Genomic DNA, 72,089 nt, shown 5'->3' on the forward strand with positions numbered 1-72,089 from the left:
AAGACTGTGAGTGAGCCGATTCCCTTGGCTGAGAAGCAACCCCACACATGAATGGTTTCAGGATGCTTTACAGTTGGCATGAGACAAGACTTGTGGTAGCGCTCACCTCTTCTTCTCCGAATAAGCTGTTTTCCAGATGTCCCAAACAATCGAAAAGGGGATTCATCAGAGAAAATGACGTTGCCCCAGTCCTCAGCAGTCCACACCCTGTACCTTTTGCAGAATATCAGTCGGTCCCTGATGTTTTTTTCTGGAGAGAAGTGGCTTCTTTGCTGCCCTCCTTGAAACCAGCCCTTGCTCAAAGAGTCTCTGCCTCACAGTGCGTGCAGAAGCACTCACACCAGCCTGCTGCCATTCCTGAGCTAGCTCGGCACTGCTGGTAGTCCGATCCCGCAGCTGAAACAGTTTTAAGATACGTCCTGGCGCTTGCTGGTCTTTCTTGGGCGCCCTGGAGCCTTTTTGACTACAATGGAAGCTCTCTCCTTGAAGTTCTTGATGATGCGATAGATTGTTGACTGAGGTGCAATCTTTGTAGCTGCGATACTCTTCCCTGTTAGGCCATTTTTGTGCAGTGCAATGATGGCTGCACGTGTTTCTTTAGAGATAACCATGGTTAACTGAAGAGAAACAATGATACCAAGAACCAGCCTCCTTTTAAAGTGTCCAGTGATGTCATTCTTACTTAATCATGACTGATTGATCGCCAGCCCTGTCCTCATCAACACCCACACCTGTGTTAATGGATCAATCACTAAAACGATGTTAGCTGCTCCTTTTAAGGCAGGACTGCAATGATGTTGAAATGTGTCTTGGGGGTTAAAGTTCATTTTCTGGACAAATATTGACTTTGCAAGTACAGTAATTGCTGTTAAGCTGATCACTCTTTGACATTCAAATTGCCATTACAAAAAATGAAGCAGTAAACTTTGGAAAAATTACTATTTGTCTCATTCTCAATACTTTTGGCCATGACTGTAGTTGAGGTGGTAGGCTTGTTTAAAGAGATGGGTTCTTAAAGCGCGCTTGAAGACTTGGGGGCTAGGCATTAGTTGGATCGTCTGTGTAGAGCATTCAAGAGAACTGGGGCAGTACAAGTCTTGGAGACGGAGCTGCGAGGTTAGGATTATGGGGGTTGTTAGTCTTAGGTCATTTGTAGAACGGAGGGCACGTGTAGGGTGATAGACAGAGATGAGAGATAGGAGCTATAAAGCGGTGCAGAACCGTGGAGAGCTTTGTGGGTGAGAGTGATGAGTTTATATTGGACCCTGTAGCGAATAGGAAACCAGTGTAATGACTGGCTCAAGATGGAGGCATCGGTGAAGCGGCTGGACAGAAATACAACCTTGGCTACCTCATTCTGGACGGATTGGAGAGGAGAAAGTTTGGTAAGAGAGAGACCGATCAGAAGAGAGTTGCAGTAGTCCAGACAAGAGTGAATAAGAGCGACAGTATGAGTTTTAGCAGTTTAAAAGGTGAGAAAAGGTCGGATTCTGGAGATGTTTTTAAGGTACAGGTGACAAGAGTGACCTATACTGCTTGGCCACCTTCCTCAATCCACGGTACAAGGAGAAATTTCCTTCTCTCCTTTTGGAGTCACCAAATAATTTTACAATCGAATCGTTCAAGAGGGCCATTGTAGATCAGTTGCTGAAAACATCACCCTCAGACAATGCTGGTGGCAGAGGTACCGGCTCTTTTCAACACCAAGGTATAATGGGGAGAGACACGAACACCTGCTCCAACAGAGATGGGGGGAAAATGTGCTCAAATTGGGCAATTTTCAATAAACCAGCAAAACAGCAAGGGCTATCTGTGCCTGTAACAATGCCAAGGAGGGATAAGTTGAAGAACATGGTCAAGGGGTACTTAAATAACCATACGCGCGTCCTTTCTGATGCTTCAGTTCCCTTTAACTATTGGGTGTTTAAGCTGAACACATGACCCGACCTCTCCTTATATGCCTTGGAGGTGCTGGCCTGCACGGCTGCTAGTGTGGTTTCAGAGTGTGTTTCCAGTTCCGCTGGGGCAATCATCACTGATAGGCGCACACGCCTCTTCACGGAAAATGAAGAAAGACTTACTCTGATTAAATTCAACAAGGACTGAATATTACCACTGTTTGTAATTCCTCCAGATGACTGCAAGCCAACCTAAATTCACCAAAAATGCAGGTTCATGCTACTGCTTTTAACGTCACCCCCTTCCCATAAAAATGCGTTTCTTCCTTCATCAACCATGACTCAGCCCATAGGGCTAATTTTTACAAACCCTATGCACATTGTGCTGTGGACAAACCAGGACAGTATTCCTACTCCAGCCTAACTACTATATGTGATTGGTGGCCCTTGGGATGGTGGCTTCCAAAATAGTGGGTAAAATGGCCTGGTGCGTGCTTGGTAGCAGGCAGTTGGAAATATTTGGACTACTGCTTTGCATAGGGCACTAAACACCTTTTTAAGTAGACTAATGTGGACAGAAGTCAGGCTGTCACTACTAAAACAGCGGGGAAAATGGCCTTGTGCGTGCTTGGTAGCAGGCAGTAGGAAATGTTTGGACTACTGCTTTGTGTAGGGCACTAAACGCCTTTTTAAGTGGACTAATGTGGACAGAAGGCAGGCTGTCACCCCCAAAACAGCGGGGAAAAAGGCCTGGTGTGTGCTTGGTAGCAGGCAGTAGGAAATGTTTCGACTACTGCTTTGCGTAGGGCACTAAACGCCTTTTTAAGTGGACTAATGTCGACAGCAGAAGCCATGCTCTGACCCCTAAAACAGTGGGGAAAATAGAGCAGTGCTTTTTTAAAAAAAGGCAGCACAATATGCTACTTCTGTGTGTGCTGGAAAAATATTGCTTTGCCTCTGACAAGAGCTATTTTAAGATGGACACTGGAAGAACACTTTAACCTTTCCCTACCTAATACACAATCTTTCCCTCCCTATTTTTGGGTGGCATTATGGAGCTAGTGAGCTGCTCCTTTAAACTGTCCCTGCTCAAGTATCTATCCCTCCCTACTCTACACTGAACTAGTATACACTGCAGGTAGCCCTTAAAAGGGCTTTTGTTTTATCAAGAGGCCTAAACACTGTCCCTAGCAGCTCAGCGATCTCTCCCTATGCAGGCTCCGGACGCAATGTGCACAAAATGGCAGCGGCAGGGCTTAAATAGACCCTATGACACTGGACGGCCAGCGAATCACAGTAATGCCACAACCAAGATGTCTGCGGCATTACTGTGATTGGTTAAGAAGCCCAGAATATTTAGTGGCTGCAAAGGAAGCGCCAAAACTGCAGGGTGGGACATCCGAATATAGCGAGGCGAGTACACAAATATTCGCAATATAACGAGTAACCCGAATACTATCCGTGCAAATAGCGAATAGTAACGAATACACTCGCTCATCACTACTGATTGGGTCTCCATCTATTGGGTTGGCTGTAGTGGAAGAGGTTGGGTCTCCATGCATTCGAATAGTTATACTCTAGTGATATTGAGTTTTTGGTGCAGATATTGTTCTTCCCAAATGGGTACACAAACACGATAAACTTTAAATTGATTTTCAATAAACAACCAACCAGCTATATACCCGCTGCAGTTAGGCTGAGCGAGAGCCTGTCCGCTGTAACAGAAGTGGACATGCCTGCTGTGCTTGTTTCACTGAGCACACCACATGTTTCTCAATCCACCTTAACATCTCCGCCTGCACCTCACTCACGGTTTATCAGTTTGTCTGTTTCACGGTACTCTGCCCTCTCTCAGCACTGCAGCCAGCCCTCAGTCCCACAGTTGTGGTCACGTAAAAGATTGTTTCATCCTACACATGACAAAGCTAAGAGGTTGAACTCCATCTGACGCGCCCCTGGGCCTGTGTCGCGCTGCGTTGCGCACGCGGGAGCTTACCCGGAGCCGGATCTGTTTAGGGTTGTAGTCTCGTGGCGGTGACCCGGTCCGTGCCCAGGGAGTCAAACTGGACGGCAGTCTGTTAGCGGTAGAAAATGGTTGATGACTACGCCACCCGTTGAATGCAGCCAGGGGGCTGCTGCTGCAGGGCAGACCGCTGAGGCCGGTGGAAGGATGGTGCAGCGTGATAGTATAACCCCCAACGGGAGGGGTATGGCCTCAGGGCAGCCGACGTGGATGATGGGGGTAGCAGGAACCACTCAGAGACGGTATGGTAGCGTTCAGGGTCTTTACTGGTAACAACGATAGACCCTCCCGGAGTACTTGCTAGCGAACGGGGCCTGGTCAGTCCTTGAGCAGATGGGATCTCCCCTGGCCAGGCGTAGTTGTAGGCCTCCCAAGCTGACTGTACTCTTCTGGCTACCTTGCTAGAAGCTGATGTAAGTAGCCCACGTCCCTGAGTGTACCGTGTGGTGCTCACCCGTATGGCCGGTGACTCGGGGCCTTCTAATGGCTTCCGCTCCACGATGGCGGTGCTGGTCCCACGCGTGTGACCGGGCCTTCGGGCTTCTGGGCCAGGGGACCTGAAATCCCCTGCCTGACGGATTCTGCTGCTGGGTAGAAGTTAGTCCCCACAGCCTCGGACTCCGGGTCCGGTAAAGAATCTTCTTAGTCAGGGCGAGCTCTTTAGCTGCCAGCCCCTGACTCCTTGTGACTCTGCTGCTTCCTATGCTGCTCTTGTCTCTACTCTTCCTGGACTCACTTGTCTCCAGGCTCAGGCCCCTGGACAGGGCCTGCCTGTGGAGCAGAGCCCATAGAGCAGCTCTGCTCCCTGTCTTCTCCTCTCAGAACTCCCTACCCTGCCTCAGCCCCAGGTTTATATAGGGGAAGTCCTTCCCCTCCCAAGACTGGGCAGGAGGTGTGGCATGCACAGGATCCCTGACCAAAGGACCTCCCACCTGCTCTCAGACATAACATTACATTACTGTGGAAAACCAGACCCCTGGGGTGCCACATTCCCCCCTAGTGAAATTTAGTACTCCGGGACTAAACACATTTTTGTAACATAACAAAGTATAAACAATAACATTACAATAAGGAAACGCATAAAGCTGGTCACGGCGTGTCCGTAACCGGGTGCAGTCTTTGAAGAAAGCAAGGTGTCCATTTCACCAAAACAGGGAGACGTAACCAGGTAGGGGTCTGTCCTACCCCGAGTCCTTAACAGTCTTTTAGTCCATCCTGGGTTACGCTCCAACTATGTACAAGGATTCCCGGTAAATCCACCAAGGACTCCTATAAATAACTGGAAACACATAATATTTACAAGATATGGCCGCTCTCAGTCCTCGGCCAGTGGGGATAAGGATTGGCTGCTCACAGTCCTCAGCCTGTGGGGAGATGGGATGGCTGCTCACAGTCCTCAGCCTGGTTAAGGATAGGGGACACACGGGAACAGTTCACACTTGTCCCAACGGGGACCATATTTTAATTAGCAACACAAGTACCCCTACGGGTAACTATGTACAGTTCCCCTTTACCGTACTTCAGTAACGGCATCCTCCTGCTCCTTCTTGTGTGTAGGCTTCAGACCCGTCCGGGTCCTCTTGGCTTTCCTCGTATTGGTAGTACTGCAGCTCCTCCTTGGTTAACGTGGAGGGCGTACAGTCCTTTTGCACCTGGGGAATTCAGGCCTTGCGACCAGGCGTGGAGAGGGTCGCCGTTGATGACGCCCGGGGTCAGAGGGTGCAACTTTGGGCCTGGGCGCGGGCTGGTGGTGGTAGTGCCCAGGGCTGGAGGGCTTGGCCGCAGGGCTTGTTGCGGGGGCTGGAGCAGGTCGGTGTCTGCAGCGCCCGAAATCGGCGGCTCCACCAGGGGGCCCGGGAGCAGGCTGACGCTGGCAGCGTCCGGGACAGGGAGACTCCTCTTACCTGCTCCCGCGACCGCTCCTGCGTCACGCGTCTTCTCCCGGCGCTGGTCGGGGCCGGCGACGACTGGGGCACTGCCGATGCTGGGCAGCTTAGTCTGCTGCCGGTCCGCCATCTTGCTGTCCGTTCCTGGTGTCCTCCTCCCCCCTAGTGGACCGTGGCCTACCTTCCGGAGATCGTCTTCCGTAGGCCGCGGCTCCGCAGTCAATCGTCGGGGTAGAGGACCTGGCGTCGCGCTCCTGTGACGTCGGCGTCTGCTGGGCTCCTTCCAGGACCTTACGCAACGTCCGGACGTGAAGCGGGGCTTCAGTTCTCGCGCGCTTTCGGAGTCCACGCCCATCTTCTTCCCGCGCGGCGTCTCCAAGATGGCGCCAGATGGCGGGAAAACTCCTCGGATGGCGGGAAGAAGGCAGAAGATGGCGCCGGATGGCGGGAAAACTCCACGGATGGCGGGAATCTTCACAGATGGCGGGAATCTTCACCACTGGTAAGTTTGAAAAGTCTCTTTTTCAGGCACGCAGTACCCGGTGGTTGCGGGCACGAAATCCTGCCGACTACGCCAAAGTTGACGCGCCCCTGGGCCTGTGTCGCGCTGCGTTGCGCACGCGGGAGCTTACCCGGAGCCGGATCTGTTTAGGGTTGTAGTCTCGTGGCGGTGACCCGGTCCGTGCCCAGGGAGTCAAACTGGACGGCAGTCTGTTAGCGGTAGAAAATGGTTGATGACTACGCCACCCGTTGAATGCAGCCAGGGGGCTGCTGCTGCAGGGCAGACCGCTGAGGCCGGTGGAAGGGTGGTGCAGCGTGATAGTATAACCCCCAACGGGAGGGGTATGGCCTCAGGGCAGCCGACGTGGATGATGGGGGTAGCAGGAACCACTCAGAGACGGTATGGTAGCGTTCAGGGTCTTTACTGGTAACAACGATAGACCCTCCCGGAGTACTTGCTAGCGAACGGGGCCTGGTCAGTCCTTGAGCAGATGGGATCTCCCCTGGCCAGGCGTAGTTGTAGGCCTCCCAAGCTGACTGTACTCTTCTGGCTACCTTGCTAGAAGCTGATGTAAGTAGCCCACGTCCCTGAGTGTACCGTGTGGTGCTCACCCGTATGGCCGGTGACTCGGGGCCTTCTAATGGCTTCCGCTCCACGATGGCGGTGCTGGTCCCACGCGTGTGACCGGGCCTTCGGGCTTCTGGGCCAGGGGACCTGAAATCCCCTGCCTGACGGATTCTGCTGCTGGGTAGAAGTTAGTCCCCACAGCCTCGGACTCCGGGTCCGGTAAAGAATCTTCTTAGTCAGGGCGAGCTCTTTAGCTGCCAGCCCCTGACTCCTTGTGACTCTGCTGCTTCCTATGCTGCTCTTGTCTCTACTCTTCCTGGACTCACTTGTCTCCAGGCTCAGGCCCCTGGACAGGGCCTGCCTGTGGAGCAGAGCCCATAGAGCAGCTCTGCTCCCTGTCTTCTCCTCTCAGAACTCCCTACCCTGCCTCAGCCCCAGGTTTATATAGGGGAAGTCCTTCCCCTCCCAAGACTGGGCAGGAGGTGTGGCATGCACAGGATCCCTGACCAAAGGACCTCCCACCTGCTCTCAGACATAACATTACATTACTGTGGAAAACCAGACCCCTGGGGTGCCACACATCATCTCCAATCTCTAGGCCACGGAAATTGTGGTCTTAGGCCCTATTTTTTTAAATGTAAACACTTCCGATTGAGTCTCCATCTCCTGGGTTGGCTGTACTGGAAGATGTGTGGGTCTTATTTACACTTTCTACTATAGTGAAATTGACTACACATTGCTAGTGTCTGCCACTAATTTTTGGAAATATGGAGGATCCAGATTGGGTCTCCATCTATTGGGCTGGCTGTAGTGGAAGTTTTGTCCTCCTTTGTAATACTTATACTCTAGTGAAATTGATGCCACTTTGTTAGTGTTAGGCCCTAATTTAGGGAAATGTGAACAGTCCTGGTTAGGTCTCCATCTCCTGGGTTGTCTGTACTTGAAGAGGTGTGGGTTTTATTTACACTGTTTCTACTGTAGTGAAATTGATTACACTTTGCTGGCGTCTGTCACTAATTTTTGGAAATGTGGAGAATCCAGATTGGGTCTCCATCCATTGGGTTGGCTGTAGTGGGAGAGGTGTCGGTGTCCTTTACAGTAGTTATACTCTAGTGAAATTGATGCCACTTGGGTGGTGTTAGGTCCTCATTTAGGGAAATGTGAACACTCCTGACTGAGTCTCCATCTCCTGGGTTGGCAGTAGTGGAAGAGGTGTCGGTCCTAATTACACTATTTCTACTGTAGTGAAATTGATGCTACTATGTTGGTGTTAAGCCCTAATTTAGGGAAATGTGAACACCCCTGGTTAGGTCTCCATCTCCTTGGTTGGTCGTAGTGGAACATGTTTTGGTCTCCATCCATTTCTATAGTTATACTGTAGTGAAATCAATTATTTGGTGCAGATATTGTTCTCCACAAAGGGGTACACAAACATGATGAACTCAAAATTGGTTTTCAATAGACAACCATCAGCCACCCTATCAGATGCATCTGCTGCTTCCTCCTCCTCCTCTGTTACCGCGCCAAGTATTGTCATGCAGGTCTCCGACAGAACCAGCTGTATACCCTCTGCAGTTAGGCTGAGTGAGAGTCCGTCAGCTGTAACAGAAGCAGACATGCCTGCTGTGTTTGTGTCACTGAGCACACCACATGTTCCTCAATCCACCGAAAAATCTCCGGCTGCACCTTACTCACAGTCTAGCAGTTTGTCCGTTTTACCATACTCCGCCCTCTCTCAGCACTGCAGCCAGCCCTCGGTACCGCAGTTGCGGTCACGTAAAAGATTGTTTACTCCTACACATGACTGAGTTAACCGGTTCCCGACCGCCCACTGTAGATAAACGTCGGCGCTTGCTGGGCTCTGTGCAGCGCCGACGTTTAAAAACGGTGGGTGGTCTCGCAGCACTCAGGACCCCCAGGGTCCTGCAAGCGCTGCAATTCCGGTGCAGAGCGTTAGCTCTGACAGGGAACATCATCGGGACCTGATTAGATCAGGTCCCAGTGATGTTAACCCTTGGCTGTCTTCTATATGCTGCGATCTATAGTGATCGCGGCATATAGGAGACAGCAGGAGGAGAGTGGGTCGTCAACTTACCTCTCCGAAGACCTCCGAGTCCTTCCAGGACCTGGGGTTGCTATGGCAGCTGGAGGTCACATGACCGCCTCCAGCTCTGCCATATATGGTGTCCTGTCTGTCTCAGCTGCAGCTGTAGCCAGAGAGGAGACTCTGACTGAAACAGTCAGGGAAGATCTCATGTAATGTAATGTAATGTAATACATGTCTATTACATTACATGAGATCAGTGATCAGAAAAATAAAAATTAATGTCCCATACAGGGACTAAGAAAAAATGTAAAAAAAAGTTATAAAAAAGTTTTTAAACTATTAAAAAAAAATCACAAAATAAATAAAAATAAATAAATAAAATATTTAACCAATAAATCCGTATATTTTTACAAAACCAAAAAAAGTACACATATTTGGTATCGCCGTGTCTGAAACAACCCGAGCTATAAAACTGTCACACTAATTAACTCCTTCTGTGCACACCGTAATAAAAATAAATAAAAAACGGAGCAAAAAAATATGCTTTTTCATCATATCGCCAAACAAAAAGTGGAAAAAAATGCGATAAAAAAACAATAGAAATCAAAATGGTGCCACTGAAAACGTCATCTTGTTACGCAAAAAAAAAGCCGCCATACAGCTCCATCAGCCGAAAAATAAAAAAGTTATAGCGCTTAGAATAAAGCAATGCAAAAAAAATATTTTTTTCTATAAAATTGTTTTACTGTGTAAAAGCGCCAAAACATAAAAAAAAAATACAGTAAGTGTAGTATCGCTGTAAACGTACTGACCTGAAGAATAACGCTGCCTGATCACTTTTACCACACGCAGAACGGCATAAAAAAAACCTCAAAAAACAATTCCTGAATTGTTTGTTTTTGTTAATTTTACCTCCCAAAAACGGAATAGAAAGCGATCAAAAAATGTCACGCACCCAAAAATGGTACCAATAAAAATGTCAACTCGTCCCGCAAATAACAAGCCATCACATGACTCTGTCGGCCGAAATATGGAAAAATTATAGCTCTCAAAATATGGTGATGCAAAAACTAGATTTTGCAAAAAAAGCATCTTTTAGTGTGTGACAGCTGTCAGTCATAAAAACTCGATATAAATCTGGTATCTCTGTAATCGCACCGACCCGAAGAATAAAGTAATCTAATCAGTTATATCACACTAGGTACGGCGTAAAAAATAAATAAAACCAATTCTTCACCTGCTACTGATTTGTTTATTATGTCCCCAAAGATCCCAGTAAGGCTCTGCCCACATTTATCCTGTGCTCTGCGCTGAGCACTTACACCAGAGTTTCCGTGTAAATCTCTGAAATACATGATTCAGCCGGAACCCATGACGGAAGATTCCCTGTAATGAGGCAGATATAGGCCACTGTGGACGCCGTCTAGCCTGGCATCCCACGGTGTCATTTGTTTTAGGCGTGCATAAAAGTGCGGTTGGCCACAGTTTTGTGCACTTCTGAAAAAAAGGACACCGCTAAACAGAGGCCAGACGGTGTCCAGAGTAACTCTGCTGCCTCATTACAGTGAATGGATCCTGCAGGGGTTTCATCTGAATTACGTCACTTGGAAATTTAGATGGAAACCCCGATGTAAGTGCTCAGCCTAGAGCGCCGGATAAATGTTACGTAAAATGTTCCCAATAAAAGCTTCAACTCAGTCCTCAAAAAAAGCTAGTCCCCACTCAGGTCCATCATCTGTTAAAAATATAAGGGACTTTCAAGTTACTGGTAGCAGAAAGGCTCTGGAAAAGCAAAATGACCCTTGCCCCCCAAAAGAAATTCAGAAAATGTTGTGCTCCCAAATCCAAATGCCTATTCTACAATAATTTGTTCTCCAATTGTCAAATAGCACTCCGTCCCCCCCAGATCTCGCCGTATGGTTGAGTGGTACGATACAGCCACATATAGGGTATTGACACTTTTAGAAGAAATTGTGTGACACATTTCGGCACCATTTTTACCCATTGCCCTGTGTGAAAATGTAAAATCTGAGGGTAAAACATTTTTTTGTGGTAAAAATATAATTATGATTTTTTCACTGCCCAATGGTATAAATTTAAAAATTAAAAAATACTCAATACTTCCTTAGATGAATTCCTTGAGAGGTGTAGTTTACAAAATGGGGTCACTTGTGGGGGTTTCTGCTGTTTTGGCATGTCAGCGACTCTTCAAATGTGACATGGTGTCTGCTGCCTATCCCAGCCAACATAGCGCTCCTTTCTCTTCCGAACCCTGCCGTACACCAAAGCAGTGGTTTTCCCCCACATATGGGGTATCGGCATACTCAGGAGAAATTGTACAACAAATTTCATGGTGCAATTTCTCCGGTTATCCTTATGATAATGCAAAATTAGGGGATGAAAAACATTTTTTATGGGAAAAATGTGAAAATTTTATTTTCAAGGCTCAATATTATAAACTTCTGTGAAGCAGCTGGGGGTGCAAGGTGCTCACCACACATCTAGATAAGTTCCCTAAGGGGTCTAGTTTCCAAAATGGTGGCACTTGTGGGGGGTTTCCTCTGTTTAGGCACATTAGGGGCTCCCCAAATGTGACATGGCATCCGCTAATTATTCAAACAAATTTTACATTCAAAAAGTCAAATGGCGCTCCTTCCCTTTCAAACCCTGCCGTGCGCCCAAACAGTGGTTTTCCCTCACATATGGGGTATCAGCACGCTCAAGAGAAATTGCACAAAAAAAATTGGGGTCCATTTTTTCCTGTTACCCCTGTGAAAATAAAAAAAATTGGGTCTAAATTAACATTTTTGTGAAAAAAGTTAAATGTTAATTTTCTTCTTCCACATTCCAAAAATTCCTGTGAAGCACCTGAAGGGTTAATAAAGTTCTTGAATGTGGTTTTCAGCATCTTGAGGGGTGCATTTTTTAGAATGGTGTCACTTTTGGGTATTTTCTGTCATAAAGACCCCTCAAAGTGACTTCAAATATGATGTGGTCCCTAAAAAAATGTTTTTGTAAATTTTGTTGGAAAAATGAGAAATCGCTGGTCAACTTTTAACCCTTATAGCTCCCTAACATACTAATTATACTATTTGTACTGTAGTGAAATTTATGTCACTTTGCTGATGTCTGCCACTAATTTTTGGAAATGTAGAGAATCCTGATTGGGTGTCCATCTATTGGGTTTGGCTGTAGTAGAAGAGGTTTCTGTCTCCATTAAACTACTTCTAAATCGATGCCACTTTGATGGTGTCTGCCACTAATTTTTGTAAATGTCGAGTATCCTGATTGGGTCTCCATTGGGTTTGGTGGTAGTGGAAGAGTAGTCAGTCACCATTATACTAGTTCTACTCTACTGAAATTAATTCTTTGGTGCAGATATTTTTGTCACAGGGGTACAATAGATAGAATCGAAATTGGTTTTCTTAGTACTGTGGTATATAAAGCAGGCTATATTTCATCTTTCATTTTTCGGTGATAGCGCTCCCAGACTTGCAAGGATTGGAAAATTAACTCTTTATCTTCAAAAGATTTATTTCACTCTGTTTTCATAATATAGTATATATTAAAACATGAGTCATACCTGAAGAAGGTTATGTGTTTTTTATTTTCTAGCCGAAACGCATTGTTTTATTGTTTTAATATATGCTATATCGAGAAAACAGAGTGAAATAAATCTTTTGAAGATAAAGAGTTAATTTTCCAATCCTTGCAAGCCTGGGAGCGCTAGTCCTATCAGGTATTTCATTCTGAATCCTATCCTACGGATCCCTGGCTCAGAGATCCTGTCACACCCGTGAAGAAGCTGCATACCTGAGGAGTTGGACACTGAAACAAGACCGTGAGGTCGACATGCAGTATTACAAGATACAGTGTTAGCAGCATCCAGCTCACTGACTGTTGTGTGATGTCACCACATGTTGGAAATCAACGTTGCAGATGTTGGGAAGGATTTGTGAGCTGCAGAGGGCAGTTATTGAGTACCAGCTTCAACACGCCCATCGGCATTCAGGTCAGCCTCCGCACATAAGAGCTGATGAGTGGGCATGGATGTTTGACATCTGTGCCGTCCTCCAAAACTTTGAGCATTCCACCAAGATGGTTAATGGCGATGACGCCATAACTAGCGTCACCATCCCACTTCTCTGTCTACTGAAATACTCGCTGCTCACAGTTAAAGAGGAGGCATTGTAGGCGGAGCAAGGAACTATGCAGCTCAGCCTCATCTTATCTCAATGCGGATTGGGTGATAATGAGGAGGAGGAGGATGAGGAGGAGAACATGGACAGTCATCCTCTTGAGGAGGACAGGGAAGTCTTGGCTGTCTTGGAAGTCTTGATACCCCTCTTTCAGTCTGTGGAAAAGCTGTATGAGTTTTGCTTAATGACCTTCAGTGGCCTAAACCGTGGCTTTGCTTATGCACGTTATTTCTCAAAACGCATTGCAGATCAGGCCATTGTCCAACTCTGTAGTGATAAAATTCAAGGCGTAAAGAAATATCTTTGTCTGTGGCTAAGCCCCAACGAGAAGTGCGAGCTGATGTTGGAAGGGCTGCCACTGCTTATGCAAGAAGCTGCATTAGAGGACTTCCTGGGAGAAATGACAGCTGGAGTAGATACGGTTTCCCAAGTCCTTTCACCGAGCTAAAGAATTTGGCTGTGGTGAAATACAACTCTCACCGACAAGCTTTGGACCGGCTCCGTACCGTCCCTGGCCACATTCACTTGTCCACGTGTTTGTGGTTAGGCGGTCCTTCCCAGTAAGTCCACTGGGGAGGGCATGGGTAATGTTCTGGGACCCACACTCTTCTCCATCTACACCTTCGTCTACACAGCTCATGGTCTCACGGCTTTCAGTATCACCTCTATGCTGATGACATACAAATCTACCTCTCTGAACCTAATATCACCTCCTTAATAACCAGAATCCCACAATGTGTGTCCTGTATTTCATCTTTCTTCTCTGCTAGATTTGTAAAAGTTATAAGGGATAAAACCGAATGCATCGTCTTTCCACCATCTCATTCATCCCCCACCCAACAGACCTATCCATCAAAGTGAATGACTGCCCACTCTCCCCAGTCCCGCAAACTTGACTCTGATCTGTCTTTCAAACGTCAGATTCAAGCCCACTTGCTGCTGACTCCAACTCAAAGTATCTCAGGGATCCGCACATTCCTCAACCATGCATCTAGAAAAACACCAGTGCATGCACTCATCATCTCCCGCCTCTTTTACTACAAGCTCCTACTCTGTTGCCTCCCTTCTACCACTCTCAAACCCCTCCAATCTTTCCTAAAGTGTGCTTGCCGATTAATCCACATGTCACCCCGCTATTCCCAGGCTTCTCCCCTGTGTCAATCCCTGCTTGGGCTCACTGTTTCCCAAACACTCCAGTTGAAAAGCCTAACTTTGTCATACCAAGCCATCGAAAACCTATTTCCCCCATACATGTGTGACCTAGTCTCCCTGTACTAGTTACCTGCACGCAACCTCCCATCCTTCCAAGATCTCCTTCTCTACTTCCCTCTTATCTCTTCTTCTCACAATCGCATACAAGATTTGTCTGGTGCATCTCCGCTACTGTGTAACTCTGTACCCTAACACATCAGACTGTCGCCTACCGTGGAAACCTTGAAAAGGAAGCTGAAGACCCACTTCTTGTGACAAGCGAACAATCTGGGGTAAATCTCGCTCCAGCATACCGCTGCCCGACTAGTTGTACCCTGACCTACTGTATCCTCCCCTATCCCCTAGATTGTTTGTGCGCCCTCGCAGGCAGGGTCTTCTCTCCTCTTGCACCAGTCGATGTCCCCTGTAAAGCGCCACGGAATAAATGTCGCTGTCATAGTAATAATAATTATAGTACTTGTACTCTGGGTCAATTGATGGCACTTCCCTGCTGTCTACACCTAATTTGATGTGCTTTGGCAGCTTTTGGGCCCGTTTGTAGGTGTTGTATATGCATTTTTTTGGCCGCCCCGTTGACTCCTATGGTATTCGGGAATGTTCGACGAACAAATTCAGCGAATGTCTATTTCTTCGGCGAACTTTTTCGAACCGAACATTGAAATGTTCGTTCATCTCTATTTATGAAGCCAATAAACTATTACAGACATTTAAAAGGAACATGCCTCCTGTTTGTCTATCATCACACCTGAGTTAATACTATCCCTATAATTGGTGTTAGATGTGCAGGCAGCATTCCCAGCAGATACGTGTGATTGCTACAAGAAGGACTGTATGTCCTGGGTAAAGTCTGCGCAAGCCAGCAAGCATCGCCAGACAAAACGGAGGACCTGCTGAAACACCTGGTCCAGTCGCAGCAGCAGGAGACCAACAGGTTATTGTTACAGCAGAACCAGCCGCATCAGCAGGAACAACGGCAGCAGATGCAGCACCTGGCAACTGCCATCCAGGGCAGGATGAGGAGCCCAACCCCAAGTCCGACTGATGACACCCATGTCTGACCCGGGGGGTGATGTTGAGTCCTTCCCGACAGTGTTTGAAAGGATCGCCGAGAGGGAGAAACTTTCGCCAGAGCAGTGGGCATAGGTATTGGCGCCATACTTGATGGGAGAGCCCCAGAAGGCATACTATGATTTATCTTTGCAGGAAACCAAAGAGTATGGCAAGCTAAAATGTGAGATCTGGCGTACTTGGGGGTGACAATGACTAAAAGGGCGCAGTGGGTTCAACGCTGGGTTTATCACCGGGACAAACCACCTCGCTCCCAAATGTTTGACCTGTTGTACCTGGTCCAGAAGTGGTTGCAGCCGGAGTCCTCTACGCCTACGCAGATGATAGAGTGGGTGGTGATGGACCGGATTGTTCACTCCCTGCCTAGGCCCATACAGATTTGGGTTTCCCAGGGTGATCCCCAGAATGCAGATGAACTGGTCAGACTGGTCGAGAGATAATAGGGGGTTGAAGGTTCCTTGGGAAGGCAGACCACTTCATACTAGGGGTCCCAACAAGGGACGGAGGCCAAAAAGGGGGTGGGGCGTCTAAGGTCCAAAGGGGCGGGGGAGGTGGTGCCCAAGGTCCCTGTGGGTGATGTTGTTTGCTGGAGGTGCCCAGGCCATAGAGCCGCCCGTTGTCCCCTGACTCCTGAGCCGATGGACTGAAGCATAGGACGCCGTTGTTCATATTATGCTTATCCGGTCTGCAGTATGAACTGTCCACCCAGCGAGGGGCCTCAAGCATGTCCTGTGAAGGTGAACGGACGGGAGGTAACGGCACTGCTAGACTCCGGGAGTCAGGTGACCCTTGTGAGGGCCACCCTCCCTCTACGACTGATCCCGGGGGAAAAAGTCAGTATACAGTGCATTCATGGTGATGCTAAGGACTATCCCATGGCCAGAGTGGACATTGAAACGGCCCACGGTATTGAGTCCCATGAGCTTGGCATCATACAGGACTTGTTGCACCCCATCATTATAGGCCAAGACTTTTGTTTATTTTGGGATCTGTGGGGTAAAGATTCCGGGTTCGCTGGCTCGGATAAGAAACCAGTAAACCCTGATGAGTTATCAACACACCCAGAGCCAGACGAGTTTCCCTTTTGTGATCTTGTGGGGGATGAGGAGGTAGTGCCCCCTGAGTCTGATATTCCGGAGTTAGGGGTGACTAGTGAGAGTTTTGGGTCTGCCCATCATAGGGACTTAACTATAAAAGAAGCTTTTAATAATGTCACTGTTATAAATGGGTTTGCACATGAGCCGGGGACTGACACAAGGGTGAGGAATTATTGTACTGGGTCACGAAAGTGAGGGAAGAGCATGTGGAGCAGTTAATAGTGCCGGGCCCCTATAAACGGAAGGTGTTGGACATGGCCCATTCTCATGTCTTGGGGGGAAAAAACACAGGAACGCATCGTGCAAAGGTTCTATTGGCCCGGATGTCACCGGGAAATATTGAAGTATTGCAGGTCTTGCCCTACGTGCCAGGTAATGACCCCCAACTATCACTTTCCAACTCCCCTCGTGCTATTGCCCATTATTCAGAAAAACCTACAAGAAGCAAAATGAAAATAAACCCTGCTGTAAATAAATAAAAAGCAAGTGCATTTAAATAAAGTACGGTTCTTATTAACACTGTTTTTGATCAAAAATAGTATGAAGGCTATCTCACCAGCGACAAGGTTTGGGATAGAACCTATTCTGTCTAATATTGAAAACCTTACCCTGTGTCAAAGTTGACCTCTGTGTGAATAAGGGCAGACAGAGGCCCCGGTCCCAAACTAGGAAAACCAGTCAAGGGAAGCTTTTTAAATGTGTTGTCCAGCTCTAGGCAGGGAGGCCACACCCAGGTTTGCACAGAATGCAAAATAAATAAAGAAAAAAAACACAAAATTTGAGCTTGGTTTAAAATGGCATACATGCAGAACATAAATGCATGTTTCACAATGGCCATAAATCAGAAAAACCTACAAGAAGTAAAATGAAAATAAACCCTGCTCTAAATAAATAAATAAAAAGCAAGTGCATTTAAATAAAATAGGGTTCTTAGTAACACTGTTTTTGATCAAAAATAGTATGAAAGCTATCCCACCAGCGATAAGGTGAACCCGTTCGGGATAGAACCTACTCTGTCTAATATTAAAAACCTTATCATGTGTCAAAGTTAACCTCTGTGTGAATAAGGGCAGACTGAGGCCCCTGTCCCAAACTAGGAACACCAGCCAAGGGAAGCTTTTTAAATGTGTTGTTCAGCTCTAGGCAGGGAGGTCACATTGCCCATTATTGAAGTGCCGTTCGAGAGAATTGCTATGGACTTCGTCAGTCCCCTAGTTAAATCTGCTCGTGGGTATCAATATATATTGGTTATCCTGGTCTATGCCACACGCTATCCTGAAGCGATTCCACTGAGAAACTCCTCCGCAAAGAGTATAGCCCCCGAGTTGGTCCACGTTTTTTCCCAAACAGGCTTAACAAAGGAGATCCTGACTGACCAGGGAACTCCCTTCATGAGTAAGGTGATGAGGGAGTTATGCAAAGTCCTGTAAATCTCGCAACTCAGGACTTCAGTATACCATCCTCAGACAGATGGCCTTGTGGAAAGGTTTAACAAGACTCTGAAGACTATGCTGAGCAAGGCTATAGAAAGGGACGATAGAGACTGGGACTGTCTCCTACCGTATCTGTTGTTCTCCATCCGAAAGGTTCCACAGGCCTCTACAGGGTTCTCGCCAATCGAACTCCTATATGGCTGACACCCACGGAGTCTTCTGGATGTTGCAAAGGAAACCTGGGAAGCCGAGGTCACGCCCCACAGGAGCCTCATTGAGCACATTGCTCTGATGCAAGAGAGGATTGCGAAGGTGATGCCAATCGTAAAAGAACATCTCCTCCAGGCACAAGAAGCTCAAGCCAGGGTCTACAACCAGTCAGAGTGAGATAATGCAATCCTGGAGACCGAGTCCTTGAGCTAATTCCTACGGTGGAGAGTAAGTTCTTGGCCAAATGGCAAGGGCTGTATGAGGTGGTAAAAAAAATTGGTGAAGTGAACTACAAGGTTCATCAACCGGGACGACGTAAGCCGTACCAGATATACCACGTCAGCCTCATCAAACCGTGGTAAGACAGAGAGTCTGTGGAAGCTCCATGCTTACTGGGCAAAACAGAAGGTTATGTTGGAGAAGGCGCAATAGCGGAAACGCTAACGAAGGCCCAGAAGCAGCAGTGTCGGGAGTTGCTGCAGAAGAACCGGGATCTGTTCTTGGAATTGCAAGGCTGAACAAGGGTCATAGAACACAAGGTTCTGACAATGCCACATGTGCGAGTGAACTTGAAGCTCTACCGGAGAGCTGAGGACCGACGAGAGTTGATCTCCAAAGAGGTGGCTCGTATGCTGAAACTCGGTGTCATTGAAGAATCCAAGAGCGGTTGGTTGAGCCCGATCATTTTGATTCCAAAGCCCGATGGTGAGTGGAGATTCTGCAACGATTATTGGAAGTTGAATGAGGTCTCCAAATTCGATGCATATCCCATGCCACACGTCGTTGAGCTGATCGAGAGGCTTGGGACAGCTAGATACATAACCACTTTGGATTTGATGAAGGGATATTGACAGATCCCCATGGCACATAGAGCCAAGGAGTAGACGACGTTTTCTCTACGCCGGACAAATACTTCCAGTATTATCTTTAGCCCAGACTGGGAGAGTCATCTGGAAAAGGTCCAGGCAGTGTTTGATGCTCTGAAGAAGGCGGGGTTTTCCATAAACCCGAATAAATGTGCCATGAGGAAAGAAGATGCCAAGTACCTCGGATATGTAGTGGGTAGAGGTGAGATCAAACCCCAAATTACTAAAGTGGAAGCAATCCAAACTTGGCCGAGACCACTGTCGAAAAAGCAAATTAGAACTTTCCTGGGAATCATGGTATACTACAGGAGGTTCATCCCAAACTTAGCCATGAAGGCCGCAACCCTGACAGACCTCCTTAAAGAGACAAAATCAACCATGACTAAGTAGACTGCAGTTGCGGAGACGGCCTTTCAAAAGATGAAAGTGGCTCTGTGTAGGCAGCCGGTCCTGGTTGCCCCCGACTTCAAGAAAGAGTTTATACTTCAGACAGATGGTTCAGATGTCAGTTTAAGAGCAGTCCGTTCCCAGGAGATACACGGGGAGGAGCACCCTGTCCTCTACCTGAGTAGGAAGCTGTCCTCCAGCGAGAAAAATTATTCGGTCATAGAGAAGGAGTGCTTGGCCATAAAGTGGGCGATGGACACATTGCGGTACTAACTGCTGCTAACTGCTAGGTCGAAAATTTAGATTGGTATCCGACCATGCCCCACTCATATGGATGAGGGTAAACAAAGGGAAAAAATCCCAGGGTCACCCACTGGTTTTAAGCCCTACAGGACTTCAACTTACATGTAGAACATAGAGCAGGGAAGCTACATGATAATGCCGTTGCCCTCTCAAGGATCCGCTGCCTGGTAGTAGAACTTTCCAATCCCCACGGCTTTAGGCAGAGGGGGAGGTACGTAAGGTGGCTAATGGTCATGTAGTCGATGGGAGGTACATACGTGGTCAAAATTGTTGGTACCCCTCGCTTAATGAAAGAAAAAAAACCACAATGGTCAGAGAAATAAGTTGAATCTGACAAAAGTAATAATAAATTAAAAATCTATGAAAATGAACAAATGAAAGTCAGACATTGCTTTTCAACCCTGCTTCCAAAGAATATTTAAAAGAATTAAGCTCATGAAATAGGCCTGGACAGAAATGATGGTACACTTAACTTAATATTTTGTTGAACAACCTTTTGAGGCAATCACTGCAATCAAATGATTCCTGTAACTGTCAATGAGACTTCTGCACCTCTCGACAGGTATTTTGGCCACTCCTCATGAGCAAACTGCTCCAGTTGTCTCGTGTTTGAAGGTTGCCTTTTCCAGACGGCATGTTTCAGCTCTTTCCAAAGATGCTCAATAGGATTTAGGTCAGGGCTCATAGAACGCCACTTCAGAATAGTCCAATGTTTTCCTCTTATCTATTCTTGGGTGTTTTAAGCTGTGTGTTTCGGGTCATTATTCTGTTGCAAGACCCATGACCTGCGACTGAGACTAAGCTTTCCGACACTGGGCAGCACGTTTCTCTCTAGAATCCCTTGATAGTCTTGAGATTTCATTGTACCCTGCACAGATTCAAGACACCCTGTGCCAGATGCAGCAAAGCAGCCCCAGAACATAACAGAGCCTCCTCCATGTTTCACAGTAGGGACAGTGTTCTTTTCTTGATATGATTCATTTTTCCATCTGTGAACATAGAGCTGATGTGCCTTGCCAAAAACTTCCATTTCTGTGTCATCTGTCCATAGGACATTTTCCCAGAAGCTTTGTGGCTTGTCAACATGTAGTTTGGCAAATTCCAGTCTGGCTTTTTTATGATTTTTTTTCAACAATGGTGTTCTCCTTGGTCGTCTCCCATGAAGTCCACTTTGGATCAAACAACGACGGATGGTGCGATCTGACTCTGATGTTCCTTGAGCTTGAAGTTCACCTTTAATCTCTTTAGAAGTTATCCTGGGCTCTTTTGTTACCATTCGTATTATCCGTCTCTTTGATTTGTCATAAATTTTCCTCCTGCGGCCACATCCAGGGAGGTTGGCTACAGTCCCATGGATCTCAAATTTCTGAATAATATGTGCAACTGTAGTCACAGGAACATCACGCTGCTTGGAAATGGTCTAATAACCTTTACCTTTAACATGCTTGTCTATAATTTTCTTTCTAATCTCCTGAGACAACTCTTTCCTTTGCTTCCTCTGGTCCATGTTGAGTGTGGTACACACCATGTAACCAAACAGCACAGTGAGTATCTGTAGCCCTTTATACAGGCCCACTGACTGATTAAAAGATTGTCGACACCTATGATGCTAATTAGTGGACACAACTTGATTTAACATGTCCCTTTTGTCACATTATTTTTAGGGGTAACATCATTTCTGTCCAGGCCTATTTCATGAGTTTAATTAAATTTTTTAAAAAATTCTGTGGAAGCAGGGTTGACTACGTTTGGATTGACCAATTTTGACCACGCATGTATGTATCACAGAAATGGCTGGTCTAAGGGATCACGTAGCCCGGAGTGTTTCTCTAGTGCACATAAGCACTAAGAGGATCATTTGGTGCACCTGGGAGACGGGTTACGGTTAGCTAGGAGAGAATGGGTGGGTCCAGCTACCCACATACCTCACATCTGGGTGTGGTTAACAGCCTATAAAATGGAGGCTGTTGTTTGGCACATGGTCTGTGTGCTTGGAGGGAGAAGGCCTCTTGTGTATGTTTGTCTTCAGATCAAGCCAGGACACTGGACGCTCTCCCAGCTTGTGTGCTACACAGGCCTGAATGAACACAGACCTGCAAAGGACATTTTCTTTGTTTTTGCCTGCCCTAAAGGCTGTTTGTTTGCATTCTTCTTTTAAATGGTTTATGAAGCCAATAAACAATTATGCACATTTAAAGGAACATTCCTTCTGTTTGTCAATCATCGCACCTGAGTGAATACAATCTCTACAATATATGTATATATATATATATGTATATATATATATACCCAGTATATATATAAATATACAGTGTCTCAAAAAAGTATTCTTACCCCGTGAAAGTTTCCACATTTTTACATGTTACACTCGGAAATGTAAATGTATTTTTATTGGGATTTTATGTGATATACCTGCACAAAGTAGCAAGTATTTGTAAAGTGTTAAAGAAATGATATATCATTTTATAATTATTTAAAAAATATACAGTACAGACCAAAAGTTTGGACACACCTTCTTATTTAAAGATTTTTCTGTATTTTCATGACTATGAAAATTGTACATTCACACTGAAGGCATCAAAACTATGAATTAACACATGTGGAATTATATACTTAACAAAAAAGTGTGAAACAACTGAAAATATGTCTTATATTCTAGGTTCTTCAAAGTAGCCACCTTTTGCTTTGATGACTGCTTTGCACACTCTTGGCATTCTCTTGATGAGCTTCAAGAGGTAGTCACCGGAAATGGTTTTCACTTCACAGGTGTGCCCTGTCACGTTTAATAAGTGGGATTTCTTGCCTTATAAATGGGGTTGGGACCATCAGTTGTGTTGTGCAGAAGTCTGGTGGATACACAGCTGATTGTCCTACTGAATAGACTGTTAGATTTTGTATTATGGCAAGAAAAAAGCAGCTAAGTAAAGAAAAACGAGTGGCCATCATTACTTTAAGAAATGAAGGTCAGTCAGTGCGAAAAATTGGGAAAACTTTTAAAGTGTCCCCAAGTGCAGTTGCAAAAACCATCAAGCGCTACAAAGAAACTGGCTCACATGAGGACCGCCCCAGGAAAGGAAGACCAAGAGTCACCTCTGCTTCTGAGGATAAGTTTATCCGAGTCACCAGCCTCAGAAATCGCAGATTAACAGCAGCTCAGATTAGAGACCAGGTCAATGCCACACAGAGTTCTAGCAGCAGACACATCTTTTCAACAACTGTTAAGAGGAGACTTTGTGCAGCAGGCCTTCATGGTAAAATAGCTGCTAGGAAACCACTACTAAGGACAGGCAACAAGCAGAAGAGACTTGTTTGGGCTAAAGAACACAAGGAATGGACATTAGACCAGTGGAAATCTGTGCTTTTGTCTGATTAGTCCAAATTTGAGATCTTTGGTTCCAACCACCGTGTCTTTGTGCGACGCAGAAAAGGTGAACGGATGGACTCTACATGCCTTGTTCCCACCGTGAAGCATGGAGGAGGAGGTGTGATGGTGTGGGGGTGCTTTGCTGGTGACACTGTTGGGGATTTATTCAAAATTGAAGGCATATTGAACCAGCATGGCTACCACAGCATCTTGCAGCGGCATGCTATTCCATCCGGTTTGCGTTTAGTTGGACCATAATTTATTTTTCAACAGGACAATGACCCCAAACACACCTCCAGGCTGTGTAAGGGCTATTTGACCAAGATGGAGAGTGATGGGGTGCTATGCCAGATGACCTGGCCTCCACAGTCACCAGACCTGAACCCAATCGAGATGGTTTGGGGTGAGCTGGACCGCAGAGTGAAGGCAAAAGGGCCAACAAGTGCTAAGCATCTCTGGGAACTCCTTCAAGATTGTTGGAAGACCATTTCTGGTGACTACCTCTTGAAGCTCATCAAGAGAATGCCAAGAGTATGCAAAGCAGTCATCAAAGCAAAAGGTGGCTACTTTGAATAACCTAGAATATAAGACATATTTTCAGTTGTTTCACACTTTTTTGTTAAGTATATAATTCCACATGTGTTAATTCATAGTTTTGATGCCTTCAGTGTGAAAGTACAATTTTCATAGTCATGAAAATACAGAAAAATCTTTAAATGAGAAGGTGTGTCCAAACTTTTGGTCTGTACTGTACATCTGAAAATATAATTGAATTTAGTCCCCTGTAGACTGATATCCCTAAATAAAATCCTTAGTGACCAATTACCTCCAGAAGTCAAATATTTAGTAAACTGAGTCAAGCTATGTGTAATATACTCTCAGTATAGCTACAACTGTTCTCTGAAGGCCGCATAGGTTTGTCTGAGAACATTAGGGATCAAACCTCATCATGAACACCAAGGAAAACACCAGACAGGTCAGGGATAACATTGTGGAGAAGAGTAAAGAAGGCTTAGGTCTAAAAAAAAAATAGCCCAAGCTCTGAACATCCTGTGGAGCACTGATCAATCAATAGTCCGAAAATTGTAGTAGAATGGCACAACTGCAAACCTACCAAGACATGGCTGTCCATCTAAACGGACATCCCAAGCAAGGACAGCTTAATTAGAGAAGCAGTGAAGAGTCCCATGATCACTCTAGAAGACTTGCAGAGATCCACAGCTCAAGTGGGAGAATTTCTCCACTGTACAACTATTAATCATATGCTTCACAAATCTGGCCTTTATGAAAAAGTGACAAGACGAAAACCATGTTTGAAAGCAAGCTATAAAAAGTCCTGTTTGCAGTTTGCAAAAAGCGATGTTGGAGACATAGCTAGCATGTGGAAGAAGGTGCTCAGGTCAGATGACACCAAAGTAGAATTTTTTGGGCTAAATGCAAAATACTATGTGTGGCAGGAAATGAACACTGCCCATCACCCTAAAAACACCATCCCCACCGTCAAACATGGTGGTGGCAGCATCATACAGTGGGGCTGCTTTACTTCAGCAAGGTCAGGGAAGTTGGTCAGAGTTGATGGGAAGATGGATGGAGCTAAATTCAGGGCAATCCTGGAGGAAAAGCTGTTAGGGGCTGCAAAAGACTTGAGACTGGATCATATGTTTACCATCCAGCAAGACAATAATCTTAAACATATTGCAAGAGCTAAAATAGAATGGTTAAGAAAAAACCTATTAATGTGTTGAACAGCCCAGTCAAAGTTCAGACCTAAATCCTATTGAGAATATGTGGCAAGAGTTAAAAATTGCTGTTCATAGAGGCTCTCCTTCCAATCTCACTGAGCTAGAACTAGTTTGCAAAGAATGGGCAAAAATGTCAGCCTCTACATGTGCAAAGTTGTTGCAGTAATTGCAACGAAATGTGGTCCTGAAAAATATTGACTCAGGGGGTCTGAATACAAATACATGTTACAATTTTTAGATTTAAATTTTAAAAATAATTAGATAACCATGTATCATTTTCTTTATACTTTGCAAACATTTGCTTCTTTGTGTTTATATATCACATAAAATCCCAATAAAATACATTTAAGTGTGTGGGTGTAACTTGAAAAAAAAGTGGAAAAGAAAGTGGAAAAGTTCACGGCATTTTTATTGTGCAAACATAATAAAATATAAATAAGACTATATACTGTAAATTTGGTATGTCAGTAATCACACTGATTCACAAGATAGAGGTAATAAGACACTTACACCACACAAGCCAAATCTGTAAAAAAAACTACCATATTTTTCGGACTATAAGACGCACGTTTTTTCCTCCAAAATTTTGGATGAAAGTGGGGGGTGCGTCTTATAGTCCGATATACATAAATACTGTGACTGTGGGTGGTGGGGGATATGGGGGAAGCAACAGCAGCAGAGTAGTGGGGCACAGGAGGCAGCAGCCGCCTGCTGCAGCCTACACTGTGCTCGCTACTAAAGAAAATGAATATTCACTGCTCCGGTCGTGGGGAGCAGTGAATATTAATTTTCCTTAATAGCCGGCATGTGCCTTAATGTGGCTATTAAATCCATGAATATTCACCACTCCCATGGGTGTGCGCGCTATTACGGAGAATGAATGGTCACTGCTCCCCACGCACGCAGTCCGGGTTGGGGAGCAGTGATTATTTCGGCACAGAGCGGGACACAGTGCTGGTGGAGAGAGGAGGTGAGTATAATTGTTTTTACTTTTTTTTTCTGTGCAGTGCGACAGGGATCAGGGGGTGCCAAGCATACCAGGATGAGGGGGGGCATTCATACAGGGATGAAGGGTGCCATACATATAAGGAAGAGGGATGAGGGGGGCCACATATAACAGGAAGGAGGGGGCCATATATACCAGGATAGGGCATATTAACAGAATTGGGGGACTTTACCCCTATGACAGTGTCAGCAGTAGACCCCCTCCCCCTTAACAGGGCATCATGACCACATTTTTTTCTTAATTTTTTTTTCTATTTTCCTCCTCTAAAACCTAGGTGCTTCTTATGGTCCGGTGCGTCTTATAGTCTGAAAACTACGGTAACTGGGCGAGAAAAATAAATTTTTTGCTTTTTCACAAATTACCACATAAAGGCCATATTCAGGAAAAATTGCATAATAAATTGATTAATAAAGTACAATTTAAACAATTACTTTCCTATGTTATGCTTTGACTGGCATATTTTGAACCTGTAGGAAGCAATGAAAACATTTTGAGTAAACAGCACACATATTAATGAGTTAATTGCCAGTGCAATTTACATAGATCATAATAGGAGAAGTGCTTAAAGTGCTTAACCAATTTAAATCACAAACCATATGCGCAGAAACTAATGTCATTTGCATATTATTTTGTCATTCTACATTTGTGTATCTCAAGGCTAAAGACTGTAACCTAACAGGTTTCCATAGGAACAAAGTGCCCCAAATAGGCATAGCAAGTTGAAGATAGAAAAATGTTTCTTGACCTGTGCGAATGGTCTAATATTTTTTCTGCTTAGCACTTTAATGCTAAAGCATTCACTGCACTGCATTGCTGATTTTTAATGTTTAAATCCATAACCAGCTCTTTAGCAAAACCTGTACTGTTAATAGTCTCAAAATACCTTTCAGCATTTATTTGTTTTTCAGCGCTGGAGTAGTGCTTCTAATGTAAGGTCCCTGCACCTACTATTATACTCACCTGCCGCCATCTTCTTCTTTTTTCTGTGCCACCCTGGTCCTGCGGTACCATCTTGTGACCTCAGCTTATGACTGTCAGGAGTTACATCTAGTGTTCAGCGAATTTGTTTGGCGAATGTTCGAAAGTTTCAAATTCGGCACGAATATGACACATTCGGATTCGTGATTGCAAAGGCTAGCAACTTTTCTTAAAATCGTAAAAGTTTGACGAATTTGCGCGGGAACCCGAATTTAGGGCAACCATGGCGTTTTGAACAGTTTTGTTAGCATAATGCAAGTGTATGATGAGCGGTGACATGTGCCAGGTGAGTGTGGGGGCTGTGGAGAGCTTAGAACAGGTCAGATCAGCGGGGCACTGTTTTTTTTTTCCTGAGGGCGGTAATTTTAACTGAGGAAGGCGCGGTCAGCCATTCATAGCGCAGGAAGCATCTACACTGTCCAGACATAAGGACTTCTGCAATTGGCTGCAGAAATCACATGTGCTCTCAATATAAAAAGCGGCCATGTTCCCTTAACGCCATTATATCCATGTCACTGCTGGAGACAGATCAGCTCAGTGTTCTCCTGGATAATGAGAGATATTCGCTAGATAAGTGGGCTCTTGTGTGGAAGTCAGATAGTGTACATAATTCCTAGCCTGTGTACCTCTGCAACTGCTGGTGCAGCACATTTTTGGTGTTCTTGTGCAAGTACTGAGGTTCTGACAGAAACAGAGGGCCCATGCCATACAATAGTGCTGTGCACCGCTGGTATAGAGCTCCATATCTCAGTATATCTTGAATCTTTTTTGCACTTGTTAATGTGATCAAGCAAGCGCAGTGCACCTTTTCATTTAGTGGGATTGAAATTGTGCTCTGCACAGTCTGCAGAGCTTCTTATTGCAGAGTACAAAATCTGTTTTTTTTTCTGTTGCCATTGTGATATTGAAAGCTGTGTGCACTAAAGTTTTTTTTTGTGTCAGATACTAATTTAGTGGAGTTGAACTTCAGGTGGTTTCAGAGTAAAAAAATACATTTTTTCTCTTGCTATGCCCAGTCCAAAAAATATTTTTTCCTGTGCCAAAAGTCATACAGTGCTATAAACCAGCTACTACGTCAGTGGCGGTCAAATTCCGCTGTACGCTGAGTGAAACCTATATATATTTTTGGTTGGCAGGCAGAGTCCACCAAAGGTTTTTTACTGTGGCAAAGTTGATCCAGTCTGCTAAAAGGCAGATCCTATTTTAGTGGTGTTGAACTTGTCCTGGTTTCACAGTAAAAAAAACAAAACTTCTCTTACTAGACCCAGTGCAGAAAATATTTTTTCCTGTGCCAAAACTCATACGCGGTCAAAGTCAGCTGGATGCACAGCTTATGCAGAGTAACCCAAAAATATTTTTTGCTCTGAGTAAAGTGATACAGCTGGCTAGATCTGAGTTTGAAATATTTTGGAGCATATATTCTATGAAATACTGGCCTCATCCAGATTCAAAAAAAAATTTCTTCTGTTTCTAAAGTAATATAGCAGGGGACATCTCAGTTTGAAATTGTTTGGAGAATATCTCGTAGGTTTATCGGCCTCATGCACACTAACAAATTTCTTTTGTCTGTTAGTAACGTTATACGGCAGGCCATATCTTACCTTGTCATTTAGTGTCGCTGAATTTCAGGTGTGTGCTGACCTACTGCACAGGAAAAAAACATATTTTTCTTTTGTTAATTGCATGCTCCTACCACTGTATCGGACCAACATGAGTGGGAAAAAGAGAGGGCGCGGTGGAAGGGGGTGTTCGAGGTGTACGTGGTAATGTTAGTGAAAGTGACTCGCCCCCTGGGCCGTGGGGCACGCGGATCCGGGCGATAGGGGAACGACGGGGGTAGTAGTAGTGGCGGCCCGGTCCCGTGGCTCAGGGTGGTCAGACCATTGGTAGTCTGCTACGTACTTGAGATAATGTCCGACTAAGCCACCCGTGGATTGCGGTTATTAGGAACCGCCGCTGCATACAGACCGCTGGGGCTGATGAGGTGTGCAGCTAGGGTAGTGTGACTCCCCACGGGAAGAGTGCGGCCCCAGGGCAGTGTAGTGGATGATGGGAGTGATGGTGGTGAGAGTCCCAGTACCGGTAGTGCCGGAGGAGCGAAGAAGCACACGGACAACAAGTTACAGTCCAAGGTCTTTACTCACAGTTCGTTTGTTCCGGGTCACTTCCGTCGGCAGTGACCGCCCGAGCCGTGCTGCGTCCACCAGGCGAGGGGCTCGGTCAACTCCCAGGCAGTTCAGGAGCAAGGCACAGGACCCCCTTTAATCCTTTCTCTGGCCTGCCTCACCAGTGACCCACTTTTGTCCGGCTGCCGCGGACTTGTGCGGTTAAACGTGGGCCCCGTCCTCCGCTGTCCTATATGGTGCCTTCCTAGCAGGTTTGATGAGGTGTCGCACCAATAGATGATCACGACGACCGATCTTTGGCTGAGGGTTATTTCTCCTCCACCAACTTGGGATCCGGTACCCTTAATCTGCCTGACCCTGCACCCTGGATTCTCGTGGGTTCTTAGGGTCCCTTCCACCTTCTTGTTCCTGAGCCCTTCTGTTTCTCTGTCTCTTCTTCTCTTTCTTTCCTTTTCTGTTCCTTTCTGTTCCTTTCTCTTGGAGCTGAGATGAGCTAGAATCTCAGCTCCCCTTCACCTCCTCCTCGGCCTCTCACTAGGCCCTCCTGGAGTAGAGCTCCTACAGTGCCTCTACTCCCTGTCTTCTCCTCTGGCTGAACGAACCTAGATCTAAGATGGTGCCCACCTTTTATACCTCCCTCTGACCATGAGCCCAGGTGACCAGCAACCAATGGGCTCCTACCTATGCTCAGGAACCGCCCCCTATCTACCCCTACAGCACTGGGTGTTCCACCCCTCCCTCCCCACTCCAGCAGGGACATGGTTGGTCGTGCCTGCACTTATGTCTAGTGGGAGCACCGTTGAGCTGTCCCTCGGAAATGGGGTGTGTGTGCTGTATGCAGCTAACTGAGCCCTGGTCCATACTCCATCCTTACCCGGGAGTGGAATATCACACCTCTGGACTGAGGTGCAATACCCCTGTAGTGGCCGAACCCTCGGGGCGCTACATTCCCCCCTGGTAAAGCACAGCACGTCCTCGGGCTGGAAAAGAGCAAAAACAGTTGATTACAGGACATGCAAAACTTTTTCAATAACTTTTTACATTTAGAAACAGACATTACGGTTCAACTCCCTTTATGGGACACACTTTTCTTTTCACTAGGCATTATAGAAAACTTTTTCAATACTTCCGGAACTCTTTTGACATTTCACACTATAGAAAACATTCACATCAATATCTAGCAGCATATAAAAACTTTTCATATATAAAACATTTTTAATTAAAGCACATTCTTGGGTTCTTGGCTGCGGTGCAACTTGCAACCAGGTACTCTTCCTTTTTAAAGGTGCAACAGTCCATTTTAACTTTGAGGTAGACGTTGCGGTTCTTGTATAAAACCAGTAGGGGGCGCTTTAAGAAGCGCAACTATATACATGGAATTGGCCGTTTCCAGTCCGCGGCCGGTGGGGATAGGGGAATGGCTGCTCACAGTCCTCAGCCTGTTAGGGGAAGAGGGACGGCCGCTCCCAGTCCCCAGCCAGACCACCCAGGGGACAGGGGCACACAGGCAACAGCTCGACACCCGTCCCAACGGGGACCACACCCCCAAGATGGGAACAGCCCCAAAAACGATTCGGACGCCCCGACGGGCAACCACGCACACAGGCACCCCGCCACCCACCAGCAGCGGCGCCCTCCACAGGCTCCTTCTTCCTCCTCATATGGCTCTTCAGACCCGTCCGGGTCCTCTTGGCTCTCCTCATAGCCGCGGTATTGTAGCTCCTCCTCGGTGAGCCGGTGGACATGTAGGGCGTATGGTCCTTTCGCACCTACGTGGCGGGTGAAGGTGACCACATCACCAGGGTACAGGTCACGGCCACGATGCCCCTCAGGTAGATGACTTTCGACGTCCCTGCGGGTCACAAAGACGTCGCCTGCGGTTTCTGGGCCCCTGATGAAGCCCCAGCCGTTCTCCATGTGGAACTTGACTATGGTCCCGGTGATTCGGGGACCACGGGCTGCTTTGGGGTCTTGGCGGGCCTTACGTTTTTGTTCAGCACTCTGGGCTTGGAGCCGTTCCTCTCTGACGCGTCTCTCTCGTCGCTCCCGCTCAAAGGTCGTCAGTTGCTGATGACAGGCCTCCAGACGACGGACCGCGTCTGCCCGAGTCTCTTGGGAGAACCCCATCAAGTCCTCGCCGGTGGGGTCCCACGCAAATTGGATGTCCTCCAGTGGGGGTAGGGGGACCTCCACGGGTTCTGGAGCCGGTAACAGAGGCTCACGCGGGGGCTGGGTCTTCCATGGCTGATTGCTGATGACTTCGGCCGGCCACTCCAGAGGCAGTCCATCCGGACCGGTATGATGGGCAATCAAGTCCACACCCAGTTGTGGTATGGTAGAGGGACTTGATCTGGGGGCAGCGCCCGGGGGCATTCGGCCTTGCGACCAGGCCAGGGGTCTCTCGGTCGCGCTAGGTGGCAGTCCCGTCCGGGACAGGGGCGCAGGCTCAGCGATGGCGCCGGGTCATCCAGGCCTTGCGACCAGGCCGATGACGCTTCTCGTTTTACGGCGCCCGGGGTCAGGGGGCGTGGCGACGGGCGGGGCATGGCCGCGGCGCTCACCGCTTGAGGCCTAGCTGGAAGTAGTGGCGGCGCGGCAACAGGCACGGTGAGTGGGGCTTCGGGTGTCGCGACTGGGGGCTTGGGCATGCTTGCGGTTGCTGGGCTTGGGGTGGTGACGTCCCCTTCACTTGCCTCAGTCCTCGCGGCTCCCTCCGCGGCGTCGCCTCCGGTCCTCTCTCCTCTTGCGCCGTCCTCCGAGGCAGGCAAACCGCGGGGTGCGGCTGAAGTCTGTCGCTGATGGGTCTCGGCCTGCCGGGCCAGTTCCTTTCTCCACTCTGTGAGTGCATCTTGCTGCGCCCGGACCATCCTCCGCTCCAGGTCCTCCAGTGCAGCTTGCGCACGCTCCGGATCTCTGGGGAGCTGCGCCAGGACTTCTGCTAGGCTGCAGAGCGGTTCGGCCTGCAGCAGGCTTCAGGCCAGGAGACTGGTGCTGCTCAGGGCGTCCATTCCCGGGTGCGGTCTGTCTGGACTGATCCAGACTGCGCCCTGCCCCACAGTTTTCTTCTCTCTCCGCCCCCAGAGGGGGTGGTCCTGGGGCATTCTGCTGACAATCACTTTCAGGGGCAGCCCCCCCATGTTGATGGACATCTCCACTTCTGCATTCATGGCTGGTGGGGGCGGGCTCCTTCTTTGGCGCCATTCTGGGACCTGGCCCACGATGGGAGGTGGCTTCCTGCTGTCTTTTGGTGCGCACATAATGGCGTCCGCTCTGCCAGGGCGGGAAAGACGGATGAAGATGGCGGGAAACGGTCCAAGATGGCGTCTGATGGCGGGAATCGGCTCCGGATGGCGGGAAAGGACTCCGGACGGCGGGAAACTTCTTTTTAAGGTACATGTGCAATTTTCTTCAGGCACGCAATACCCGTTTGTGGCGGGTTGGTCACGATCCTGCCGACTACGCCAGAGCTGACTCGCCCCCTGGGCCGTGGGGCACGCGGATCCGGGCGATAGGGGAACGATGGGGGTAGTAGTAGTGGCGGCCCGGTCCCGCGGCTCAGGGTGGTCAGACCATTGGTAGTCTGCTACGTACTTGAGATAATGTCCGACTATGCCACCCGTGGATTGCGGTTATTAGGAACCGCCGCTGCATACAGACCGCTGGGGCTGATGAGTTGTGCAGCTAGGGTAGTGTGACTCCCCACGGGAAGAGTGCGGCCCCAGGGCAGTGTAGTGGATGATGGGAGTGATGGTGGTGAGAGTCCCAGTACCGGTAGTGCCGGAGGAGCGAAGAAGCACACGGACAACAAGTTACAGTCCAAGGTCTTTACTCACAGTTCGTTTGTTCCGGGTCACTTCCGTCGGCAGTGACCGCCCGAGCCGTGCTGCGTCCACCAGGCGAGGGGCTCGGTCAACTCCCAGGCAGTTCAGGAGCAAGGCACAGGACCCCCTTTAATCCTTTCTCTGGCCTGCCTCACCAGTGACCCACTTTTGTCCGGCTGCCGCGGACTTGTGCGGTTAAACGTGGGCCCCGTCCTCCGCTGTCCTATATGGTGCCTTCCTAGCAGGTTTGATGAGGTGTCGCACCAATAGATGATCACGACGACCGGTCTTTGGCTGAGGGTTATTTCTCCTCCACCAACTTGGGATCCGGTACCCTTAATCTGCCTGACCCTGCACCCTGGATTCTCGTGGGTTCTTAGGGTCCCTTCCACCTTCTTGTTCCTGAGCCCTTCTGTTTCTCTGTCTCTTCTTCTCTTTCTTTCCTGTTCTGTTCCTTTCTGTTCCTTTCTCTTGGAGCTGAGATGAGCTAGAATCTCAGCTCCCCTTCACCTCCTCCTCGGCCTCTCACTAGGCCCTCCTGGAGTAGAGCTCCTACAGAGCCTCTACTCCCTGTCTTCTCCTCTGGCTGAACGAACCTAGATCTAAGATGGTGCCCACCTTTTATACCTCCCTCTGACCATGAGCCCAGGTGACCAGCAACCAATGGGCTCCTACCTACGCTCAGGAACCGCCCCCTATCTGCCCCTACAGCACTGGGTGTTCCACCCCTCCCTCCCCACTCCAGCAGGGACATGGTCGGTCGTGCCTGCACTTATGTCTAGTGGGAGCACCGTTGAGCTGTCCCTCGGAAATGGGGTGTGTGTGCTGTATGCAGCTAACTGAGCCCTGGTCCATACTCCATCCTTACCCGGGAGTGGAATATCACACCTCTGGACTGAGGTGCAATACCCCTGTAGCGGCCGAACCCTCGGGGCGCTACAAAAGCACTAGTGAACCAACACAAACAGGTCCTATCCAACGACAACTGACAACTTATGTTAGTGGACGGCCTGCTGTACTCCCTTCCTTTGGCAGTTGCACAGCGATACGCCTTGTTGATAAGGGCCAGAAAGAGCAGGTGCTCCAGTGGATGGCAAGCTCTGCTTCCAGTGCTCTCTCTTCTTCCTCCACCTTAACATCACACGCAGTACAGTCCACAGAGGTGGCACCCCAATTACCCAGGCTTCCCCCGCGTCACAACTGGCCAACGGCCACACTGACAGTAGCGAACTACAGATGGGCGAGTCTGTAGAACTCTTCACCCATTCTACACCATGGGCATCAGAAGTGTACTCCAAACAGTCACAGAGTCAAAGAGAGAAAAGCATCTGCACCGATGCCCAAACTTTTTTTAGCTTGGATTCGAGGCAGGACGAAGTAGGGTTCGAGCAGGTTCCTGACCCTCGTCACCAGACGTTAACTGCAGGGGAGGGAGGTGATCCCGATGAGACTCAGATACCTGAGGCTCATGCGGACTGTACTGTGCTATCATGGCAACAAGAGGAGAGGGGTCACTCTGAGGGCAAGGAATGGGATAACATATTAGATGATAATGAGGTTGAAGATCCTACTTGGTGTGAACTCAGAGTCACGCAGCTGAGTAGCTCATCTGATGAGGTAGAGGAGGAAGACGAGGAGGTTACATTTCGCCCTACGGCACAGACACGGAGTGATGCAAGCATGAGGAGCACTGCATCCTTAGCCACAACCGTGGCTGTGGCCAGCAACGGTCACGGGTCTGCAGCTCGCAGGGGCAGCATGGGTTGCCTAGCATGGGCCTTTTTTGTCACTACAAAGGATGAGCCAACTCATGTTATCTGCAAACTTTGCGATAAAAAACACAGTTGAGGTAAAAACTGCAATAATTTGACTACTACATGCATGAACGTTCACATGCTCAAACAACATTCTTTACCCTGGGAGTCTTACCGCGCTGAAATGCGGACCAGCGCACCTCAACAACCATCAGCTGCCCCATCAAACGCATCCGCTGCTTCTTCCTCCGCCTCTGTTACCATTCCAAGTATTGTTATGCAGGTCTCCCATCGCAGAAACTCCGGTTCTTTACCCGCTCCAGTCAATGAGTGACTCTGAGTGACAGCCCGTCAGCTGTAACGGAAGCAGACATGCCTGCTGTGTTTGTTTCACTGAGCACACCGCATGTTTCTCAGTCCAACGTAACATCTGCACCTCACTCACGCTCCACCAGTTTTTCCGGTTCACCATACTCCGCCCTCTCTCAGCACCTTAGCCAGCCCTCAGTCCCACAGTTCTGGTCATGTAAAAGATTGTTTCATCCTACGCATGACAAAGCTAAGAGGTTGAACTCCACCATCTCCAATCTGATGGCCACGGAAATGCTGCCTTTCTGCCTGGTAGATACAGACGGTTTATGAAAAATGATGGCCATTGCAGTCTCCGAGTACCAGTTGCCCAGTCGCCATTACTTCTCTAAGAAAGCTGTGCCTGCACTACACCTGCACGTCGCATACAACATAACCCATTCCTTGTCTAAATCTACGTGTGCCAGGGTGCATTTCACCACAGACACCTGGATGAGTAAGCATGGCCAAGGGCATTACATCTCGCTGACTGGGTGACTCTGGTGGCTGTGGGGGCAAGCAGGGAAGGGGCTGTTCCACAAATCTTGGAATCCCCAAGGCTTGCAGAAGAAACCTCTGTATTTCCCACTTCCTCCTCTGCTTCTGCATCCTCCACCTCCTCTAGGGCCTCCACCTGCGCACTCAACCTCTGCCTTAAATGAGACACGCGTTCCAAGGGTGCAGAGCGAATACACACCACTTGTGTACTGCGCAGTCAGGGCTCACCGTAATCAGGCAGTCTTCAAATTAATATGAAATCGCAGTCATACAGGTGAAGAGTTTTTACAGCTCTCCAGGCTCAGTTTGAGCAATGGCTGTCTCTGCTGAACCTAGAGTCAGGGAAGACCATGTGAAATAATGGTGCGAACCTGTTAGCGGCCCTAGGCCGGAGCAAGCTCGCACACGTGCCTTGCACGGCTCACTATCAACCACTATCCTGGCCTAGATGAGCTGCTTCACAAAGTGCGCATGGTGTGTGCTCACTTCCGCCGTTCACACCCCTCATGTCATCGGCTTGCATCGATACAGAGATCTTTGTCCAAGCCAGTTAACAGGTTGATCTGTGATGTGCCGACGTGGTGGAATTCCATTCTGCACATGTTGCGTCGACTGTGCCAGCAGCAACGAGCTCTGACGCAGTATGTCATGACGTATAGCTTGGGGAAACACAGTATGGACTTGGGGCATATCACGTTTGTGGAGAGTGAACAGATTAAGGGCCTCTGCACCCTTCTGCATGGTTTTGAAATGGCTACTAAACTGGTTAGCGCTGACGATGCCATCATCAGCATCACTGTTCCGGTCATATACATGCTGGAGCAAACTTTGAATAACCTGCGGCAGGAGGTGGTGGCCCAAGAAGAAGAGGAGGATGAGGAAGGGATACCAATGTGTCAAATTTCCAGACTGTTGTCATACAGGCGGATGCCAAGTGAGGGTGGATTACAGCGATCGAGAGGGTTTGGTGATACAAGGCAAACTGTTAGTGAAGGTGCAAGAGCTGAGGAACTAATGGAGGAGGTAGAGGTGATGGGCGAGCAGCTGTCAGAGGATGAAGAGGATAATCATCCCCTCTCGGTTGAACGTGGTTGGCAGGAGGGGACGGAGGAAACAAGCATCAGTGTTACGCAGCTCACAATACAACATGGCTTTGGACCTCCTGGAAGAGCCCGACATATGCAACATGATCCCCGTATAGTTAGGATTCGAAATAATGCTTACTGCTGCGTTGCCACTCTGTTAGATCTACGTTATAAGAGTCAATTTTGCCAGATACTTCCCGCCCTGGAAAGGGACCCGCTTATGTTGGCAGCAGCAGAGTAAGTGGCAGAAGCAATTTGTGGGAGTCCTTTCACACATTTTTTGCACCAGCTCGTGCACTAGCACAACAGAGTACAAGTCTGACACGTGGTGAATGACTAGAGAGGATGGTGCAGGAGTATCTCGAGTTCAATATCAATACCATCAGGGAGTGTTTCGATCCTTTTATATTTTGGTCTTCAAAAATGGATGAATGGCCTGAGCTCGCCTCTCACACCTTGGAGGTTTTATCATGCCCGGCAGCCAGCGTTCTCTCTGAACGTGTCTTGACGGATAAGCACACCTGGCTGTCCCCTGAAAGTGTAGACCACCTAACTTTCATCAAGATGAACAAGTTATGGATCTCCAAGGACTTTTGCACCCCAATTGCAGACTGTACAGAGTAGGCGATGTTGTCGTTTTGAGTGTGCTGCATTGATCTCTTGAAATTGCAATCTGTGATATGGCTTCTGTGCCTGCTCTTGCTGCTGCTGATGCAGGTTTTAGGCCCTAATTTTGGGAAATGTGGAGAATTCAGATCATGTCTCCATCCATTAGGTTGGCTGTAGTGGGACAGATTTGGGTGGCACCTGGCATTCATCGGGAGCCAAGTCTAACCTCACCATCAGAGGCTCTAGTGAACAGTCCAGTGCTTGCTTAGTCACGCCCCTCCAGGCTCTCTGGGGTCTGTGGCACAGTGGTTTCACAAACCACGTCCCTGACAGTGAGCCCTCACAGGCAGGGTCCTCTCTCCTGTTGTACCAGTCGGTGACCTCTTTTGACATGTAAAGCACAACTGAATAAATGTTGCTGTCACAGTAATAATAATTATAGTATTTCTACTCTGGGTCAATTGATGGCACTTCCCTGGAGTCTACACCTAATTTGATGTGTTTTGGCAGCTTTTGGTCCCGTTTCTAGGTGTTATATATACATTTTTTTTGTCCCCCATTGACTCCTATGGGATTCAGAAATGTTCGACGAACATTCGGCGAATAAATACAGAAAATATCAATTTGTTCGGCGAACTTTTCCGAACTGAACATTGAAATGTTCGCTTATGCCTAGTTACGTCACTAGCTTTCATTGCTAGTCTATGAGAGCCAGAACGAGACCAGAACAAAGCTCTCATAGACGTATATTGAGTTGTGATCTCTGGCTCACTCCAGCAAACACTGGACATCTGGCAGGTCACAAATTGCTGGGAACCAGTGGGAGCAGCTACGAAAGAAGGTGAAGACGGCAGCTATTAAGCTGGTAAGTATGAGAGTAGGGTCAGAAACCTTAGAATAAAAGCGCCACTCAAGTGCTGTAATAAAAAAAAATTGTTGGAGAGGTGCTTTAAGTGCATGTTTCTAAACTGAAATCTGCAACATTTTTGCATTTAAAATCTGTGCATATTTAGCTATTTATGCATTTTATGTGCTTGTTTAGATGCAAAAATTAATCAAGTAATTTGAAAGCGATTTAAAGTGGTAGGCAACAATCTCTTGTTAGTGGGACCAAAAAACATTTTGAGCTACAGCACATATTGGTATAAGTGAAAAGCATAGGTGTGCATTCACCCTTTGGCCATTTAACAAGCAGAACCTAAGATAAAAAAAAGGGCAAATACACGGTAGTAAGTAAATAAATAGTAATAGTGCACTTAGATAACTTACAGTGGGTACGGAAAGTATTTCAGACCCCTTTAAATTTTTCACTCTGTTTCATTGCAGCCATTTGGTAAATTCTAAAAAGTTCATTTTTTTCTCATTAATGTACTCTCTGCACCCCATCTTGACTGAAAAAAACTAGAAATGTAGAAGTTTTTGCAATTTTTAAAAAAAAGAAAAACTGAAATATCGCATGGTCATAAGTATTCAGACCCTTTCCTCAGTATTGAGTAGAAGCACCCTTTTGAGCCAGTACAGTCATGAGTCTTCTTAGGAATGATGCAACAAGTTTTTCACACCTGGATTTGGGGATCCTCTGCAATTCTTCCTTGCAGATCCTCTCTAGTTCCGTCAGGTTGGATGATGAACGTTGGTGGACAGCCATTTTCAGGTCTCTCCAGAGATGCTCAATTGGGTTTAGGTCAGGGCTCTGGCTGGGCCAGTCAAGAATGGTCACAGACCATGTTTCACTGTTGGGATTGTATTGGACAGGTGATGAGCAGTGCCTGGTTTTCTCCACACATACCGCTTAGAATTATCACAAAAAAGTTCTATCTTCGTCTCATCAGACCAGAGAATCTTATTTCTCATAGTCTGGGAGTCCTTCATGTGTTTTTGAGCAAACTCTATGCAGGCTTTCATATGTCTTGCACTGAGGAGAGGCTTCTGTCGAGCCACTGTGCCATAAACGTCCGACTGGTGGAGGACTGCAGTGATAGTTGACTTTGTGGATCTTTCTCCCATCTCCCTACTGCATCTCTCGAGCTCAGCCACAGTGATCTTGGAGTCCTTCTTTACCTCTCTCACCAAGCCTCTTCTCCCACGATTGCTCAGTTTGGCAGGACAGTCAGGTCTAGGAAGACTTGTGGTGGTCCCAAACTTCTTCAATTTAAGGATTTTGGAGGCCACTGTGCTCTTAGGAACCTTGAGTACTGCAGAAATTATTTTGCAACCTTGGCCAGATCTGTGCCTTGCCACAATTCTGTGTCTGAGCTCCTTGGGCAGTCCCTTTGAGGTCATGACTCTCATTTGGTCTGACATGCACTGTGAGCTGTGAGGTCTTATATAGACAAGTGTGTGCCTTTCCAAATCAAGTCCTATCAGTTGAATTAAAGACAGCTGGACTCCAATGAAGGAGTAGAACCATCTCAAGGAGGATCACAAGGAAATGGACAGCAGGTGACTTAAATATGAGTGTCTGAGCAAAGGGTCTGAATACTTATGACTGTGATATTTTAGTTTTTCTTTTTTAATAAATTTGCAAAAATTTCTACATTTCTGTTTTTTTGCAGTCAAGATGAGGTGCAAAGTGTACATTAATGAGAAAAAAATTAACTTTTTAGCATTTACCAAATGGCTGCAAAGAAACAAAGAGTGAAAAATTTAAAGGGTCTGAATACTTTCCATATCCACTATAGTTTTGCTAAAAAAATGTAAAAGCCAATATACCCGGACACGGCCATGTATAGCACAAGTGATCAGATGATCTTAGCTTCAAGTCCCCTACGGGGACTATTAAATCCAGTAAATAGTAAAAAAAATAAAATATGAAAAAAACAAAAAAACACAATCGTTCAAATCACCACTCTTTTGCATCATTAAAATTAAAACAATACAAAAAAATACACATATTTTGGTATCGCTGCATTCATAAAAGTCCAATGTATCAAAATATAAAATAAATTTATTTGATTGGTAAGCAGAGTAATGGAAAAGAAAATCAGAAACAAGAATTACGTTTTTTTTTTAACCCTTCTGCAACACTGCAATAAAATGCAATAAGAGGCAAACAAAACATTATATCTACCCCCAAATGGTATCAGTAAAAATGTTCAGGGGGCAAAAAATAAGCCATCTCACAGCCCCATAACCCCCAAAAAAAGTTACAGGTCTCAGACAAAAGCACATTTTTTTTTCTTACAAATTTCCTCATTTTTTACCACTTAAATAAAAAGACTATACATGTTTGATATCTTTGCACTTGTACTGACCTGGAGAATCATATTGCCAGATCAGTATTATCAAATATTGAACATGGTAAATAAAAAAAATAAAAAACAATTGTGAAATTGCACTTTTTTTGCAATTTCAACGCACTTGGATTTTTTTCCTGTTTTCCAGTATACTATGAGGTAGTGTCTTTCAAATGTACAAATCATCCCGTGTAAAAATAAGCTCTGATTAATCTAAATTGATGGGTAAAAAAAATTATGATTGCAAAAAGAACTTCGGCACTCCATACATGAATATATAAGAAATATTGTATCTAGACTAATGTCACTTTGAAAAATGAAGGTTTTTTGTGCATAATTTGGCCAATTTATGTGTGCCCATCAACCACGACAAGGTCACCTTCGTATGATGGGAAACTACGCTACGCTACCACTGGATATGCCACTCTTGGGCTTTAAGCCTGTATGAACAATATGTCTCTGCTTGGGCTTTTAACCTACAATGTATGGGCTGGTAGAGCTAGTTAAAACCACCTGTGACTGAATGGGAGGGACACATGGTCAGAAAAAAAGCTGTCAAACTTCTAATAGTGTGAACACGTACCTGCTGCAATGTTCCAGGAGCGGGATCCCAAAAATGATTAATAGAAAAAAGAGAGGGGTCGCTCACTAGTCTATTCGGGTGCTCTGAAGAAAAAAGTAATCTCAATTGCAAAAAGAACTTCGGCACTCCATATATGAATATATAAGAAATATTGTATCTAGACTAATGTCCCTTTGAAAAATGAAGGTTTTTTTGAGCATAATTTGGCCAATTTATGTGTGCCCATCAACCACGACAAGGTCACCTTCATATGATGGGAAACTACGCTACGCTACCACTGGATATGCCACTCTTGGTCTGTAAGCCTGTATGAACAATATGTCTCTGCTTGGGCTTTTAACCTACAATGTATGGGCTGGTAGAGCTAGTTAATACCACCTGTGACTGAATGGGAGGGACACATGGTCAGAAAAAAAGCTGTCAAACTTCTAATAGTGTGAACACGTACCTGCTGCAATGTTCCGGGAGCGGGATCCCAAAAATGATTAAAAGAAAAAAGAGAGGGGTCGCTCACTGGTCTATTCGGGTGCTCTGAAGAAAAAAGTAATCTCAATTGCAAAAAGAACTTCGACACTCCATACATGAATATATAAGAAATATTGTATCTAGACTAATGTCACTTTGAAAAATGAAGTTTTTTTGCGCATAATTTGGCCAATTTATGTGTGCCCATCAACCATGACAAGGTCACCTTCGTATGATGGGAAACTACGCTACGCTACCACTGGATATGCCACTCTTGGGCTGTAAGCCTGTATGAACAATATGTCTATGCTTGGGCTTTTAACCTACAATGTATGGGCTGGTAGAGCTAGTTAAAACCACCAGTGACTGAATGGGAGGGACACATGGTCAGAACAAAAGCTGTCAAACTTCTAATTGTGTGAACACGTACCTGCTGCAATGTTCCAGGAGCGGGATCCCAAAAATGATTAATAGAAAAAAGAGAGGGGTCGCTCACTGGTCTATTCGGGTGCTTCACACTATTAGAAGTTTGACAGATTTTTTTCTGACCATGTGTCCCTCCCATTCAGTCACAGGTGGTTTTAACTAGCTCTACCAGCCCATACATTGTAGGTTAAAAGCCCAAGCAGAGACATATTGTTCATTCAGGCTTACAGCCCAAGAGTGGCATATCCAGTGGTAGCGTAGAGTAGTTTCCCATCATACGAAGGTGACCTTGTCGTGGTTGATGGGCACACATAAATTGGCCAAATTATGCGCAAAAAACCTTCATTTTTCAAAGTGACATTAGTCTAGATACAATATTTCTTATATATTCATGTATGGAGTGCCGAAGTTCTTTTTGCAATTGAGATTACTTTTTTCTTCAGAGCACCCGAATAGACCAGTGAGCGACCCCTCTCTTTTTTCTATTAATCATTTTTGGGATCCCGCTCCTGGAACATTGCAGCAGGTACATGTTCACACTATTAGAAGTTTGACAGCTTTTTTTCTGACCATGTGTCCCTCCCATTCAGTCACAGGTGGTTTTAACTAGCTCTACCAGCCCATACATTGTAGGTTAAAAGCCCAAGCAAAGACATATTGTTCATACAGGCTTACAGCCCAAGAGTGGCATATCCAGTGGTAGCGTAGCGTAGTTTCCCATCATACAAAGGTGACCTTGTCGTGGTTGATGGGCACACATAAATTGGCCAAATTATGCACAAAAAACCTTCATTTTTCAAAGTGACATTAGTCTAGATGCAATATTTCTTATATATTCATATATGGAGTGCCGAAGTTCTTTTTGCAATTGAGATTACTTTTTTCTTCAGAGCACCCGAATAGACCAGTGAGCGACCCCTCTCTTTTTTCTTAAAAAAAATTATGGTTCTTGGAAGAAGGGGAGGTAAAAAAGAGAACAAAAAAATGGAAAATGGCCATGGCGCAAAGGAGTTAACTAAGCAGATCCATTTTTTCCTTTTATAAAATTTTTTCAATACTTTAAAATGGATAATTTTGGGTCCCCCTTTGAATTTAAATCACCACAATTAAGTTTTAAAGTCTTAGTTTGCCATTAAATTAACTAAAAGCTTTATTCTGCAATTATGTATTGTTTTATACTAAGGCACATATTTGTGAAAAATCAACTTCTGCAGTGCTGTTCATCATATGTAAATGAATCGTAGAAATCTAAGATTGAGGAGACATATGGGCAATGCAAGTAACGTCCATTACACCCAAAGGGGGCTTGACTGAAGCTACTGAGTTTGGACTTTCCTGGGTGAGTAAACGCTTAGCTGATCTAGTCCAGATTCATTTGCATTTGGCAAGCAGCACTGTAGAACAATTGGTTTTTACACTTGAGAAAGACACAAGTCCGGCATGGAAACGCATTGTGGAATAAAAACTGCTGCTTTATATTATTGGCTCAAGGATTTTCATTTCGGTTAGCGCAGCCCAAACTGTAAATTCTCTATTCCTTCAATCTTCCTGGTGGAGTTCATCCCCAGCCACAGGCCGGTAGCAACTTTTTTTGAGCTTTCACAGGAGTTGTGCCTACACAATTCGCTCAGATGAGCATATTACCTAGATCTAATCTATCATTTTATAAAGGTATCATCCTATGGGCTGGTTCGCTTTGCTTCCTATAGTGTTGATGTACGTAGTAACCTTGGTTCTATTATGGTTAGTGATGAGCGAGTACCGTAATATTTGTAATTGCTATACTCGTAACGAGAACTTTGTAATAATCGCGTATTCGTTCCGAATAGCGAGTACAATGTACTATAAGTCAATGGGAAATGCGAGTAATTTTCTGCGGGAACCTACAAAGGGGTCTGGGGGTCTGAGGAAAAGGCAGAAATGGATGGGAAAGTGATGAAACAGAATGGGAAGAGCCTGGAGAATATGCCTGCATGCATTTCTGACTCACATATGGTTTCTGGGAATAAGTTTGTCACAGTGTTACGCCACTTTTACAGACACACAAGAACAACTACCAAACCTAACCTAAATTGCATTTAACAGGCCAAAAACGTTACGAAGCAGTTTTTCCTGCACAATCACTTGTATATAAGGATAAATAAACCAGAAAAACGAAAAAAATATCCCTTTTAGCCTTTGTTCACACATACTGTTGTGGCTTTTTTTGCCTTTTACTATTGGGAGGGCCCTGACTTATACATTTTGTAGGTCCCTCTGTTCTACATCATTTTTAGTTCGCTATTCCCCAGCACTTTACAAGCACAGCTAGAACGTACTAGTAGGTAAGTTGATCTTTGGCTCTGTAACATGCGTTTTGGAGGGACAGCTGTTATTTATACATTTGGGCGGTCCCTCCATCATTGACACTCAGATAGTGGAATACATATTCAATAGCAGTTTACAATGTGCCCATTGTAGCATTGGGCTTGACCCTCCTCCTCCTCCTCCTCGACCACCATGTGATACTGTGGCCCTAAATTCAAATATTCAGAGGCCCTGCAGTAGGCAGGAAAGCTGAGTTTTGTGAGAGCCCTCGTGTGGCACTGTAGCATACATTTTGAAGTGCCCTCCTCTAGAGATTTTGGAGGTCCCTCTTGTGTACAATACATTTGAGAGTGCTCACACTTATTCATATTATAGGGCCCTCACTCTATTATTTAACTCATTTAAGGGCAGAGACTACAGAGAAAAAGGCCAAGAGACATGGAGAACTAGAAGGTAGCAGTGAGTGCGGCCTGCGATCCTCAGGTATGGCTGAACTCTGTGAACCGGAAAAATAATGCTGCACTAATCAACTGGATGACAAGCTGCAAGTCAAAGGACAAATGATATATCGTGCCCCCCTCCAGGATGGGTTGGAGAAGCTTCTCCAAATGGCTCAGAGATTTTGATTGTCAAAATTCCCCAGATTATATAGGAAGTGAAGACTTCTTGATACTGTACTTCTTGGTCCAGTGTAGAATGTGCATCGTATTTCCAAAAATTACTCCTGGGGGCTGTGTCATAGGTGAAGGGAGATTCCATGACAAGGGCCTCCCTTGTCAAACATTATCTACAATGGAGAACTGTAGTAGTTGTGGCCCTCAATTCAAGTTTTCAGAGGGCCATCAGTCGGTCATCAACAGTCAGTGTAAATTTATATTGAATATCTATCCCTTATCTCAGTCACAATGTGGCACAAGCCAGGCATATTTTTTGCCAAATAGGATGACTGACAGGGATACATATTCAATAGAAATGTACTATCTCAGTCACAATGTGGCACAACCTGTGACAAGGGCCTCCAATGACAAATATTAGTTTGGTAGGACCACTGTACATTCCAGATTTGTCCACTGCACAATGTGCATAGGGTTTGTAAAAATGAGCCCTATGGGTTGAGTCATGGTTGACATAGGTTGCCACCATCCCAAAGGCCTCAAATCAGAAATAGTAGTTAGGCTGGAGTAGGAATACTGTCCTGGTTTGTCCACTGCACAATGTGCATGGGGTTTGTAAAAATTAGCCCTTTGGGTCGAGTCATGATTGACGCAGGAAGCCACCATCCCAAGGGCCTCCAATCACAAATAGTAGTTAGGCTGGAGTAGGAATGCTGTCCTAGTTTGTCCACTGCACAATGTGCATAGGGTTTGTAAAAATTAGTCCTATGGGCTGAGTCATGGTTGACGAAGGAAGGAAACGGGTTTTTATGGGAAGGGGATGATGTTAACAGCAGTAGCATGAATCTGCATTTTTGGTGAATTTAGATTGGCTTGCTGTCATCTGAAGGGATTGCAAACTGTGGAGATATCAAGTCCTTGTTGAATTTAGTCAGAGTAGGTCTGTCTGCATTTTACGTGGAGAGGCGTATGCGCCTATCAGTGATGATTGCCCCAGTGGAACTGAAAACACGCTCAGACACCACACTAGCAGCCGGGCAGGCCAGCACCTCCAAAGCATATAAGGAGAGGTCAGGCCAAGTGTTCAGCTTAGACACCCAATAATTAAAGGGAACTGAAGCATCAGAAAGGACCCACGTATGGTCACTTAAATACCCCCTGACCATGTTCCGCAACTTATCCCTCCTTGGCATTGTTACAGGCACAGATAGCCTTTGCTGTTGTGCTGGTTTATTGAAAATTGCCCAATTTCTGCACATCCCCCCCCCCTCCTCTGTTGGAGCTGATGTTCGTGTCTATCCCCATTATACCTTGGTGTTGAAAAGAGCCGGTACATCTGCCACCAGCATTGTCTGAGGCTGATGTTTTCAGCAACTGATCTACAATGGCACTCTTGAACAATTCCATTGTAAAACTCTTTGGTGACTCCAAAAGGAGAGAAGGAAATTTCTCCTTGTACCGTGGATCGAGAAAGGTGGCCAACCAGTATAGGTTGTTGGATAAAATGTGTATCACGTGAGGGTCTTGCCACAGACACTTACACATGAACTGTGCCATATGGGCCAAGCTGCAAAAAGGCAAATATTCTGTGTTCCTAACAGTAGAAAAAGTACCCATCCTCTCCTCGCTGATAATAGCCTGATCACCGCTCACGAGGTTGTTGCAGTACTCAAAGTTTTCAAGAACGTCACAAATATCAGTGATCCACATCCACTCGACAGTTGTTATGTGTGGTGGTTGACTCTCAGTCTGACGGGCATGCTGAAGCTGGTATTCGGCTACTGCCCTCTGCTGTCCACTAATCCTTGCCAACATATGATAGGTGGAGTTCCACCGCATGGGCAGGGCGCAAATAAGTTGGTGACTTGGCAAATTCAAGCGCTTTTGCAGTGCTGTAAGAGCAGCAAAAGCGGTAGAGGAATGGCGGAAATGGGCGCTAATTCGGCGCACCTTCTCAAGTATGTACGGCAAGTCACGGTAAGTTTTCAGAAATTTTTGAACAACTAGATTCAGCACAAGAGCCATGCATGGCACGTGTACCAGCTTGCCGACCTTTATAGCCGTCACCAGGTTATGCCCATTATCAAAGACGACCAGACTAGGTTGGAGGTGCAGTGGGGAGAGCCACTGATCGGTCTGTTGTTTTAAAGCTTGCCACAGCTCTGCTGCAGTGTGTGCTTTCTGACCTAAACAGATTAGCTTCAGCAGAGCATGTTACCGCTTTGCCGATGCACTGCTGCACAGGTCCCAGCTTGGCAGTGATAGGGAGAGTAATTCGGCAGAGGATGAGGAGCAGGAGGGGGGGAGAGAGGAAGTGTAATATGAAGAGTCGGAAACCCTGACAGAAGTTGGGCCCGCTATTCTTGGTGTGGGTAGGATGTGTGATGTTCTCGTTTGCGTCTTTGTCCCACCCTTCACCAGGTTCACCCAGTATGCCGTGACAGAAATGTAACGTCCCTGTCCACAACATCTTGTCCAGATGTCTGTTGTTAGGTGGATCTTCTCGGTTACGGCGTTGGTGAGGGCACAGTTCAGATTGTTTTACACGTGCTTGTGTAATGCAGGGATGGCACACTAGGCAAAATAGTGGCGGCTGGGAACACTGTATCGTGGGGCAGCCACAGCCAAGAAATAACGGAAAGACTGTGTTCCCACAAGTATAAATGGCAACATCTCCACAGCTAGCAATTTGGCAATCTGCAAATTTAGTATTTGTGCCTGTGGGTGTGTGGCTGGGTATTTACACTTTCTTTCCAAGCTCTCAGGCACGGACAATTGGACGCTTCTCTGGGACAAGTAAGTGGATGTGGTTGATGTTTGTTGTGTGTGAGTAACCGCAGCTTGTGGGCAGAAGGTATGAGCACCTGCTTCATGAACAGCAGATTCTGAGGGGCATAGCTCAGGTGACAAGGCATTGGTTTGAGCCGCAGAAACAGATTTGGTACCCTGGTGTTCTGCCCACCTACTATGGTGTGTAATGCACTGACTGGCATGTGCGTGTTTAGTGGTTCCATTGTGCCATGAACCGGAGAGTGCCTGGAGAGGCGTAACTAAGTATGTGCCCAATCCGACCAAGGTCGCACGACGGCATACGACGCCAGTGCACCAGGGAGGAACCGAGCAGAGGGACCAGGGTCTACTCCAGGTCAGACTCCGGACATGGCTGTTGACCCACACCGGGGAATACAGGAACAGGCAGACTAGAGCGCAGGCTGGGTAGGGTCCAGTACAGACTGGGAGACAAATTCAGAGCCGCAGATGCGGTAAACGAACAGAGTAAAGTGAAACCGCAGGTGCGGTAGACAAGGCTGAGCAGAGCAGAACCGCAGACGCGGTAGACAAGGCTGAGCAGAGCAGAACCGCAGACGCGGTAGACAAGGCTGAGCAGAGCAGAACCGCAGACGCGGTAGACAAGGCTGAGCAGAGCAAAACCGCAGACGCGGTAGACAAAGCTGAGCAAAGCGAAACCCTTAGACGCGGTAGACAGGGCTGAGCAAAGCGAAACCGCAGACGCGGTGGACAGGGCTGAGCAAAGCGAAACCATAGACGAGGTGGACAGGGCTGAGCAAAGCGAAACCGCAGACGCGGTGGACAGGGCTGAGCAAAGCGAAACCACAGACGCGGTTGACAGGGCTGAGCAAAGCGAAACCGCAGACGCGGTGGACAGGGCTGAGCAAAGCGAAACCGCAGACGCGGTGGACAGGGTTGAGCAAAGCGAAACCGCAGACGCGGTGGACAGGGCTGAGCAAAGCGAAACCGCAGACGCGGTGGACAGGGCTGAGCAAAGCGAAACCGCAGACGCGGTGGACAGGGCTGAGCAAAGCGAAACTGCAGACGCGGTGGACAGGGCTGAGCAATTAAAACCGCAGACGCGGTAGACAGGGCTGAGCAAAGCGAAACCGCAGACGCGGTGGACAGGGCTGAGCAAAGCGAAATCGCAAACGCGGTGGACAGGGCTGAGCAAATCGAAACCGCAGACGCGGTGGACAGGGCTGAGCAAAGCAAAACCGCAGACGCGATGGACAGGGCTGAGCAAAGCGAAACCGCAGACGCGGTGGACAGGGCAGAGCGGGCAAGAACCGCCGGAGCGGTAAGCAAGGCAGAGCAGAGGGGACAGGGCTCTGTTCACACGGAACAGACTGGAAGGGAAAGGCAGAACCAGGTACCCACAGGATACTTGCAATGAAGTAGCGAGTGGACTCTAAACTCACAAACGGGAGTACAGAGACAACGAGTAGGAGATAGGTAAGGGATCAGATTCTGCAGGAAAAGGGAAGGTACGGACATAGAGAAAAACAGGAAACAGGCTAGGAGAGTATTCAGACAAGAACAGACACAGCAGCAAGATACAGGAGCGGGTCTAGGTATGCGGCCCCTAGAAAGCGGAACGAACAGGCTAGGAGCGTATACACACAGGCCTGGAAATACAGCCTCCAGAATAAGCAGAAGACAACAGGCTAGAAGATAATACAGACAGGACACAGTTCAGACACGGAAACTGATACCGAAGGCAGGAAACATAAACAGGACCTGGCATATCAGTGACCTGAAGCCAACTGACAGAACACAATGTTCAGGCAGGGTTTCTTGGGAGGAGCTGGGTTAAATACCAGGTGACAGACAGCAATAGGCTGAGGACGCACAAGGGGTGTGTCTGCAGCAGGTACAAGAAACAGGAAGTGATCGGGCGCCGCCCTTAAGCAGCAAAAACAGAGGCAAGCAGACAGCATGGAGGGAAGCCAGGCTAGCAGACTGGACTGGAGATCAAGTGCGCGCTCTTGCACAGTGGGAGATGGACCACTATGCAAGGACGCCACCAGGTATGCTACAGTACACCCCCCCTTATGCCCCCTCTTCTTCAGGCCTGCCAGAATGTTCCGTAGGGAATTCGAGGGCCAATCCTTCACTTCAAGGAGATCACTTCCACTGTCCACAGGAAAAACTGGTCTCATCTGGGTAGCTAGGATGCTACCTCCTATCCAGCCATCCTCAGCAACAGAAGAAACGGGTGGAGTACCAGGAACAGCACACAAGGAAGTCTCTCTCCACTTATTATTAGGTAGCACCCCAGAGTGTTCAGGGGACAACTGGAAGTCCTCCGCCGGGTTGGAGGGGTGCAGAGACTCAGGGGTAACCTCTGCTTCGGGGAACATCTTGTCAAGCTCACAGGATGAAATAGGCGAGGTATCAGGTGCAAGGTGTAAAAAAGTCACTGTCTCTTGGTTATCTGGTGGTACCCCGGAGGATTCAGGAAACAACTGGATGTCCTCCGCCGGGTCGGAAGAGTGCAGAGACTCGGGGGCAACCTCTGCTTCGGAGTACACTAGGTCTTACTCACTGGAAGAAGCGGGCGAGGTATCAGGTACCGAGTATAGGAGAGTCCCTGTCCATTCACTATCAGGTAGCACCCCGAAGGGTTCAGGAGACAACTGGAGGTCCTCCGCCTGGTCAGAGGGGTGTAGAGACTTGGGGATAACCTCTGCTTCGGAGTACACTAGGTCGGACTCACTGGACGAAGCGGGCGAGGTATCAGGTACAGAGTATAGGAAAGACTCTGTCCATTCGCTACCAGGGAGCACCCCGAAGGGTTCTGTAGACAACTGGAGGTACTCCGCCTGGTCGGAGCTGTGTAGAGACTCGGGGTTAACTACCGCTTTGAGGTACCCATTGTCAGGCTCACAGGACGGAGCGGACGAAGTATCGGGTACCGGGTGTAGGGAAGTCTCTCTCCATTTGTCATTAGGTGGTATCCCGGAGGATTCAGGAGGCAACAGGGGGTCCTCCGCCAGGTAGTAGAGATGCACAGACTCGGAGGTAATCACTGCTTCGGAGTACCCTTGGACAGGCTCACCGGTTAAAGTGGGTGAGGCATCAGATATCGGGTGCAGGAAGTCCTCCTCTGTGGATTCTAGGTGGGCAAAAGTCTCTTCGGGCAAGAGAACTGGTGCACTACCCACGCACATTACCCGTCGGGGCTGCTCCGGGATAGAGGGAAGTGAAGCTTCAGCAGGGACTTCAAGGTTGGGGTCAGGAGGTCTTTGGGAGGACAGACCCTGGCGTGACGGCTTGCCTCTACGCCTAGCACGTCTGGACTGCCTCTTGAGGTTGGGAGAAGTATTCCGGAGAGCGTAGTCATCCTGTGTGGATTCTGGGTGGGCAGTAGTCTCTTCGGGCAGGAGGACTAGTGCGCTACCCACACACTTTACCCAACGGGGCTGCTCCGGGTTATTGGGAAGTGAAGCTTCAGCAGGAGCCTCTGGATTAGGGTCATCGAAGACCATTAGAAAGGCCACCAGGAAGGCCTGAAGGTCCAGGAGGATAGGATCCTGTGCTTCCCATAGGGGGTTGATCCATTCCAAGGCATCACCCATTAGGTAAGACATCATGAATCCCACCTTAACCCGATCGGTGGGAAAACAAAGAGGGTAGAACTTGAAGTGTAGCATGCATTGCTCCACAAATGCACGACTCAGTCTTGGATCCCCATAGTACCGTGGCGGATCCGCAGGAACGAGTGCTGATAGATCCACCTGGACGGGTGCGTAATACGCCTGAAACTCAGCTGGTAGCAAAAAAAATAAATTTCTTCTAGAAGCACGTATTCGCTGGAAAACGTCTCAGAGAGCGAAGGCCGTGGGGCTCAATGGGAACCATGGCCTGAGCATGCTGTAATGCACACGCCCGTGCTGAGTTGCGCGTGCGTGTGTATGTAGTGATTCCTCTGTACCATGAACCGGAGAGTGCCTGGAGGGGCGTAACTAAGTATGTGCCCGATCCGACCAAGGTCGCACGACGGCATACGACGCCAGTGCACCAGGGTGGAACCAAGCAGAGGGACCAGGGTCTACTCCAGGTCAGACTCCGGACACGGCTGTTGACCCACACTGGGGAATACAGGAACAGGCAGACTAGAGCGCAGACTGGGTAGGGTCCAGTACAGACTGGGAGACAAATTTAGAGCCGCAGATGCGGTAAACAACAGAGTAAAGCGAAACCGCAGGTGCGGTAGACAAGGCTGAGCAGAGCAGAACTACAGACGCGGTATACAAGGCTGAGCAGAGCAGAACCACAGACGCGGTAGACAAGGCTGAGCAGAGCAGAAATGCAGATGCGGTAGACAAGGCTGAGCAGAGCAAAACCACAGACGCGGTAGACAAAGCTGAGCAAAGCAAAACCGCAGACGCGGTAGACAGGGCTGAGCAAAGCAAAACCGCAGACGCGGTGGACAGGGCTAAGCAAAGCGAAACCGCAGACGCGGTGGACAGGGCTGAGCAAAGCGAAACCGCAGACGCGGTGGACAGGGCTGAGCAAAGCGAAACCGCAGACGCGGTGGACAGGGATGAGCAAAGCGAAACCGCAGACGTGGTGGACAGGGCTGAGCAAAGCGAAACTGCAGACGCGGTGGACAGGGCTGAGCAAAGCGAAACCGCAGACGCGGTAGACAGGCTGAGCAAAGCGAAACCGCAGACGCGGTGGACAGGGCTGAGCAAAGCGAAACCGCAGACGAGGTGGACAGGGCTGAGCAAAGCGAAACCGTAGACGCGGTGGACAGGGCTGAGCAAAGCAAAACCGCAGATGCGGTAGACAGGGCTGAGCAAAGCGAAACCGCCGACGCGATAGACAGGGCTGAGCAAAGCGAAACCGCAGACGCGGTGGACAGGGCTGAGCAAAGCGAAACCGCAGACGCGGTGGACAGGGCTGAGCAAAACGAAACCGCAGACGCGGTGGACAGGGCTGAGCTAAGCGAAACCGCAGACGCGGTGGACAGGGCAGAGCGGGCAAGAACCACCGGAGCGGTAAGCAAGGCAGAGCAGAGGGGACAGGGCTCTGTTCACACGGAAGGGAAAGGCAGAACCAGGTACACACAGGATACTTGCAATGAAGTAGCGAGTGGACTCTAAACGCACAAACGGGAGCACAGAGACAACGAGTAGGAGATAGGTACGGGATCACATTCTGCAGGAAAAGGGAAGGTTCGGACATAGAGAAAAACAGGAAACAGGCTAGGAGAGTATTCAGACAAGAACAGACACAGCAGCAAGATACAGGAGCGGGTCTAGGTATGCGGCCCCTAGAAGGCGGAACGAGCAGGCTAGGAGCGTGTACACACAGGCCTGGAAATAAAGCCTCCTGGATAGGCAGAAGACAACAGGCTAGAAGATAACACAGACAGGACACAGTTCAGACACGGGAACTGATACCGAAGGCAGGAAACATAAACGGGACCTGGCATATCAGTGACCAGAAGCCAACTGACAGAACACAATGCTCAGGCAGGGTTTCTTGGGAGGAGCTGGGTTAAATACCAGGTGACAGACAGCAATAGGCTGAGGACGCACAAGGGGTGTGTCTGCAGCAGGTACAAGAAACAGGAAGTGATCGAGCGTCGCCCTTAAGCAGCAAAAACAGAGGCAAGCAGACAGCAAGGAGGGAAGCCAGGCTAGCAGACTGGACTGGAGATCAAGTGCGCGCTCTTGCACAGTGGGAGATGGACCACTATGCAAGGACGCCGCCAGGTATGTTACATGGTGCTTGGCTGCCATGTGGTTTTTAATACTGGTGGTGCTTAGGTTGCCTTTGCCTTGGCCTCTGCTCAACTTGGTATGGCAGATGCTACAGACTACAATGTTTTTCTCTGAAGGACTTTCAGAAAAAAAATTCCACACAGCAGCTGAATGCCCCCTTGCCCTGACTTGGCGCACAGCGGGCGTACTTTTGGGAACAGTTGACCCAGTTCTCACTTTGGGCAAACCACGACCCCTTGGTGCCTGTGTTGGTGCTAAATATCAATCTTCCTCTGTGTTGCTGTCATTGCTATGCATGCCAACGGTCCAGGTCGGATCAGTGGACTCATCATTGACCACCTCATCTTCCATCTCATCCTCCTTCCCAGTTGACATTATAGGCTGACCTGATGGCAACTGTGTCTTATCATCATCAGTAGTGTTGAGCCACCCCCGTAGTGTTCGAGTTCGGTTCGGTTCGTCGAACACCCGTGTGTTCGTCGAACTGTTCGTCGAACACCTTCGAACACCGTTAAAACCAATGGCAGGCAAACAAAAACACATAGAAACACATAGAAAACACCTTCAAAGGTGTCCAAAAGCTGACAAACTGCTCAGAAGACACAACTAACACATGGAAAAGTGACAAGTACATATAGTCATGCGAAAAGAAAAGAGGTGGAGGAGTAAAAGGAGGGGGAGACACAGATATAGGCATGTCATGCCCTTCTAAAATCCAAAAAGTGAGAAGCCGACACGGCCAGTCCGTTCCTGCCTGTGCCACCTCTGTGTCGCCGGGTTTGTGCCAGAGCCGCGGTGGACCCTGACGGCCAGCCCCCCTATCCCAATACTGGTGCCTGTCCGCCGGTGGGTCGAGGCCCCCCACGGTGGGGGGGGAGTAACATCTGCAGAAGAAAGACCATCTTCCAGCCAAACTAAGATGTCGACTTCTTTTCGTGGACAATGTGATACGATCCCATTCTTACGGACACGCCCATCGCTACAAATTCTAGATGAGGCACAAAAACAGCAGGTGCTTCAACGGATATCAAGTGCTCCTTCAAGTGGGCTCTCCATCACCTCAATTTCAACATCACAAATACTCCAGTCCTCAGAGGTGTCACCCCAATCGCACTTGCTTCCTCACAGCTCCCAAGTCTCCAGCTGCCCGTCTGAGTATGGGGTAACACAGATGGCTGAGTCTGCCCAGCTGTTTACTCATACTATAGCCTGGGAAACGGAGGTCTGCTCCAGAGCTTCTGTTAATCCAGATGAGGAAATGATCTGATCCGATGCCCAGAATCTTTATAAGTTGGATCCAGGACCAGATGAAGAAGGTTCTGAGCATAATGTAGACCCTTGTTCCCAAACTGTAACTCCTGTTGGTGGAGACAATGATGAAGACGATGATGAGACTCAAATACCTGATTGGAGCGACAACTTGACTTTTCGGTCAGGGCAGGAAGAGGTTTGCTCTGAGGGAGACGGGTGTGATAACACACAGGGTGATGATGACGAGGTTGGAGATCCCACTTACTGTCAACCCACAGTCAGACAGTCGATGAGGTCAGCAGAGGAGGTGGAGGAGGATGTGACTAGCCCTGGGGATGGGGATGACTCGGTACCCGGGCATTTGCCTGGCCTTGGGGATGTCGCGGTGGTCGGCTCCCTGGCCCGTACCCTGGGGTCTCTCTTTAAAAGGGTGGATAATTGTTAATTTTATAAGAGTTCATGACGCCACCTGTGGTATCTGGTGACAAGCACCAGCGCTGCAGCAGTCCACTGAGGCCGGTGATAAGGTAGCTCGATGGTATAGCTCCCCACAGGTGGAGCTAGGTCTCAGGGCAGCGTATGCAGGGGGAATGCAGGACAGGCGAGACCCAGCTGGGTCAGAGCAAGAACGGGAACGGACACGGTAGTCACTTCAGTACCTTTTACTGGTGGAAATTCAGGCACATCCCGGAGCACTGTAGGGTGAAGGATGCATATCAGGATCCTCCCCAATGAGCGGGTGTAGGGCCTCCTGTTTCTTGCCTCTGCGTAGTAAGTTTCTGACCTGCCTGGAGCTAGGCCTAACTTTGTCTCTGTCCTGCGCTGGCTGACCTTGTGGTAGGGCCTTCTCTTGGAGTTCACGCTCCCAGTATGCGGGGCCTAAGCGTCTCCTGGCTCTGTTACATATCAGCACCTTAGCGGTCCTGGGACTTGTAGTTCTCCAGGGATTCCGGTTATGCCTTACTGGGTCATAGAGATACCGGTAAGCTCGGATCCTGTGTCCGGTAAATGCTTCGGGGTGAGCTGGTTAAGCTCCTCTGCCCCTTATGTACTAACTCGCCACTCGCCTTCGGCCTACTCGGGCCCTCACTAGGCTGTACACACTAACGGCAGCTTGCCGCGCTTCACTGATCTTACGGCACCGGCACACCTTAAGCTCTATCTGGGCTCCCTGAATCTACCAAGCAGGAGCCTCGTGCTCCACTGCTGAACTATTAACTGCATTCTCTAGACTAGACTGAGCTCCACTGCAGACTGACCTCTCTTAGGCTTCTCTACTGCAGGAACTCTTCAGAGGAACTGAACTGCCTAGCTCCACCTTCCCTATTTATATCCCTAACGGGCTCCCTCTGCTGGTCTGAGGTGGAAGGTGGAGATGTGTGAATGTTTATGGGGGCCTCTTGTGGAGGATTACATCAATGCACTCTTGTAGGATCTGTGATACCAAGCGCAGCGGGGCATCACAGATGCTATTGACGACGAGGTTAGGCTGCGCCTTCCTGAACAGAGACGGAGTACTGGAAGCACGTCAACAACTGCATCCTCAACCACAACTCTGCCCCTGACCACAAGTCGTAGTGGCTCTTCAGGTCACATGGGCTCTAAGCCTTGCATAGCCTGGGCATTTATTCAGATCGATAAGGATGACCCAACTCGTGTTATCTGTAATGTTTGTCAGCAAACGCTAAGTAGAGGCCAAAAAATACATAGTTTGAGTACTTCATGCATGTACCGTCACATGGATATGAAGCATAAGTTGCAGTGGGAAGCTCACTGTGCTACAATGCGGCCTAGCCGGCTGGGCCAACCACCGTCTGCCCCATCTTGTGCATCCGCAGCCTCTTCATCCTCTGTGACTGGGGGGACAGCAGTCACACATGTTTTTGGAAGCAGACCTGCCACCTCTTTACCCGCAACAGCCAGTGTGATTGGCAGGTCGTCAGTTCATTGGGAAGTGGAAACACCTGCTAGTGTTGAGTGCTCTCCGACATCGAGAGCACCACCTTTGGATCAAGGCAACCTAACATGTCCGCCTGCATCTTCCTCACAGACCGGCAGTTGCCGGGGACACCCTACTCAACACCGTCTAAGCACAACAGCCAGCCCTCGGTCCCTCAGATGTGGAAAAGTAAAAGACCATTTCCTCCTAGCCATGAGAAAGCTAAGAGGTTGAATTTCACCATCTGCAAGCTGTTGGCTACAGAAATGCTGCCTTTCCACCTGGAGGACACAGAGGATTTTCAAGACCTTATGTCCGTCACAGTGCCCCAGTACCAGATGCCCAGTCGGCACTACTTCTCAAAGAAAGTTGTGCCTGCGCTCCACTAGCATGTCGCACACAACATCACCGCTTCTTTGAGAAACTCTGTGTGTGACAGGGTGCACTTCACCACAGACACTTGGACGAGAAGGCATGGACAGGGGCGTTACATGTCGCTGACTGGGCACTGGGTAACTATGGTGACAGCAGGACAAGGGGCTGCTGTCCAAGTCTTACCGTCCCCACGAGTTGTGTGTTAATCCTCTTTATCTCGAACTTCCTCCACTGCTTCTGCCTCCTCAACCTCCTCTCGGTCCTCCACCTGCACCCAAAGCCTGTCTGGTAATGCCACCTGCTTTCTAACTGCGCAGAAGGAATCCTGCACACCTCCTTACTATGCTGGCAGCAGGGCTCAACGCATCAGTGTTTACTTTGAAATGTCTGGGAAATGTGAGTCACACAGCTGAGGAGTTTTGGTCAGCTCTGGAGACCCAGTTTCATGAAAGGTTGTCTCCACTGGACCTGCAACCAGGGAAGGCCATGTGCGACAATGCTGCAAACCTGGGTGCGGCACTTCGCCGGGGCAATGTCACACACGTGCCTTGTATGGCTCACGTGTTGAACCTGGTTGTCCATCAATTTTTAGCCCACTATCCCGGACTAGATGGCCTTCTGCAGAGTGCACGGTCGCTGTGTGCTCACTTCCGCCGTTCGCATCCCGCAGTTCAACGACTTACATCTCTACAGAAGTCGCTGGGCCTGCCAGTTCACCGGCTGAAATGCGATGTGCCGACAAGGTGGAATTCAACTCTGCACATGTTGCAGCGACTGTGGCAGCACCGACAAGCCCTGGAGCAATACGTTCTGACGTATAGCCTGGGACAACGAGATCCAGAGGTGGGGCAAATCACGCTGGAGGAGTGGTCTCAGATCAGGGACCTATGCACCCTTCTGCACAGTCTTGAAATGGCGACGAAGATGTTTAGTGCTGACGATGCCATTATCAGCATGACTATTACGGTGATTTACATGCTGGAGCACATGTTAAACAGAATTCGGAGTCAGGTGGTGGGACAAGAGGAGGTGGAGGAAGTAGAGGAGGAGTCGTATGCGGAAGGGATAACATCTCCAAGGTCCAGATGGTTGGCAGCACCAAGGCGGCAGGCATGGGAGGGTGGGGGAGAGGGATTAACCAGGGCGCATGGTAGCAGCCAAACTATTGAGGAAGGTGCAGGAGCCGAGGAAGAAGTGGAGGACGAACTGGCAATGGGCATGGAAGACTCATCAGATGAGGGAGACCTTGATCACATTTCTGTTGTGCGAGGTTGGAGGGAGAGGGCAGAGGAAGGAAGCATGATTCTTACCTCGCTACCAACACAACAAGGACTTGGTCCTTCTGGATGCGCAAGACACATGAGTGCCTTCTTGCTGCACTACCTGCAACATGACCCCCGGATTGTCAGAATTCGAAGTAATCCCGACTACTGGGTTGCCACACTCTTAGATCCCCGGTACAAAAGTATATTTGCCGAAATAATTCCTGCCATAAAAAGGTATTGACGAATGCAGGAGTATCTGTTGCAGAATCTTACATGTGCTTTTCCACAAAACACCAGTGGTGCACGTAGTGAATCTCACAGTTCTAACTTGCCAACGGTGGGACTGTCGAGTCTTCATCACTCAAACAGTAACAGTAACACAGTATCTGCTGGTAACAGCAATTTTGTGGAATCGTTTCACCACTTTTTTAGACCATCCTTTGCAAGGCCACAGGAGACAAGAAGTCTGACACATAGTCAATGCCTAGAGAGGATGGTACAGGAGAATCTCCAAGTGAACATCGAAGCCATGACTGTGTCACTGGACCCTTGCTCATTTTGGTATTCCAATCTTGAAAAATCGCCGGAGCTCGCCACTCACGCCTTGGAGATCTTGTCATGCCATGCAGCCAGCGTTCTCTCTGAACGTGTGTTCAGCGCTGCTGGTGGTGTGCTGACAGATAAGCGCACGCGGCTGTCCACTGAGAATGTAGACAGACTCACGTTCATAAAGATGATCAAATCATGGATTCGCAAGGACATTTCTACCCCTGTGTCATCCTTGGGAGACTAAAAGCTTGGGGATTTGGTAAAATCACCTCATCAACCGTTTTAAGCAACAGTGGGGCAATTGATGCCACTTAACCCTAGAACGCATGACCATAAAAATCTACACTTTCACATACCTGGGGCCCTTTAGGCCCATGTGCAAATAACATGGAATAACTCAAACTCAAATGACAAACAACTATATACATGAAGAATACCTAGAGTTTCAAAATTCTAACTAAAGCAATCTTGCAGAAAATAGAAAACAATTAACTGGGCGGGCCTGCAAGGCCACAGGTATGCATTCTAGGGTTAAGTGGTGTCTGTGCCACAATTTTGGGAGTCCCCTTGCTGTGTCTTACGTGACGTTGTCATCGTTAATTCCAGGTGGGTTGGGTCGCACCCCCCCCTTTTAACTGTAAGAAACTACGTACACTATGGCTTGGGGTAACACAGATGGTTGAGTCTGAAGAGCTGTTTACTCAGAGGTCTGTTCCAAATCTTCAGTGTCTGCTAGTCAGCGTAGAATTTTTAACTGCATCTAGCCTAGGCAATACTTTGGGCGTAGTAGCCCAGCTGCGAAGCAAGCTGCACCGCCTGTGTATCTAATAAGAATTTTTAAATTAATCTAGCCTAGGCAGACTGTGGGGACCCCCAACCAAACCCAGATGCTCAGCCCCCCTACCGCCCCCCTTTCATGGACAACCCAATAATGTAACAACTGGATGGGTGAGGATCGGTCACAGCTTTATTAACTCTTTATACTCATTCCATTAGAAAGGCATTTTATTTCTAAAATAATTCAGCTTGTTGCAGCATGCCCTGGGTCCCCACTCCGGCAAGTTGGCCAACAAGTGTAACTCTCCAACATGTCCTTTCTATTTCCAGGCCACGGAGGATCCAGCGTACTCGTATGCATGACTCTGACCCCCACCCATCACTCTTAACGCTTGTTCCACTCCGTCCTGGAGTCCTGACAGGAATATGTCCAGTCCAATATCTATTAAGTGAACACCGTCGGGCCGTATGAGGCCTGCTTTATCTCCTTCCAGTTGTCGGTGTCGTATCACTACACTGCCTCTGTCTCTTCTAAATTTTGCCATCCGAATATTTATTACCCGCCTTGTCCATTCGATGGCCGTGATGTCTCGCGCACCTTGCCATACCGCTATCGGCACAATCTCTGACCATACTATAGCTAATTTTGTGAAAAATTCTCTGAAGCGCTCAGTGTCTAGTTTCATTATTGCCATTAGTTATGCGCTCTTGTGATGACCTAGGTTGTTTCCCCCGGCCTGTATAACTAAGATGACCGGACCTCTTGCCTCTCTCCCTACCTTGATTACCTCCATTAGTACCTGCGGCCATAGCAGGCCTCTAATACCTCTCCAGTTGAAATATGTGTTATGAAACTCTAATTTCCTCCCTCCTGGGCGGACTTTCGCCCTTTTTTGTGCCCAATATATATACGAGTGGCCTATCACTCACACTGTTGGCTTAGCGTCACCTGTAAAAGAAACAAACCACGTTAGGATAACAAGTCCGGTCTTATGTATCTCGCCAAACACGTGGATCGCCAACTCCCTATCCTCTGACCTTCCGTTTCTGACAGTCCTGCTCTTGCTGCTTCCGTGGCCGCACCTATGCGGAATGAGTGTGTCCCGTAATCTTTGGGGTGGTTCCCAGCCGATGTTATGCATTTATTAAATATAGCTTGGAACAGGTATCTTGATAATGGCGTTCCATCAATGTGTGATACGAAGAAATTACTTTGTGATCTGATGGTTAGATACGTTTTTACTATTGTTACCCGACTCAGTGTACCGTTTGTGGGTTGTAGAAGTACCCAAGTACCCCTGCCCGCTGGAACCGTTTTCGATTGGTGTATGCGTACACGTATTGCATTATTGGCTATGACTACTTCCTGGTGTAATAAGCGTCCACTGGTGGTAATTTTGGATTGAGGGACTAATTCGCTTATACATAGCGCCCCGAAGAAGGCGATCACAAATGCAGTAGACATTAGTGTTGCTTCAAATTGTGAGTGTCATGTTAATGGTGTTAGGGATAAGATGTGAGAAATCAGTTTTAGTGACACGGGACGGGACGTCTACATTCCTGACTTGGCTGACCCCTTTTCCACCCTTTTATGGATTGTCTGATGATGAATCTTTGTCACATCTCCCCAATTCAGTAGTTGGAAGTGAAATGCTACTCCGGTCAGACACCGCTGCGCTGACGCCCCTGATATGCCCCTCATCATTAGCTGGTGGAGAAATTCTATGGTGACTTGTGATCTGGCTTGTTCACATTGGTCAACCCGTCTGCCTGCTACTAGTCGTGTCCACTCTTCCCATGCCTTACCGTATGCTTGCCACGTTGACGGGGCAACTGACGCTCTGGTTAATGGCATCAACTATTCGCCACTAGATCCCATAGGGAGGGTGGGCAACTGTTGCCCGATGGGTGGGTGTTGTGGAAGAGCTCTGTGAAAATCTGCCAATTGAATTGTTATAAAGCGTTAGCAGCAGCTTTATACCCCTCAGCATAGTGGCTAGCGCGGACCCATACATTGTGTTTTAGGCACAGGAATACTAGCCTGCGTAGTAGGCCTAGCACTGGGAGAGACGATGATGCCATCTTATTAATGCAGTGCGCTAGGCTGGTGTTTTGTGTTATGAAGCGTATATTTTTGTTAGCCAGGCGCGCGCCCCATATTTCTATTGCTACCACTATTGGGAAAAATTATTTTCAGGGCTAGATGCAGCTAAAAAATATTATTAATTTCAAAGCTGGTGGAGCTTGGTATAGATGGCCTAATACAATGAGTCCCACACACTGCTAGAAGCCCAAATATTTTTTCAGAGGTAGATGCAGATAAAAATTATTTTTAATTTGCAACCTGATGGAGGTCAGTATAGATGGACTAATAGAGAAAGTCCGACACACTGCTAGAAGGCCAAATATTTTTTCAGAGCTAGATGCAGATAAAAATTATATTCAGTTTGCAACCTAATGGAGGTCAGTATAGATGGACTAATACAACAAGTCCCACACACAGCTAGAAGCCCAATATTTTTTCAGAGCTAGATGCAGACAAAAAATTATTTTGAATTTGCAACCTGATGGAGGTCAGTATAGATGGACTAATAGAGAAAGTCCCACACACTGCTAGAAGGCCCAATATTTTTTCAGAGGTAGATGCAGAAAAAAATATATTCAGTTTGCAACCTGATGGAGGTCAGTATAGATGGACTAATACAACAAGTCCCACACACAGCTAGAAGCCCAATATTTTTTCAGAGGTAGATGCAGAAAAAAATATATTCAGTTTGCAACCTGATGGAGGTCTGTATAGATGGATTAATAGAACAAGTCCCACACACAGCTAGAAGCCCAATATTTTTTCAGAGGTAGATGCAGAAAAAAATATATTCAGTTTGCAACCTGATGGAGGTCAGTATAAATGGACTAATACAACAAGTCCCACACACAGCTAGAAGCCCAATATTTTTTCAGAGCTAGATGCAGACAAAAAATTATTTTGAATTTGCAACCTGATGGAGGTCAGTATAGATGGACTAATAGAGAAAGTCCCACACACTGCTAGAAGGCCAAATATTTTTTCAGAGTTAGATGCAGAAAAAAATAATATTCAATTTGCAACCTGATGGAGGTCAGTATAGATGGACTAATAGAACAAGTCCCACACACAGCTAGAAGCCCAAATATTTTTTCAGAGGTACTGTAGATGCAGATAAAAATTATTTTTAATTTGCAACCTGATGGAGGTCAGTATAGATGGACTAATACAACAAGTCCCACACACAGCTAGAAGCCCAATATTTTTTCAGATGTAGATGCAGAAAAAAATATATTCAGTTTGCAACCTGATGGAGGTCTGTATAGATGGATTAATAGAACAAGTCCCACACACAGCTAGAAGCCCAATATTTTTTCAGAGGTAGATGCAGAAAAAAATATATTCAGTTTGCAACCTGATGGAGGTCAGTATAGATGGACTAATACAACAAGTCCCACACACTGCTAGAAGCCCAATATTTTTTCAGAGCTAGATGCAGAAAAAAATTATATTCAATTTGCAACCTGATGGAGGTCAGTGTAGATGGACTAATAGAATGATGCTATGCCCAAAAGATTTTACTTCACCAGGTGCAGTAAAAAAATTGGTATTCTATACACAGGTGGTATATCTTGCAACACAGATAGGCTACTCCACTGACTAACACACTCTGCAATAGGCCAAAAAGGATTAGCTTTGCTAGATTCAGCCAAATGCTGTGAAAAAAACTTGCACAGCACTGGCACAGACCTGCCTGGCAAAAACTGATAGGAACTGATGTAACCTAGTCCTGAAAAGGACTCCAATTACAATTAGTCTTTACTCCCACAACCTATCTATTTAAGAGCACAGACCTGCCTGATAAAAGTAATAGGAAATGCTGTAACCTAGTCCTTAAAAGGACTGCAATCACAACTATTCCCTACTCCCAAGCTATCTGTAGATTTGTGCGAAAATTGGCTTGAAATTAACAAGGTATAGCGCACACAGCAACAGCGGTGCCGTCTAACACGCAGCTGCAGCAGTGAGAAAATGGTGGCGACGGGGAAAATGGCTTGGTCTTATAGGGCAAGGACATGTGACATACACTGCCAATGACACATGCCCTTGCTTGTGTGAAAAAAAGCACTTCGCTCCGTGTGTGCGCTGCTGATAGGCTGACAGATTGCACCTCCCCACTGTAAATGCGGGAAAGAGAAAAAAAAATGGAGATCTTCATTGTTCCTGCAGAGATCCATCGCCTGCCCCTCCCCCCACCCCGCTGTACACTCAAACTGCGTATTAACATTAATTTTCATCATTACTGAGAAAAAATCCAGTTATGATTTTGGTGCACGAACAGTTATCGAACATAACCTCGAACAGCCGAATTTTTCTCAAATTGTTCGTGTTCGCCGAATGGCTCGAACACCGCCCAAAACAGCTCGAATTTGAGATTGGCGAACAGTTCGAGTAGAACAACGCTCATCTCTAATCATCAGCCTCCACCTTTGAAAACAGTAAATGACGTTCCGCCAAGTGGCTTTCTTCTGGCAGTAGGTCCTCAAATACTTGAGCATCAACGCACGCCACCTCCTCTTGTCCCTCTTCAATGATGCATGGTGATAGGCCAAAGCCAACCAAAGGATACGTACCAAAAAGATCCTCAGAGCAGCCAAGCTTGGGGTCATATGTCTCCTGTGACTGATAATGGCGGGAGGAAGGAGAACCAGCTTCAGGATTGAATGGGTCAGCCTTCTGTGTATCCACAGTAGACTGTGTGGTCAGGGAAGATTAGTTGCTGCTTGACAAATGCGTAGAGGCCTTGTCTGCTATCCAAGACAGAATCTGCTCTCGCTCTTCTGGCTTTCACACACCTTCATGTTGCAGACCGTGAAATTTTTCCAGGAACATAGTGGATGCATCAAGCTTCTTCTGACCTGACACAGACTGAGTGACTTCTCGCGCACCACTGACAACACCACGTCCACGTCCCTTAACAACAGGCTTTTTTGGCATTTTGGGTTTTGTTGACAGATTTTCAGATGTTGATGGCACAAGCCAAGCTAGCTGTCACAGCCAAAATAGTGGTTAAAATGGCCTGGTGTGTGCTTTGTAGCAGGCAGCAGGAAATGTTTGGACTACTGTTTTGTGCAGGGCACTGATTGATTTTAAAAGTGGACTCATGTGGACAGAAGGCAGGCTGACACCCCAAAATAGTGGTTAAATTGGGCTGGTGCGTGCTCTGTAGCAGGCAGTAGGCAATGTTTGGACTACTGCTTTATGTAGGGCACAAAACGCTTTTTTAAATGGACTAATATGGACAGAAGGCAGGCTGACACCCCAAAATAGTGGTCAAAATGGGCTGGTGCGTGCTTTGTAGCAGGCAGTAAGAAATGTTTGAACTACTGCTTTGTGCAGGGCACTCAATGATTTTAAAAGTGGACAAATATGGACAGAAGGCAGGCTGACACCCCAAAATAGTGGTTAAAATGGCCTGGTGCGTGCTTTGTAGCAGGCAGTAGGCAATGTTTGTACTACTGCTTTGTGTAGGGCACAAAACGCCTTTTTAAGTGGACTAATATAGGCAGAAGGCAGGCTGACACCCCAAAATAGTAGTTAAAATGGCCTGGTGTGTGTTTTGCAGCAGGCAGTAGGAAATGTTTGGACTACTGCTTTGTGTAGGGCACAAAACGCTTTTCTAAGTGGATTAATATGGACAGAAGGCAGGCTGACACCCCAAAATAGTGGTCAAAATGGGCTGTTGTGTGCTTTGTAGCAGGCAGTAGGAAATGCTTGGACTACTGCTTTGTGCAGGGTACGCAATGATTTTAAAAGTGGACTAATGTGGAAAGAAGGCAGGTTGACACCCCAAAACAGTGGTTAAAATAGTCTGGTGCATACTAGCGAATAGCGAATAGTAACGAATACACTCACTCATCACTAATTATAGTATTTATGTAGTAGGCTTAATTTTTCACATTATTTACATAGAGATCTTGGTTCTGTTATGGTATTTACGTAGTAAGTTTGGTTCTATTGAAATATTTATGTAATAGGTTTGGTTCTGTTAGGTTATTTATACAATAAATTGTTGTTTAATGTTGTTGAAAAAAAGCAGATCCCAGACGTGGCACAAAACTAAAGTAATTTCAAATGGCAACATTATGGCTTTAAGAAACACTAAAAGAAATCAAGAAAAAAAATGTGTTACTCTGTAAGGGTAATTTTTTCAGACCAAGCAGAGGGAAAAAATTATGGAATCACTAAATTCTGAGGAAAAAAATATGGAATCACCCTGTAAATTTTCATTTCCAAAACTAACACCTGCATCAAATTAGATCTGCTCATTAGTCTGCATCTAGAAAGGAGTGATCACATCTTGGAGAGCTGGAGTGACATGAATCATGGCTCCAACACGAGAGATGTCAATTGAAACAAAGGAGAGGATTATCAAACTCTTAAAAGAAGGTAAATCATCACACAATGTGGCAAAAGATGTTGGTTGTTCAGTCAGCTGTGTCTAAAATCTGGACCAAATACAAACAACATGGGAAGGTTGTTAAAGGCAAACATACTGGTAGACCAAGGAAGACATCAAAGCGTCAAGACCGGAAACTTAAAGCAATATGTCTCCAAAACAGGAAATGCACAACAAAACAAATGAGAAACGAATGGGAGGAAACTGGAGTCAATGTCTGTGACCGAACTGTAGTAAAACCGCCTAAAGGAAATGGGATTTACATATAGAAAAGCTAAACAAAAGCCATCATTAACACCTAAACAGAAAAAAACAAGGTTACAATGGGCTAAGGAAAAGCATTCGTGGACTGTGGATGACTGGATGAAAGTCATATTCAGTGATGAATCGCGAATCTGCATTGGGCAAGGTGATGATGCTGGAACTTTTGTTTGGTGCCGTTCCAGTGAGATTTATAAAGATGACTGCATGACGAGAACATGCAAATTTCCACAGTCATTGATGATATGGGTGTTACGCTGTCGTGTCCTTTAATAAAATAAAATAAAACTTAAAGGACAGGTCGGGGTCCACTGGACTGCAGAGGAGATGCAGCAGCTGAGTCCCAGAGGAATATTCAGCTAAGCACAGAGAAAGAAATGAACTAGTGTGTTATGTGCACACACTAGTAGTAATTAAACAAGGTTCAATGCTGGGAGTTAACAACACTCCAGAAACGAAACGAATAAACTTCTGCACTGCAAGACGCCACTGTGCAGAGCAGGAAGGATTTGGCATCATGAATCGCCTGAGCACTAGATGGCGGCATATAGAGCTGCAGATAGCTGCAGGCCAGGAAAGGCCTGGAACCTAAGTTCCTAAAGAGGAGGAGAATCTCTGCAGCACCCAACACATGGGTGTAAAAGCGGCAGTGTGACCACACATACAATGGCGGAACCTGTAATACTGGATCGGTAGCAAGGACGCCTCCGTGGCGTGGACACCAACCCGTGAACCGACACGGTAGAGCGTGCTGCTCATAGCATTCCCCTAGCCCTAATTGATGGCCAGGATGACTAGGGAGCTTTCAGCAGGAACCCTTGACAATGACTCTCACACACTTCATATACTGCCAAAGACCTCACCCCAGGTTAGAACGAGATAGACTAGGCACGGAGCCCTTAAATACACTAGAGACAGCCCCAGCCCCCCAGGACAACCAACCACGCTGTACCAGACAGCAGGGGGCGTGGCTTAGCGGCACATGACCGCAAGGGGGCCATGGCTTAGCGGGACATGACCACAAGAGGCGTGGCTTAGCGGCACATGACCGCAAGGGGCGTGGCTTAGCGGCACATGAGCAGAAATGCAGAAACCACACTTAGAATCCCTAGAACAGAACCTAAATGCTGACAATTACTGACCAGCAGGAAAGGGCTTGGCCGGACGCTGCGAGAAAGCCCTTCTCCTGCGTACCGGCCTAACAATGGGGCTGCATGTCAGGTAAAGGCGCTGGGGAGATGGCTGTCATTACATCTTCAATAAATGCCCAAGTTTACATTGATATTTTGGACACTTTTCTTATCCCATAAATTGAAAGGATGTTTGGGGATGATGACATCATTTTTCAAGATGATAATGCATCCTGCCATAGAGCAAAAACGGTGAAAACATTCCTTGAAAGAAGACACATAAGGTCAATGTCATGGCCTGCAAATAGTCTAGATCTCAATCCAATTGAAAATCTTTGTTGGAAGTTGAAGAAAATGGTCCATAACAAAGCTCCAACCTGCAAAGTTGATATGGCAGTAGCAATCAGAGAAAGTTGGAGCCAGATTGATGAAGAGTACTGTTTGTCACTCATTTAGTCCATGCCTCAGAGACTGCAAGCTGTTATTAAAGCCAGAGGTGGTGCAACAAAATACTAGTGATGTATTGGAGTGTTCTTTCGTGTGTTTGTTTTTCATGATTCCATAATTTTTTCCTCAGAATTGAGTGATTCCATAATTTTTTACCTCTGCTTGGTCTGAAAAAAATTACCCTTACCGAGTACCACATTTTTTTTCTTGATTTCTTCTAGTGTTTCTTAAAGCCATAAAGTTGCCATTTTAAATGACTTTAGTTTTGTGCCACATTTGTGATCTGCTTTTTTTCGAGAACATTAAACAGAATGAACATTCTTCGAGCCCGATGATTCCATAATTTTTGCCAGGGGTTGTATATTAGGCTTAATTCTGTTGGGAGTATTTACTTTTTTAAGCTTGATTCTATTAAAATATTTCTGTAGTGAGATTTGATCTGTTACTATATTTAAATAGTAGGCTTGGTTCTGTTATGGTATGTAAGTAGTGTTGAGCAAGCACTAAAATGCTCAGGTGCTCGAAGCTCGGGCCAAGCTCACCGTGATACTCGGGTGCTCGACCCGAGCAACGAGCCCAATGTTAGTCTATGGGAGACCCGAGCATTTTTGCGGTGGCACCCCTGGCAGTCTGTAGAAAGCCTAGAGAGTGCCCAAAACGATAGTGACAGTGCTCAAATGACATGAGGACAGCATGGGGATCGCCCCAGGAAGCATTTCTGACCCCCAGGTCACTGCTGTCAACAACGTGGTCAGAGGTATTATGCCACTTTTACGGGCTCACAATAAAGCGTTCAAAAACGAAACTGAAACTGCTTTCCTGTGAAATATGTTAAAGAACATCCTTTTCAGGGTAAAGACTTGTGTATAAGGTAAAATAAATAACCAAAAACAAAAATACTCCTCCACACCTTGGGCTATGTTCACAAGTAGCATTTTTTATGCGTTTTTGCACTTTTGTATTGCTTTCAACCGTGACAAATGCATTCACCGGGAATTGTCATTTTAATATTTTACAACCTTATCTGGCCATGTGCTGTGTGACACATGCATACAGTGCTGAAAAGACATGGGAACAGCATGGGGAAGACCCCTGGAAGCATCTCTGACACCCAGGTCACTGCCTAAAAGTGTGCCCATCAGAAGTGATCCTTGCCGCATCAGAAGATGCAGACTTGCAACTATCCCCGTGCAAGTCCTTTTCCCAGGGCAGTGTTCAATTGTACCTCCCCCATTCCCTGCAATGCAAGCACAAGTATGCAGCCTGCCACCCACCCACCCCCAGGCTGCAATACCATACTGCTTGCTTGCTTGCACTTGAAATTGGGCCTTTTAGGCATGTGGAGGCAGAATCTGGCCACCACGTCATGGCTGCATCGGCGGCCTGGTATCAATACACGTTCCCGAGCTGACTTGCGGCCGGGTGCCCACACACGGTCCCCATCCGCCCCTATTTGTCCCGGTGCGCCTTATACACAAGCGCGCATACCAAAACAATAATGTGCCATCCCCAGTGCATTTAGTGGGAAGGACAGCCTAACCACAAACACGTGGACAAGTGAATGTTGCCAGGGATGGTCCATCTCACTGATGCCTTCACACTGGGTTAATATTGTGGATGCCGGGACACAGTTTGACACTGGGATGCAACACGTCCTCCAGACATAGAGGATTGTGGGTCCTGGGTCAATCAGGCTTCAACACAAAGTTCAGAAGGTAGACAGCAGCAGTGGTCGGCCTCCTACACAATGAGTAAATTATTCATGATCATGAGGCCATCCATCTCCTTAGCTTTCTGTTCCTTGGAATGCAAGCTCATGTATGTAGTAGCGGCTAGGCCTGAGGTGGTCAGCGTTTTGGTGCCTATCCTACCTCCTCCAAGGATTGCTGGATGTTTTCCTGCTACTATCCCAGTTCTATGACTCCCGTTAAAATAAAGCTTCAGGTGATGAATGATGGATGAGGTGGTGGCAAAGGAGAAAGAGCAGGAGGAACAGGGACCATTCACATCAATATCAGGCCAGTCAACCACACATGTCTTGAAGGATATGTTTCTGTACCAAAAGGAGCAGTTCGGCTACACATTTATAGGACATACAGTGAGTGCAATGCCTAACAAAAATTTTGAGGCACTCCAATGCCCCTTGGAAGTGACAAGGAGGTCAGAGGGCCTTAACTAAACCATTTTTTCCATCTATAGCAACTGGGTCTCCTGTACACTGTTGGCCTAAGTAGTGAATGGAAGGCTTTCCAAAAATTATGAGGAACTGCAATGCCCCTTGAAATAGATGTGGATTACAGCGTACTAAAAACCTTCTACCCATTATTGGGGAGTGGGTCTCCCTTAGTGCTCGCCTATGCATTGAAAAGCAAAAGCTGACTAAAATTAGGAGGAAATGCAATGACCGTTGGAAGAGTCGTGGACGTTAGAGTTAATTAAAAACAACATTTCAATGCCCCTTGGAAGAACTGTGGAGTTTAGAGTGGTTTAAAAAGATGGTTTTAATGCCCCTTGGAAGAGACGTGGAGGTCAGAGTGGTTTAACAAGACGGTTTTAATGCCCCTTGGAAGAGATGTGGAGGTCACTAGCTTAACAAGACGGTTTTAATGCCCCTTGGTAAAGACGTGGAAGTCACAGTAGCTTAACAAGACAGTTTTAATGTCCCTTGGAAGAGATGTGGAGGTCAGAGTGGTTTAACAAGACGGTTTTAATGCCCCTTGGAAGATACGTGGAGATCACAGTAGCTTAACAAGATGGTTTTAGTGCCCCTTGGAAGAGACGTGGAGTTCAGAGTGGTTTAACAAGACGGTTTTAATGCCCCTTGGAAGAGACGTGGAGGTCAAACTAGCATAAGTAGTTTAGCAAGACGGTTTTAATGCCCCTTGGAAGAGACGTGGCGTTCAGAGTGGTTTAACAAGACGGTTTTAATGCCCCTTGGAAGGGACGTCGAGGTCACATTAGCTTAACAAGACGGTTTTAATGCCCCTTGGAAGAGACGTGGAGGTCAGAGTGGTTTAACCAGACAGTTTTAATGCCCCTTGGAAGACACGTGGGGGTCACAGTAGCTTAACAAGACGATTTTAATGCCCCTTACAAGAGCCATGCAGTAGAGCATATTAAAAACATTATTCCCATTATTGGGGAGTGGGTCTCCCATAGTCTTTGCCTATGCCTTCCAAGCAAAAGCTGCCAAAAATTAGGATGGAGGAACTTGCAATGCTGGCAACACGAACCACGGTCACCCTGGTGGTATAGTGGTGGTGGAGGCTGAGGATAAGGAGAAGAGCAAAAAACAGCCAAAATGAGGAAGCGTATACCCATGTGTGGGTGTGAAGTGGTGCATAGGAATACACCTCCCAAAATAACACAGTGGATTTGACTCTGCTGTCATTTGGTGGTGATGAGAAGTCTGGCCGAATCCAGCTTTTGTTAATTTTGATAAGGGTCAGCTTGTCAGCATTGTCAGTTGACAGGCGAGTGCGCTTATAAATTCCCCCAGCGGCACTAAAAACACGCTCCGATAACACGCTAGCGGCAGGGCAGGCCAGGACCTCCAAGGCGTACAGAGCGAGTTCATTCCAAGTGTCCAGCTTGGATACCCAAAAATTAAAAGGCACAGAGGAATCACGGAGGACGCAGGTACGGTCGGCAAGGTACTCCCTCACCATCTTTTGAAACTTTCCACTCCTTGTGAGAGTACCCCGCGCCTCAGGGCCTGTAAGCTGGGCGGGTGTCAGAATACTGTCCCAGAACGTTGACAGTGTTCCCCTGCCTCTGCTGGAGTGGAGTTGCGTCTCTCTCGCCTGTACGCCTTGGTTGGGCAACAAACTGTGACCTCTGCCGCTAGCGTGTTCAGATGGGAATTTTTTTAACAGTTCTGCAGCAAGGGCCTTCTGGTACTGCCCCATTTTTGTAGACCTCTCCACCTCAGGAATAAGAGAGTGAAAGTTCTCCTTGTAGCGGGGGTCTAAAAGTGTTACCAACCAGTAATGACTGTCACCCAACATTTTGACAACGCGAGGGTCACGGTTAAAGCAGCGTAACATAAAGTCAGCCATGCGTGCCAGACTGGTAATGGGCAAGACTTCCGTGTCCTCACCAAGATGACGACTGACCATGCTCTCCTCCTCCTCCTCCCCTCTGTCCTCAGGCCACCTACGCTGAACCGATGGTATGACAGTTGTACAGGTTCATACCGTCTACAGAGCATGATACCAGCTCCTGTTCTTCCTCCTACTCCTCCTCTCCCTCATTGTCCCCCAATGCACGTTGGGATGAGATGAGGCTGGCTGTGTGTAATCGCCCACTACGGCTTCTTGATCCATCTCATCATTCTCTGGCTGCAATGCCTCCTCTTTAATTCTCTGCAGAGAGCGTTGCAAAAGACAGACAAGTGGGATGCTGACGCTAATGATGGCGTCATCG

The sequence above is a fragment of the Phyllobates terribilis genome, unplaced genomic scaffold, assembly GCF_046119375.1.
Source record: "Phyllobates terribilis strain yellow unplaced genomic scaffold, ASM4611937v1 Scaffold_1__5_contigs__length_1240528914, whole genome shotgun sequence".
Taxonomy (NCBI): Eukaryota; Metazoa; Chordata; class Amphibia; order Anura; family Dendrobatidae; genus Phyllobates; species Phyllobates terribilis.